Genomic DNA, 72,089 nt, shown 5'->3' with positions numbered 1-72,089 from the left:
CTCCGAAGACTGGATAGAACCCTATATCAAACCCTCAATGCCGGGCAGGGAGGGGAGGGGTGGAACTCTCACTCCCTCGCTCTCCCACCCTATGGGCGACTCGTTCACTGTTTGGAGACATCCAGCCAAGTGACATCCCGTAAAACATCCCCAGACCATTACGAAAAAGACAAACATTGAATACAGAACCCTGTCTGCATCTCACCCTAGGTATAGAACTCTTTTAAACTCTAATCTACAGCCTTACCCCTCCTCCGAAGACTGGATAGAACCCTATATCAAACCCTCAATGCCGGGCAGGGAGCGGAGGGGATATGCTCTCACTCCCTCGCTTGCCCGCCCTCAGCCGACTCGTTCTCTGTTTGGAGACATCCAGCCGAGGGACATCACGTAAATCATCCCCAGACCATTACGAAAAAGACAAACACTGAATACAGAACCCTGTCTGCATCTCACCCTTGGTATAGAACACTTCCAAACTCTAAACTCCAGCCACACCCCTCCTCCAAAGACTGGATAGAACCCTATATCAAACGCTCAATGCCAGGCAGGGAGGTAATGGGAGGAACTCTAACTCCCTCGCTCGCTTGCCCTCAGGGCGACTCGTTCTCTGTTTGGAGACATCCAGCAAAGGGACATCCCGTAAATCATCCCCAGACCATTACGAAAAAGACAAACACTGAATACGGAACCCTGTCTGCATCTCACACTAGGTATAGAACTCTTTTAAACTCCAAACTACAGCCTTACCCCTCCTCCGAAGACTGGATAGAACCCTATATCAAACCCTCAATGCTGGGCAGGGAGGTAATGGGAGGAACTCTAACTCCCTCGCTCACTCGCCCTAAGGGCGACTCGTTCGCTGTTTGGAGACATCCAGCCAAGGGACATCACGTAAATCAATCCCAGACCATTACGAAAAAGACAAAAACTGAATACGGAACCCTGTCTGCATCTCACCCTAGGTATAGAACTCTTTTAAACTCCAAACTACAGCCCCACGCCTCCTCCAAAGACTGGATAGAACCCTATATCAAACCCTCAATGCCGGGCAGGGAGGGGAGGGGAGGAACTCTCACTCCATCGCTCGCCCACCCTAAGGGTGACTCGTTCGCTGTTTGGAGACATCCAGCAAAGGGACATCCCGTAAATCATCCCCAGAACATTACGAAAAAGACAAACACTGAATACGGAACCCTGTCTGCATCTCACCTTAGGTATAGAACTCTTCCAAACTCGAAACTACAGCCCCACCACTTCTCCAAAGACAGGATAGAACCCTATATCAATCCCTCAATGCCGGGAAGGGAGGGGAGGGGAGGAACTCTCCCTCCCTTGCTCGCCCACCCTCAGGGCGACTCGTTCTCTGTTTGGAGACATCCAGCCGAGGGACATCACGTAAATCATCCCCAGACCGTTACGAAAAAGACAAAAACTGAATAGGGAACCCTGTCTGCATCTCACCCTAGGTATAGAACACTTCCAAACTCTAAACTCCAGCCACACCCCTCCTCCAAAGACTGGATAGAACCCTATATCAAACCCTCAATGCCGGGCAGGGAGGGGAGGGGATATGCTCTCACTCCCTCTCTTGCCCGCCCTCAGGCGTCTCGTTCTCTGTTTGGAGACATCCAGCCAAGTGACATCCCGTAAATCATCCCCAGACCATTACGAAAAAGACAAACACTGAATACAGAACCCTGTCTGCATCTCACCCTAGGTATAGAACTCTTTTAAACTCTAATCTACATCCTTACCCCTCCTCCGAAGACTGGATAGAACCCTATATCAAACCCTCAATGCTGGGCAGGGAGGGGAGGGGATATGCTCTCATTCTCTCGCTTGCCCGCCCTCAGGCGACTCGTTCTCTGTTTGGAGACATCCAGCCGAGGGACATCACGTAAATCATCCCCAGACCATTACGAAAAAGACAAACACTGAATACAGAACCCTGTTTGCATCTCACCCTAGGTATAGAACTCTTTAAAACTCTAAACTACAGCCTTACCCCTCCTCCGAAGACTGGATAGAACCCTATATCAATCCCTCAATGCCGGGCAGGGAGGTAATGGGAGAAACTCTAATTCCCTCGCTCGTTCGCCCTCTGGGTGATTCGTTCTCCATTTGGAGACATCCAGCAACGGGACATCCCGTAAATCATCCCCAGACCATTACGAAAAAGACAAACACTGAATACAGAACCCTGTCTGCATCTCACCCTAGGTATAGAACTCTTTTAAACTCTAATCTACATCCTTACCCCTCCTCCGAAGACTGGATAGAACCCTTTATCAAACCCTAAATGCTGGGCAGGGAGGTAATGGGAGGATCTCTAACTCCCTCGCTCGCCCACCCTAAGATCGGCTCATTTGCTGTTTGGAGACATCCAGCCAAGGGACATCACGTAAATCATCCCCAGACCATTACGAAAAAGACAAACACTGAATACGGAACACTGTCTGCATCTCACCCTAGGTATAGAACTCTTTTAAACTCTAAACCACAGCCCCACCCCTCCTCCAAAGACTGGATAGAACCCTATATCAAACCCTCAATGCCGGGCAGGGAGGGGAGGGGATATGCTCTCACTCCCTCGCTTGCCCGCCCTCAGTCGACTCGTTCTCTGTCTGGAGACATCCAGCCGAGGGACATCTCGTAAATCATCCCCAGACCATTACGAAAAAGACAAACACTGAATACAGAACCCTGTCTGCATCTCTCCCTAGGTATAGAACTCTTTAAAACTCTAAACTACAGCCTTACCGCTCCTCCGAAGACTGGATAGAACCCTATATCAAACCCTCAATGCCGGGCAGGGAGGTAATGGGAGAAACTCTAATTCCCTCGCTCGCTCGCCCTCTGGGTGATTCGTTCTCCATTTGGAGACATCCAGCAAAGGGACATCCCGTAAATCATCCCCAGACCATTACGAAAAAGACGAACACTGAATACAGAACCCTGTCTGCATCTCACCCTAGGTATAGAACTCTTTTAAACTCTAAACCACAGCCCCACCCCTCCTCCAAAGACTGGATAGAACCCTATATCAAACCCTCAATGCCGGGCAGGGAGGGGAGGGGATATGCTCTCACTCCTTCGCTTGCCCACCCTCAGTCGACTCGTTCTCTGTTTGGAGACATCCAGCCGAGGGACATCACGTAAATCATCCCCAGACCATTACGAAAAAGACAAACACTGAATACAGAACCCTGTCTGCATCTCACCCTTGGTATAGAACACTTCCAAACTCTAAACTCCAGCCACACCCCTCCTCCAAAGACTGGATAGAACCCTATATCAAACGCTCAATGCCGGGCAGGGAGGTAATGGGAGGAACTCTAACTTCCTCGCTCGCCCGCCCTCAGGGCGACTCGTTCTCTGTTTGGAGACATCCAGCAAAGGGACATCCCGTAAATCATCCCCAGACCATTACGAAAAAGACAAACACTGAATACCGAACCCTGTCTGCATCTCACCCTAGGTATAGAACTCTTTTAAACTCTAAACTACAGCCTTACCCCTCCTCCGAAGACTGGATAGAACCCTATATCAAACGCTCAATGCTGGGCAGGGAGGTAATGGGAGGAACTCTAACTCCCTCGCTCGCCCGCCCTCAGGGCGACTCGTTCTCTGTTTGGAGACATCCAGCAAAGGGACATCCCGTAAATCATCCCCAGACCATTACGAAAAAGACAAACACTGAATACGGAACCCTGTCTGCATCTCACGCGAGGTATAGAACTCTTTTAAACTCCAAACTACAGCCTTACCCCTCCTCCGAAGACTGGATAGAACACTATATCAAACGCTCAATGCTGGGCAGGGAGGTAATGGGAGGAACTCTAACTCCCTCGCTCACTCGCCCTAAGGGCGACTCGTTCGCTGTTTGGAGACATCCAGCCAAAGGACATCACGTAAATCAATCCCAGACCATTACGAAAAAGACAAAAACTGAATACGGAACCCTGTCTGCATCTCACCCTAGGTATAGAACTCTTTTAAACTCCAAACTACAGCCCCACGCCTCCTCCAAAGACTGGATAGAACCCTATATCAAACCCTCAATGCCGGGCAGGGAGGGGAGGGGAGGAACTCTCACTCCATCGCTCGCCCACCCTAAGGGCGACTCGTTCGCTGTTTGGAGACATCCAGCAAAGGGACATCCCGTAAATCATCCCCAGAACATTACGAAAAAGACAAACACTGAATACGGAACCCTGTTTGCATCTCACCCTAGGTATAGAACACTTTAAAACTCTAAACTACAGCCTTACCCCTCCTCCAAAGACTGGATAGAACCATATATCAAACCATCAATGCCGGGCAGGGAGGTAATGGGAGAAACTCTAATTCCCTCGCTTGCCCGCCCTCTTGGCGATTCGCTCTCCATTTGGAGACATCCAGCAAAGGGACATCCTGTAAATCATCCCCAAACGATTACGAAAAAGACAAACACTGAAAACGGAACCCTGTTTGCATCTCACCCTAGGTATAGAACTCTTTTAAACTCTAAACTACAGCCTTACCCCTCCTCCGAAGACTTGATAGAACATTATATCAAACCCTCAATGCCGGGCAGGGAGGTAATGGGAGGAACTCTAATTCCCTCGCTCGCCGGCCCTCTGGGCGACTCGTTATCTGTTTGGAGACATCCAGCCGAGTGATATCACGTAAATCATCCCCAGACCATTACGAAAAAGACAAAAACTGAATACAGAACCCTGTCTCCATCTCACCCTAGGTATAGAACACTTCCAAACTCTAAACTCCAGCCACACCCCTCCTCCAAAGACTGGATAGAACCCTATATCAAACTCTCAATGCCGGGCAGGGAGGGAAGGGGACGAGCTCTCACTCCCTCGCTTGCCCACCCTCAGGGTGATTCGTTCTCCGTTTGGAGACATCCAGCAAAGGGACATCCCGTAAATCATCCCCAGACCATTACGAAAAAGACAAAAACTGAATACGGAACCCTGTTTGCATCTCACCCTAGGTATAGAACTCTTTAAAACTCTAAACTACAGCCTTAACCCTCCTCCAAAGACTGGATAGAACCATATATCAAACCATCAATGCTGGGCAGGGAGGTAATGGGAGGAACTCTAACTCCCTCGCTTACCCGCCCTAAGGGCAACTCTTTCGCTGTTTGGAGACATCCAGCCAAGGGACATCACGTAAATCATCCCCAGACCATTACGAAAAAGACAAAAACTGAATACGGAACACTGTCTGCATCTCACCCTAGGTATAGAAGTCTTTTAAACTCTAAACTGCAGCTCCACCCCTCCTCCAAAGACTGGATAGAAACCTATATCAAATCCTGAATGCCGGGCAGGGAGGGGAAGGGAGGAACTCTCACTCTCTCGCTCGCCCACCCTAAGGGCTACTCGTTCGCTGTTTGGAGACATCCAGCCAAGGGACATCACGTAAATCATCCTCAGACCGTTACGAAAAAGACAAACACTGAATACAGAACCCTGTCTGCATCTCACCCTAGGTATAGAACACTTCCAAACTCTAAACTCCAGCCACACCCCACCTCCAAAGAATGGATAGAAACCTATATCAAACCCTCAATGCCGGGCAGGGAGGGGAGGGGACGACCTCTCACTCCCTCGCTCGCCCACTCTAAGGGCGACTTGTTGTCTGTTTGGAGACATCCAGCAAAGGGACATCCCGTAAATCATCCCCAGACCATTACGAAAAAGACAAAAACTGAATACGGAACCCTGTCTGCATCTCACCCTCGGTATAGAACTCTTTTAAACTCTAATCTACAGCCTTACCCCTCATCCGAAGACTGGATAGAACCCTATATCAAACCCTCAATGCCGGGCAGGGAGGTAATGGGAGGAACTCTAACTCCCTCGCTCGCCCGCCCTCAGGCGACTCCTTCTCCTTTTGGAGACATCCAGCAAAAGGACATCACGTAAATCATCCCCAGACCATTATGAAAAAGACAAACACGGAATACAGAACCCTGTCTGCATCTCACCCTAGGTATAGAACACTTCCAAACTCTAAACCCCAGCCACACCCCTCCTCCAAAGTCTGGATAGAAACCTATATCAAACCTTCAATGCCGGGCAGAGAGGGGAGGGGACGAGCTCTCACTCCCTCGCTCGCCCACTCTCATGGCGACTCGTTCTCCGTTTGGAGAATCCAACAAAGAGACATCCCGTAAATCATCCCCAGACCATTACAAAAAAGACAAACATTGAATACGGAACCCTGTCTGCATCTCACCTTAGGTATAGAACTCTTCCAAACTCTAAACCAAAGCCCCACCCCTTCTCCAAAGACTGGATAGAACCCTATATCAAACCCTCAATGCCGGGAAGGGAGGGGAGGGGAAGAACTCTCCCTCCCTTGCTCACCCACCCTCGGGGCAACTCATTCTCTATTTGGAGACATCCAGCAAAGGGACATACCGTAAATCATCCCCAGACCATTACGAAAAAGACAAACACTGAATACGGAACCCTGTCTGCATCTCACCTTAGGTAAAGAACTCTTCCAAACACTAAACTACAGCCCAACCCCTTCTCCAAAGACTGGATAGAACCCTATATCAAACCCTCAATGCCGGGAAGGGAGGGGAAGAACTCTCCCTCCCTTGCTCGCCCACCCTCAGGGCGACTCGTTCTCTGTTTGGAGACATCCAGCCGAGGGACATCACGTAAATCATCCCCAGACCATTACGAAAAAGACAAAAACTGAATACAGAACCCTGTCTGCATCTCACCCTAGGTATAGAACACTTCCAAACTCTAAACTCCAGCCACACCCCTCCTCCAAAGACTGGATAGAACCCTATATCAAACTCTCAATGCCGGGCAGGGAGGGGAGGGGACGAGCTCTCACTCCCTCACTCCCCCACCCTCAGGGCGATTCGTTCTCCATTTGGAGACATCCAGCAAAGGGACATCCCGTAAATCATCCCCAGACCATTACGAAAAAGAGAAAAACTGAATAGGGAAACCTGTTTGCATCTCATCATAGGTATAGAACTCCTTAAAACTCTAAACTACAGCCTTACCCCTCATCCGAAGACTGGATAGAACCCTATATCAAACCCCCAATGCCGGGAAGGGAGGTAATGGGAGGAACTCTAACTCCCTCGCTCGCCCGCCCTCAGGCGACTCCTTCTCCTTTTGGAGACATCCAGCAAAAGGACATCACGTAAATCATCCCCAGACCATTACGAAAAAGACAAACACGGAATACAGAACCCTGTCTAGTTTTCACCCTAGGTATAGAACACTTCCAAACTCTAAACTCCAGCCACACCCCTCCTCCAAAGACTGGATAGAAACCTATATCAAACCCTCAATGCCGAGCATGGAGGGGAGGGGACGAGCTCTCACTCCTTCGCTAACCCACTCTCAGGGCGACTCGGTCTCCGTTTGTAGACATCCAGCAAAGGGACATTCCGTAACTCATCCTCAGACCATTACGAAAAAGACAACCTCTGAATACGGAACCCTGTCTGCATCTCACCCTAGGTATAGAACACTTCCAAACTCTAAACTCCAGCCACACTCCTCCTCCAAAGACTGGATAGAACCCTATATTAAACTCTCAATGCCGGGCAGGGAGGGGAGGGGACGAGCTCTCACTCCCTCGCTCGCCCACCCTCAGGGCGATTTGTTCTCCGTTTGGAGACATCCAGCAAAGGGACATCCCGTAAATAATCCACAGACCATTACAAAAAAGAAAAACTGATTACGGAACCCTGTTTGCATCTCACCCTAGGTATAGAACTCTTTAAAACTCTAAACTACAGCCTTACCCCTCCTCCAAAGACTGGATAGAACCCTATATCAAACCCTCAATGCCGGGCAGGGAGGTAATGGGAGAAAGTCTAATTCCCTCACTCGCCCGCCCTCTGGGCGATTCTTTCTCCATTTGGAGAAATCCAGCAAAGGGACATCCCGTAAATCATCCCCAGACCATTACGAAAAAGACAAACACTGAACACAGAACCCTGTCTGCATCTCACCCTTGGTATAGAACACTTCCAAACTCTAAACTCCAGCCACACCCCTCCTCCAAAGACTGGATAGAACCCTATATCAAATGCTCAATGCCGGGCAGGGAGGTAATGAAAGGAACTCTAACTCCCACGCTCGGCCGCCCTCAGGGTGACTCGTTCTCTGTTTGGAGACATCCAGCAAAGGGACATCCCGTAAATCATCCCCAGACCATTACGAAAAAGACAAACACTGAATACGGAACCCTGTCTGCATCTCACCCTAGGTATAGAACACTTTTAAACTCTAAACTACAGCCTTATCCCTCCTCCGAAGACTGGATAGAACCCTTTATCAAACCCTCAATGCTGGGCAGGGAGGTAATGGAAGGATCTCTAACTCCCTCGCTTACCCGCCCTAAGGGCGACTCTTTCGCTGTTTGGAGACATCCAGCCAAGGGACATCACGTAAATCATCCCCAGACCATTACGAAAAAGACAAAAACTGAATACGGAACACTGTCTGCATCTCACCCTAGGTATAGAACTCTTTTAAACTCTAAACTGCAGCTCCACCCCTCCTCCAAAGACTGGATAGAAACCTATATCAAATCCTCAATGCCGGGCAGGGAGGGGAAGGGAGGAACTCTCACTCTCTCGCTCGCCCACCCTAAGGGCTACTCGTTCGCTCTTTGGAGACATCCAGCCAAGGGACATCCCGTAAATCATCCCCAGACCATTACGAAAAACTCAAACACTGAATACGGAACCCTGTCTGCATCTCACCTTAGGTATAGAACTCTTCCAAACTCGAAACTACAGGCCCACCCCTTCTCCAAAGACTGGATAGAACCCTATATCAAACCCTCAATGCCGGGAAGGGAGGGGAGGAACTCTCCCTCCCTTGCTCGCCCACCCTCAGGGCGACTCGTTCTCTGTTTGGAGACATCCAGCCGAGGGACATCACGTAAATCATCCCCAGACCATTACGAAAAATAAAAAAACTGAATACAGAACCCTGTCTCCATCTCACCCTAGGTATAGAACACTTCCAAACTCTAAACTCCAGCCACACCCCTCCTCCAAAGACTGGATAGAACCCTATATCAAACTCTCAATGCCGGGCAGGGAGGGGAGGGGACGAGCTCTCACTCCCTCACTTTTCCACCCTCAGGGTGATTCGTTCTCCGTTTGGAGACATCCAGCAAAGGGACATCCCGTAAATCATCCCCAGACCATTACGAAAAAGAAAAAAACTGAATACGGAACCCTGTTTGCATCTCACGCTAGGTATAGAACTCTTTAAAACTCTAAACTACAGCCTTACCCCACCTCCAAAGACTGGATAGAACCATATATCAAACTATCAATGCCAGGCAGGGAGGTAATGGGAGAAACTCTAATTCCCTCGCTCGCCCGCCCTCTGGGTGATTCGTTCTCCGTTTGGAGACATCCAGCAAAGGGACATCCTGTAAATCATCCCCAAACCATTACGAAAAAGACAAATACTGAAAACGGAACCCTGTTTGCATCTCACCCTAGGTATAGAACTCTTTTAAACTCTAAACTACAGCCTTAGCCCTCCTCCGAAGACTTGATAGAACCCTATATCAAACCCTCAATGCCGGGCAGGGAGGTAATGGGAGGAACTCTAATTCCCTCGCTCGCCGGCCCTCTGGGCGACTCGTTATCTGTTTGGAGACATCCAGCCGAGGGACATCACGTAAATCATCCCCAGACCATTACGAAAAAGACAAAAACTGAATACAGAACCCTATCTCCATCTCACCCTAGGTATAGAACACTTCCAAACTCTAAACTCCAGCCACACCCCTCCTCCAAAGACTGGATAGAACCCTATATCAAACTCTCAATGCTGGGCAGGGAGGGGAGGGGACGAGCTCTCACTCCCTCGCTTGCCCACCCTCAGGGTGATTCGTTCTCCGTTTGGAGAAATCCAGCAAAGGGACATCCCGTAAATCATCCCCAGACCATTACGAAAAAGACAGAAACTGAATACGGAACCCTGTTTGCATCTCACCCTAGGTATAGAACTCTTTAAAACTCTAAACTACAGCCTTACCCCTCCTCCAAAGACTGGATAGAACCATATATCAAACCATCAATGCCGGGCAGGGAGGTAATGGGAGAAACTCTAATTCCCTCGCTCGCCCGCCCTCTGGGCGGTTCGTTCTCCGTTTGGAGACATCCAGCAAAGGGACATCCTGTAAATCATCCCCAAACCATTACGAAAAAGACAAACACTGAAAACGGAACCCTGTTTGCATCTCACCCTAGGTATAGAACTCTTTTAAACTCTAAACTACAGCCTTACCCCTCCTCCGAAGACTGGATAGAACCCTATATCAAACCCTCAATGCCGGGCAGGGAGGTAATGGGAGCAACTCTAATTCCCTTGCTCGCCGGCCCTCTGGGCGACTCGTTATCTGTTTGGAGACATCCAGCCAAGGGACAACACGTAAATCATCCTCAGACCATTACGAAAAAGACAAACACTGAATACAGAACCCTGTTTGCATCTCACCCTAGGTATAGAACTCTTTTAAACTCTAAACTACAGCCTTACCCCTCCTCCGAAGACTGGATAGAAACCTATATCAAACCCTAAATGCCGGGCAGGGAGGGGAGGGGACGAGCTCTCACTCCCTCGCTCGCCCACTCTAAGGGCGACTCGTTATCTGTTTGGAGACATCCAGCCGAGGGACATCACGTAAATCATCCCCAGACCATTACGAAAAAGACAAAAACTGAATACAGAACCCTATCTCCATCTCACCCTAGGTATAGAACACTTCCAAACTCTAAACTCCAGCCACACCCCTCCTCCAAAGACTGGATAGAACCCTATATCAAACTCTCAATGCTGGGCAGGGAGGGGAGGGGACGAGCTCTCACTCCCTCGCTTGCCCACCCTCAGGGTGATTCGTTCTCCGTTTGGAGAAATCCAGCAAAGGGACATCCCGTAAATCATCCCCAGACCATTACGAAAAAGACAAAAACTGAATACGGAACCCTGTTTGCATCTCACCCTAGGTATAGAACTCTTTAAAACTCTAAACTACAGCCTTACCCCTCCTCCAAAGACTGGATAGAACCCTATATCAAACCCTCAATGCCGGGCAGGGAGGTAATGGGAGAAAGTCTAATTCCCTCACTCGCCCGCCCTCTGGGCGATTCTTTCTCCATTTGGAGAAATCCAGCAAAGGGACATCCCGTAAATCATCCCCAGACCATTACGAAAAAGACAAACACTGAACACAGAACCCTGTCTGCATCTCACCCTTGGTATAGAACACTTCCAAACTCTAAACTCCAGCCACACCCCTCCTCCAAAGACTGGATAGAACCCTATATCAAATGCTCAATGCCGGGCAGGGAGGTAATGAAAGGAACTCTAACTCCAACGCTCGGCCGCCCTCAGGGTGACTCGTTCTCTGTTTGGAGACATCCAGCAAAGGGACATCCCGTAAATCATCCCCAGACCATTACGAAAAAGACAAACACTGAATACGGAACCCTGTCTGCATCTCACCCTAGGTATAGAACACTTTTAAACTCTAAACTACAGCCTTATCCCTCCTCCGAAGACTGGATAGAACCCTTTATCAAACCCTCAATGCTGGGCAGGGAGGTAATGGAAGGATCTCTAACTCCCTCGCTTACCCGCCCTAAGGGCGACTCTTTCGCTGTTTGGAGACATCCAGCCAAGGGACATCACGTAAATCATCCCCAGACCATTACGAAAAAGACAAAAACTGAATACGGAACACTGTCTGCATCTCACCCTAGGTATAGAACTCTTTTAAACTCTAAACTGCAGCTCCACCCCTCCTCCAAAGACTGGATAGAAACCTATATCAAATCCTCAATGCCGGGCAGGGAGGGGAAGGGAGGAACTCTCACTCTCTCGCTCGCCCACCCTAAGGGCTACTCGTTCGCTCTTTGGAGACATCCAGCCAAGGGACATCCCGTAAATCATCCCCAGACCATTACGAAAAACTCAAACACTGAATACGGAACCCTGTCTGCATCTCACCTTAGGTATAGAACTCTTCCAAACTCGAAACTACAGGCCCACCCCTTCTCCAAAGACTGGATAGAACCCTATATCAAACCCTCAATGCCGGGAAGGGAGGGGAGGAACTCTCCCTCCCTTGCTCGCCCACCCTCAGGGCGACTCGTTCTCTGTTTGGAGACATCCAGCCGAGGGACATCACGTAAATCATCCCCAGACCATTACGAAAAATAAAAAAACTGAATACAGAACCCTGTCTCCATCTCACCCTAGGTATAGAACACTTCCAAACTCTAAACTCCAGCCACACCCCTCCTCCAAAGACTGGATAGAACCCTATATCAAACTCTCAATGCCGGGCAGGGAGGGGAGGGGACGAGCTCTCACTCCCTCACTTTTCCACCCTCAGGGTGATTCGTTCTCCGTTTGGAGACATCCAGCAAAGGGACATCCCGTAAATCATCCCCAGACCATTACGAAAAAGAAAAAAACTGAATACGGAACCCTGTTTGCATCTCACGCTAGGTATAGAACTCTTTAAAACTCTAAACTACAGCCTTACCCCACCTCCAAAGACTGGATAGAACCATATATCAAACTATCAATGCCAGGCAGGGAGGTAATGGGAGAAACTCTAATTCCCTCGCTCGCCCGCCCTCTGGGTGATTCGTTCTCCGTTTGGAGACATCCAGCAAAGGGACATCCTGTAAATCATCCCCAAACCATTACGAAAAAGACAAATACTGAAAACGGAACCCTGTTTGCATCTCACCCTAGGTATAGAACTCTTTTAAACTCTAAACTACAGCCTTAGCCCTCCTCCGAAGACTTGATAGAACCCTATATCAAACCCTCAATGCCGGGCAGGGAGGTAATGGGAGGAACTCTAATTCCCTCGCTCGCCGGCCCTCTGGGCGACTCGTTATCTGTTTGGAGACATCCAGCCGAGGGACATCACGTAAATCATCCCCAGACCATTACGAAAAAGACAAAAACTGAATACAGAACCCTATCTCCATCTCACCCTAGGTATAGAACACTTCCAAACTCTAAACTCCAGCCACACCCCTCCTCCAAAGACTGGATAGAACCCTATATCAAACTCTCAATGCTGGGCAGGGAGGGGAGGGGACGAGCTCTCACTCCCTCGCTTGCCCACCCTCAGGGTGATTCGTTCTCCGTTTGGAGAAATCCAGCAAAGGGACATCCCGTAAATCATCCCCAGACCATTACGAAAAAGACAGAAACTGAATACGGAACCCTGTTTGCATCTCACCCTAGGTATAGAACTCTTTAAAACTCTAAACTACAGCCTTACGCCTCCTCCAAAGACTGGATAGAACCATATATCAAACCATCAATGCCGGGCAGGGAGGTAATGGGAGAAACTCTAATTCCCTCGCTCGCCCGCCCTCTGGGCGGTTCGTTCTCCGTTTGGAGACATCCAGCAAAGGGACATCCTGTAAATCATCCCCAAACCATTACGAAAAAGACAAACACTGAAAACGGAACCCTGTTTGCATCTCACCCTAGGTATAGAACTCTTTTAAACTCTAAACTACAGCCTTACCCCTCCTCCGAAGACTGGATAGAACCCTATATCAAACCCTCAATGCCGGGCAGGGAGGTAATGGGAGCAACTCTAATTCCCTTGCTCGCCGGCCCTCTGGGCGACTCGTTATCTGTTTGGAGACATCCAGCCAAGGGACAACACGTAAATCATCCTCAGACCATTACGAAAAAGACAAACACTGAATACAGAACCCTGTTTGCATCTCACCCTAGGTATAGAACTCTTTTAAACTCTAAACTACAGCCTTACCCCTCCTCCGAAGACTGGATAGAAACCTATATCAAACCCTAAATGCCGGGCAGGGAGGGGAGGGGACGAGCTCTCACTCCCTCGCTCGCCCACTCTAAGGGCGACTCGTTGTCTGTTTGGAGACATCCAGCAAAGGGACATCCCATAAATCATCCCCAGACCATTACGAAAAAGAAAAAAACTCAATACGGAACCCTGTCTGCATCTCACCCTCGGTATGGAACTCTTTTAAACTCTAATCTACAGCCTTACCCCTCCTCCGAAGACCGTATAAAACCCTATATCAAACCCTCAATGCCGGGCAGGGAGGTAATGGGAGGAACTCTAACTCCCTCGCTCGCCCGCCCTCAGGTGACTCGTTCTCCGTTTGGACACATCTAGCCAAGGGACATCACGTAAATCATCCCCAGACCATTACGAAAAAGACAAACACTGAATACGGAACCCTGTCTGCATCTCACCTTAGGTATAGAACTCTTCCAAACTCTAAACCACAGCCCCACCCCTTCTCCAAAGACTGGATAGAACCCTATATCAAACCCTAAATGCCGGGCAGGGAGGGGAGGGGACGAGCTCTCACTCCCTTGCTCGCCCACCCTCAGGTCGACTCGTTCTCCGTTTGGAGACATCTACCAAAGGGACATCCCGTAAATCATCCCCAGACCATTACGAGAAAGACAAACACTGAATATGAAAACCTGTCTGCTTCTCACCCTAGTTATAGAAATCTACCAAACTCTAAACTACAGTCCCACCCCTACTCCAAAGACTGGATAGAACCCTATAATAAAACCCTCAATGCCGGGCAGAGCGGGGAGGGGAGGAACTCTCACTCCCTCGCTCACCCCCTCTCACGGCGACTCGTTCTCCGTTTGGAGACATCCAGCAAAGGGACATCCCGTAAATCATCCCCAGACCATTACGAAAAAGACAAACACTGAATAGAGAACCCTGTCTGCAACTCACCGTAGGTAAAGGATTCTTCCAAACTCTAAACTACAGCCCCACCCCTCCTGAAGGAACTGGATAGAACGCTATATCAAAACCTCAATACCGGGCAGTGAGAGGAGGGGAGGAACTCTCACTCCCTCGCTCTCACACCCTCAGGGCGACTCGTTCTCTGTTTGGAGACATCCAATCAAGGAACATCCCGTAAATCATCCCCAGACCATTACAAAAAAGACAAAAACTGAATACGGAACCCTGTCTGTATCTCACCCTAGGTATAGAACTCTTCCAAACTCTAAACGCCAGCCCCAACCCTCCTCCAAAGACTGGATAGAACCCTATATCAAACCCTCAATGCCGGGCAGGGATGGGAGGGGAAGAACTCTCAATCCCTCACTCGCCTGCTCTGAGGGTGACTCGTTCTCCGTTTGGAGACATCCAGCCAAGGGACATCCCGTAAATGATCCCCAGACCATTACGAAAAAGACAAACACTGAAAACGGAAGGCTGTCTGCATCTCACCCTAGGTATAGAACTCTTCCAAACTCTAAACTCCAGCCCCAACCCTCCTCCAATGCCGAAGAAGACAAACGAAGAAGACAAACACTGAATACGGAAGGCTGTCTGCATCTCTCCCTAGGCATAGAACTCTTCCAAGCTCAAATCCAGCCCCACCCCTCCTCCAAAGACTGGATAGAACCCTAATCAAACCCTCAATGCCGGGCAGGGCTGGGAGGGGAAGAACTCTCAATCCCTCACTCGCCTGCTCTGAGGGTGACTCGTTCTCCGTTTGGAGACATCCAGCCAAGGGACATCACGTAAACGATCCCCAGACCATTACGAAAAAGACAAACACTGAATACGGAAGGCTGTCTGCATCTCACCCTAGGTATAGAACTCTTCCAAACTCTAAACTCCAGCCCCAACCCTCCTCCAATGCAGGGCAGGGAGGGGAGTGAACCTTCTCGCACTCGCTCGCTCGCCCACCCTCAGGGCGACTCGGTCTCCATTTGGAGACATCCACCAAAAGGACATCCCATAAATCATCCCCAGACCATTACGAAAAAGACAAACACTGAATACCGAACCCTGTCTCTATCTCACCCTAGTTAAAGAACTCTTCCAAACTCGAAACTACAGCCGCACACCTCCTCTAAAGACTGGATAAAACGATATATCAAACCCTCAATGCCGATATTGGAGGGGGGAGGAGGAACTCTCACTCCCTCACTCTCCCGCTCTCAGGGTGACTCGTTCTCTGTTTCAAAACATGCAGCCAGGGGACATCACGTAAATCATCCCCAGATCATTACGAAAAAGACAAACACTGAATACGGAACCCTGTCTGCATCTCACCCTAGGCATACAACTCTTCGAAACTCTAAACTCCAGCCCCACCCCTCCTGAAGGGACTGGATAGAACGATATATCAAACCCTCAATGCCGGGCAGGGAGGGGAGGGGACGAGCTCTCACTCCGTCGCTCGCCCACCCTCAGGGCGACTTGTTCGCTGTTTGGAGACATCCAGCCACGGGACATCACATAAATCATCCCGAGAACATTACAAAAAAGACAAACACAGAATAGAGAACCCTGTCTGCATCTAACCCTAGGCCTACAACTTCCAAACTCTAAACTCCATCCCCACCCCTCCTGTAGGGACTGGATAGAACGCTATATCAAACCCTCAATGCCGGGCAGGGAGGGGCGGGGAGGAACCTTCACTCCCTCCCTCGCCTACCCTCAGGGCGACTCGTTCTCCGTTTGGAGAATTCCAGCAAACGGACATCCCGTAAATCATCCCCAGACCATTACGAAAAAGACAAACACTGAATAGAGAACCCTGTCTGCAACTCACCCTAGGTATAGAACTCTTCCAAACTCTAAACTCCAGCCCCACCCATCTTCCAAAGACTCGATAGAACCCTATATCAAACCCTCAATTCCGGGCAGGGAGAGGAGGGGACGAACTCTCACTCCCTCGCTCGCCCACCCTCAGGTCAACTCGTTCTCCGTTTGGAGACATCCAGCAAAGGGACATCCCATAAATAATCCCCAGACAATTACGAAAAAGACAAACACTGAATACGGAAACCTGTCTGCATCTCACCCTAGGTGTAGAAATCAACCAAAATCTAAATTCCAGTCCCACCCCTACTCCAAAGACTGGAAAGAACCCTATATCAAACCCTCAATGCCGGGCAGAGAGGGGAAGGGAAGAACTCTCACTCCCTCACTCGCCCGCTCTCCGGGCGACTCGTTCTCCGTTGGGAGACATCCAGCAAAGGGACATCCCGTAAATCATCCCCAGACCATTACGAAAAAGACAAACACTGAATAGAGAACCCTGTCTGCAACTCACCCTAGGTAAAGAACTCTTCCAAACTCTAAACTCCAGGCCCATCCCTCCTGAAGGAACTGGATAGAACGCTATATCAAACCCTCAATGCCGGGCAGGGAGAGGAGGGGAGGAACTCTCACTCCCTCGCTCGCTCACCCTCAGGGCGACTCGTTCTCCGTTTGGAGACATCCAGCAAAGGGACATCCCGTAAATCATCCCCAGACCATTACAAAAAAGACAAAAACTGAATACGGAACCCTGTCTGCATCTCACCCTAGGTATAGAAGTCTTCCAAACTCTAAACTCCAGCCCCAACCCTCCTCCAAAGACTGGCTAGAACCCTATATCAAACCCTCAATGCTCGGCAGGGAGGGGAGGGGACGAGCTCTCACTCCCTCGCTTGCCCACCCTCAGAGCGACTCGTTCTCTGTTTGGAGACATCCAGCAAAGGGACATCCCCTAAATCATCCCCAGACCATTACGAAAAAGACAAACACTGAATAGAGAACCCTGTCTGCATCTCATGTTAGGCATAGAACTCTTCCAAATTCTAAACTCCAGCCCCACCCTTCTTCCAGAGACTGGATAGAACCCTATATCAAACCCTAAATGCCGGGCAGGGAGGTAAGGGGACGAACTCTCACTCCCTCGTTCGCCCGCTTTCAGGGCGACTCGTTCTCCATTGGAGACTTTCAGCAAAGGGACATCCCGTAAATCAACCCCAGACCATTACGAAAAAGACAAGCTCTGAATACGGAAGCCTGTCTGTATCTTACCCGAGGCATAGAACTCTTCCAGACTCTAAACTCCAGCCCCACCCTTCCTCCAGAGACTGGATAGAACCCTATATCAAACCCTCAATGAAGGAAGGGAGGGGAGGGGACGAACGCTCACTCCCTTGCTCGCCCACTTTCAAGGCGACTCGTTCTCCGATTGAAGACTATCAGAAAAGGGACATCCCGTAAATCATCCCCAGACGATTACGAAAAAGACAAACACTGAATACGGACGTTTTTCTGTATCTCACGCTAGGCATAGAATACTTCCAAACTCTAAACTCCAGCCCCACCCCTCCTCCAAAGACTGGATAGAACCCTATATCAAACCCTCAATGCCGGGCAGGGAGGGGAGGGGACGAACTCTCACTCCCTCGCTTGCCCACCCTCAGGTCAACTCATTCTCCGTTTGGAGACATCCAGAAAAGGGACATCCCATAAATCATCCCCAGACCATTACGAAAAAGACAAACACTGAATACTGAAACCTGTCTGCATCTCACCCTAGGCATAGAACTCTTCCATACTCTAAACTCCAGCCCCACCCCTCCTCCAAAGACTGGATAGAACCCTATATCAAACCCTCAATGCTGGGCAGAGAGGGGAGGGGAGGAACTCTCACTCCATCACTTACCCGCTCTCCGCGCGACTCGTTCTCCGTTTGGAGACATCCAGCAAAGGGACATCCCATAAATAATCCCCAGACCATTACGAAAAAGACAAACACTGAATAGAGAACCCAGTCTGCAACTCATCCTATGTAAAGAACTCTTCGAAACTCTAAACTCCAGCCCCAACACTCCTCCAAAGACGGGATAGAACCCTAGATCAAACCCTCAATGCCGGGCAGGGAGGGGAGGTTACGAGCTCTCACTCCCTCGCTCAACCACCCTCAGAGCGACTCGTTCTCTGTTTGGAGACATCCAGCAAAGGGACATCCCATAAATCATCCCCAAACAATTACGAAAAAGACAAATTCTGAATACGGAACACTGTCTGCAACTCACCCTAGGTATAGAACTCTTCCAAACTCTGAACTCCAGCCCCACCCTTCCTCCAGAGACTGGATAGAACCCTATATCAAACCCTAAATGCCGGGCAGGGAGGGGAGGGGACGAACTCTCCCTCGCTCGCCCGCTTTCAGGGCGACTCGTTCTCCATTGGAGACTTTCAGCAAAGGGACATCCCGTAAATAATCCCCAGACCATTACGAAAAAGACAAGCTCTGAATACGGAACCCTGTCTGCATCTTACCCTAGGTATAGAATTCTTCCAAACTCTAAACTCCAGCCCCACCCCTCCTCCAAAAACTGGATCGAACCCTATATCAAACCCTCAATGGCGGGCAGGGATGGGAGGGTAAGAAATCTCAATCCCTCACTCGCCTGCTCTCAGGGTGACTCGTTCTCCGTTTGGAGACATCCAGCCAAGGGACATCCCGTAAATCATCCCCAGACCATTACGAAAAACACAAACACTGAATACGGAAGCCTGTCTGCATCTCACCCTAGGCATAGAACTCTTCCAAGCTCAACTCCAGCCCCACCCCTCCTCCAAAGACTGGATAGAACCCTATATCAAACCCTCAATGCCGGGCACGGAGGGGACGGGACGATCTCTCACTCCCTCGCTCACCAATCCTCAGGGTGACTTGTTCTCCGTTAGGAGACATCCAGTAAATGGACATCCCATAAATCATCCCCAGACCATTACGAAAAAGACAAACACTGAATACGGAACCCTGTCTGCATCTCACCCTAGGTATTGAACTCTTCCAAACTCTAAACTACAGCCCCACCCTTCCTCCAGAGACTGGATAGAACCCTATATCAAACCCTAAATGCCGGGCAGGGAGGGGAGGGGACGAACTCTCCCTCGCTCGCCCGCTTTCAGGGCGACTCGTTCTCCATTGGAGACTTTCAGCAAAGGGACATCCCGTAATTAATCCCCAGACCATTACGAAAAAGACAAGCTCTGAATACGGAACCCTGTCTGCATCTCACCCTAGGTATAGAATTCTTCCAAACTCTAAACTCCAGCCCCACCCCTCCTCCAAAAACTGGATCGAACCCTATATCAAACCCTCAATGGCGGGCAGGGATGGGAGGGTAAGAAATCTCAATCCCTCACTCGCCTGCTCTCAGGGTGACTCGTTCTCCGTTTGGAGACATCCAGCCAAGGGACATCCCGTAAATCATCCCCAGACCATTACGAAAAACACAAACACTGAATACGGAAGCCTGTCTGCATCTCACCCTAGGCATAGAACTCTTCCAAGCTCAACTCCAGCCCCACCCCTCCTCCAAAGACTGGATAGAACCCTATATCAAACCCTCAATGCCGGGCACGGAGGGGAGGGGACGATCTCTCACTCCCTCGCTCACCAATCCTCAGGGTGACTTGTTCTCCGTTTGGAGACATCCAGCAAATGGACATCCCGTAAATCATCCCCAGACCATTACGAAAAAGATAAACACTGAATACGGAACCCTGTCTGCATCTCACCCTAGGTATTGAACTCTTCCAAACTCTAAACTACAGCCCAACCCTCCTCCAAAGACTGGATAGAACCCTATATCAAACCCTCAATGCCGGGCAGGGAGTGGAGGGGAGGAACTCTCACTTCCTCGCTCGCCCGTCCGCCCTCAGGGCGACTCGTTCTCCATTTGGAGACATGCAGGAAACTGATATCCCGTAAATCATCCCTAGACCATTACGAAAAAGACAAACACTAAATACTGATCCCTGTTTGCATATCAGCCTAGGCAGAGAACACTTCCAAACTCTAAACTCCAGCCCCCTGACAACTCCAAAAACTTGATAGAAACCTCCGTCAAACCCTTAATGCCGGGCAGGGATGGGAGGGGAGCAACTCTCACTCAATCGCTCGCCCACCCTCAGGGCCACTCGTTCTCCATTTGGAGACATCCAGAAAGGGACATCCCGTAAATCATCCCTAGACCATTACGAAAAGGACAAACACTGAGCACTGAACCCTGTCTTCATCTCACCCTTGGCAGAGAACTGTTCCAAACTCTAAACTCCAGCCCCCTCCCTCCTCCAAAGACTAGACAGAACCCTCCATCAAACCCTCAATGCCGGGCAGGGAGGGGAGGGGAGGAACTCTCACTCCCTTGCTCGCCCACCCTCAGGGCGACTCGTTCTCCGTTTGGAGACATCCAGCAAAGGGACATCCTGTAAATCATCCCTAGACCATTACGAAAAAGACAAACACTGAACACTGAACCCTGTCTCCATCTCACCGTAGGCAGAGCTCTCTTCCAAATTCTCACTCCCTCGCTCGCCCACACTCAGGGCGACTCGTTCTTTGTTTGGTGACATCCACCAAAGGGACTTCCCATAAATCTTCCCTAGACCATTATGAAAAAGACAAACACTGAACACTGAACCCGGTCTGCATCTCACCCTAGGCAGAGAACACTTCCAAACTCTGAACTTCAGACCCCTCCCTCCTCCAAACACTAGATAGAATCCTCCATCAAACCCTCAATGCCGGGCAGGGAGGGGAGTGGAGGTAAAAGGAGGAACTCTCACTCCTTTGCTCGCTCGCTCGCCCACCCTCAGGGTGACTCGTTCTCTGTTTGGAGACATCCAGCAAAGGGACATCCTGTAAATAATCCCTAGACAATTACGAAATGGACAAACACTGAACACTAAACCCTGTCTACATCTCACCCTAGGCAGAGAACTCTTTCAAACTCTAAACTGCGGCCCCCTCCCTCCTCCAAAGATTAGATAGAACCCTCCATCAAACCCTCATTGCCGGGCATGGAGGCGAAGGGAGGGAAAGGGAGGATTTCTTCCTCCCTCGCTCGCCCGCCCTCAGGGCAACTTGTTCTCCATTGGGAGACATCCAGCAAAGGGACATCCCGTAAATCATCCCTAGACCATTACGAAAAAGACAAACACTGAAAACTGAACCCTGTCTGCATCTCACCCTAGGCAGAGAACTCTTCCAAACTCTCAAGTCCAGCCCTCTCCTCCAAAGAATATACAGAACCCTCTATCAAACCCTACATGCTTGGCAGGGCAGGGAGGTATGGAACTCTCACTCTCTCACTTGTCCACCTTCACTAAGGGTGACTCGTTCACCCGTTGGAGACATCCAGCAAAGGGTCATCCCGTAAATAATCCCTAGACCATTACAAAAAAGACAAACACTGAACACTGAACCCTTTCTGCATCTCACCCTAGGCAGAAAACTCTTGCAAACTCTCAACTCCAGCCCCCTTCTCCATAGACAAAACCCTCTATCATTCCCTACATGCCTGGCAGGGCAGCAGAGATAGGGTAGGAACTCTCACTCCCTCTCTTGCCCGCCCACACTCACGGTGACTCGTTCTCCCTTTGGAGACATCCAGCAAAGGGACATCCCGTAAATCATCCCCAGACCATTACGAGAAAGACAAACACTGAACCCTGTCTACATCTCACCCTAGGCAGAAAACTCTTGCAAACTCTCAGGTCCAGCCCCCTCCTCCACAGCATAGACAGAACCCTCTATCAAACCCTGCATGCCTGGCAGGGCAGGGGAGGGAGGGGACGAACTCTCACTCACTCACTCACCCGCCCACACTCAGGGTGACTCCTTCTCTCTTTGGAGACATCCAGCAAAGGGACATCAAGTAAATCTTCTCTAGACCATTACGAAAAAGACAAACACTGAACACTAAACCCTGTCTGCATCTCACCCTAGGCAGAAAACTCTTGCAAACTCTCAACTCTTACAAACTCTCAACCCCCTCCCTCCTGCAAAGACTATACAGAACCCTCTATCAAACCCTACAGGCCTGGCTGGGCAGGAGATGGAGGGGAGGAACTCTCATTCCCTCACTCACCCGCCCACACTCAGCGTGACTCGTTCTCCGTTTGGAGACATCCAGCAAAGGGACATCCCGTAAATCTTCCCTGGACCATTACGAAAAAGACAAACACTAAACACTGAACCCTGTCTGCATCTCACCCTAGGCAGAAAACTTTTCCAAACTCTAAACTCCAGCCCCCTTTTCCAAAGACTAGACAGAACCCTCTATCAAACCCTACATGCCTGGCAGGGGAGGGAGGGGAGGAACACTCCCTCAGTCGCCCACCCTCAGGGTGGCTTGTTCTCCATTTGGAGACATCCACCAAAGGGACATCCCGTAAATCATCTCTACACATTTAGGAAAAAGGCAAACCGTCAACACTGAACTCTGCTAGGAAGATCCTAGTACATGTCTGTTACCCCTCTACAAGCTCTTCCTGCTCCTCTAGGCCTATAAGAAAGAGTTTTCAGCTTATTCTGTACTAGGGTGGAAAATTGAGTGTCCTATTAGCTCCCCCTGCTCCCTAGAACATCCTAGGTGATTCATGTAACCCCTTATTTCACCCCCTGGACTAATAGAAATGTTTTCTGATTGTTTGTGTGCTAAGGATGGAAATTTGGTGACTGCTCTATCTGCTCTGCTCTCTATAGGTCCCCAGACGGACTCATGTGTTGCTGGTATGCACACATCATGACTGTCCCTACCTCCAGGATGTTGTTCAAATGTACCAGTGGGTATGCAGATGGCAGGGGAGCCTTATTTTAAATGAAGAAGCAGGACTACAATCTCACCTTTTCAGCGACTGTTCTTGCTGATGCAAGATGGAGAACACACCGATAAACTTGCTTTAAACAGCAGAACTGGTGGTGGTGGTAAAATGTGAAGCCCTAAAAGGATATATATTAAGATGTCCCACAAAGGAGATGGTGGCATGTCAGTTGTGAAACACCTGTTTGGTTCACCACCAAGGACTGTTGAAAATGACCAGGCAGAACCTAATTTCAACAAAAGATGTAGCCCTGAGGGAGGCCTTTCTACAACCTAGCAGGCCGCTACTATAATAGAGGTATGCATGGCTCATTTTGAGGAGGAATGCACAGGAACGCAGTTCAGGTAGTTCTCCAAAGAGGTCATATGTCAGGTGGCCCTGCCCATATGATTGTTGGCCATTTTGGGCTGGTTGCAGGTGCCAGGTGGGGGAACCCTCCCTTGCCTGGCACCAACCCAGTACTGGCCATTATGGTCAGGTTTTGGGCCAAAAATGGTTGCTTTCGGTCATTTTGGGCCCAAAACAGCCAGGATTGGTCCTGAAATGGGCCAGATTGGGCCTCTGATGGATGGTGGATCCTGACCCTTTTGGACCCATTTTTTGGCCATTTTCAGCCCCTTTTTGCCATTCTGGATTGTTTCTACCCTGAATGGCCACAATTGCATCCAAAACAGTCAGGATAGGTGAAGCCAGAGGGTGTGGCATGTGCAAATCAGTTATGCTAATGACACACTTTCTGTGATGTCAAGGGTATTGGCATATGCTAATGAGTTATGCTAATGAGTTTCAGCAGCTCTTTTTCTACAAAATGATCCCTGGAGGTATGCGTGCTCTAATTTTACAATGCTCATCCAAGTATATGTTTGCAGACTGTAAAAGCTTGGTCTAAACTCTTTGTTGTTGATTTCTCTAGGAATGCTGCCACTTAGATACTCCTGGTCTGATATGGCCCCAGAACTGGATATCCTTCAAGAGGATTACATGAACCCTAAAAATCGAAAATCTGCAATGAATGTAGTCAAAGCTGTTTCATATTCCATTTTGAACCATTGTTTCAGTGAGATGTTTTTTAAATGTACAAGGTGTATTGAAGATATTCCTGCCTGGGGGGCAGGGGCATGATTGCCTGACATGGGAAGAAGATTTCTATAACCAGAACTTGAAATATGTATCTACTAAACTCTCCATGGGGCCCATGCGCTATATTGTAACACTGTTAGCCACAAGTATCCACTGTTTTACAATGAATAAGCGGCATATTAGATGGCTAAGAAGGTATATAGAAGTAATTCAAAATGCTACAATTGCACAAGATGCTCTAAAAGGATTATTAAAGCAGTCCAGACGTTATATAGATCTCACTATGATGATTATTAGGGATAAATTCACACATCATAACTCCTTACTGAATTACTGTGGTATATGTGCTCCAGTATTAGAGAACAGGATGTAGCCCGAGTCTGATATATAACAGAGAGAGCAGTTTTCAATTTTTAAAAATGTGTTCATGCCATTTGTCTCACAGAGAACTGGCAGCCTTCAAAAAGGAGATTGTGCAGAATTTAGTCCATGTTTGTATAAATAAAGTTGCTTTTCAATCAGTTTAATTTGTTTATTCCCTTTGACTTACCACCAGAACAATGTCTGCCTACAGATGATAAAGAATGTGCCATTGTGACATTATCACGCAGGGTGGTCATGCTGCCAGTGGAGCGGCGGCAGCACTGGTGGCTGGGAGGCCACCCGCACCACTCACCTGCCCTGCTGAGGGGGCAGCCAGCTTGCTGAATGCTCCCTGTCCTGTGGGGCAGGCAAATGGCATGGGCAGCCTCCCAGCCCTCCATGCCACTCGCTTGCCCAGCAGGACAGGGAGTGCCCAGCAAGCTGGCTGCCCCCTCAGAAGGGCAGGCAAATGGCACAGAGGGCTGGGAGGCCATTAGACTACCCTGCAGGACAGGGAGTGCGTGGCAAGTCAGCAGCCCCATCAACGGGTAGGCGAGTGGCACAGGCATCCTCCCAGCTCTCTGTGCCATTCACCTGCCTGGCTGAGGGGATGGCCAGCTTGCCATGTGTTCCCTGTCCTGCTGGGCAGGTGCGGGCGACTGCTCAGCTGCCAACGCTGTCATCAGCATGCTCCCGGAAGCTGGCAGCTTTGCCTGGCACCCTCTCTTTGGTGGTGCTGGGGCAGACTACCCTCCCTGCCCCCCCAATCTGGCTCTGCTCCTTGTTGCCCTAGAGATCTGTATCTCAGTTTGTCATTGCCTATTTTTGTCATTGATGAGTCATATGTGCTTTGAATTCATGCTTTGTAAATTGTTTAAGACAGGTCTGTCATTATAGAAATTACTCAGTGCTAAATAAATGGATGAATGCTGAGATAGATTTCTCATGTGAATGGAAAATAAGCCTGGTATGTCATTGATGCATACCAATAAATAAAGTCCCATAAAATTTCATCATGTATTGTTTTGCACATCACGTAATGGCACATCACGTAACCCCACAGGACTTCTGAAGATGGCTAACATTCATATCCCAGTGAACGAAAATAGGTAAAGGTGGTCCCCTGTGCTACCACCATGTCATTACTGACATGGGGGATGTCACATCACAATGTTTTCTTCGTGACTTTTTACAGAGTGGTTTGCCATTGCCTTCTTCAGTCATCTACACTTTAACCTCAGGAAATTGGGAACTCATTTTACCATTTTTGCAATGATGGAAGGCTGAACGAACCTTGAGCTGGCTACATGAACTCGGCCTCTGCCAGGATCGAATTCAGGTCATGAGCTTGGATTGCAGTACTGCAACTTACCACTCTATGCCACAGAGCTCATATTCCAGGGAAGAAAGACACTAAATTGAGAAGTGATGTGGTGGTGGGAATGGGGCAGACATCAACAGATGGATAGCAACCATTTCACTTTGATGAAAGTCTCAATACATCTAAATAGGAAGGAAGGTATTACACAGGTTTTAAAACCTTCCTCTTAAGTTTGAAAATAAATTTATGAAACAGTTAAACATGCACAGTTATATCCCGGTGAACCCAAGGCCGAGCCTCATAGAATCTCATTTTAGAAGCTTTTTAAATTGTCCATTTAATGCAACTGGGAACTGCAACTCTACCTCTTTGAGTCAACATTTTAGAAAATTTTTCTCTTTTAAACTTTAAGAAATTCTGTGCTGAAAAGATGTATTGTTTCCCCCTTCATTTACTTCCACCAAGGTGCTACTATTCGTTAGGTTGCAGTTGCTTTATCCTCTTCAAGATTGTGGAGAATAATTTCCTATTTTTCTTCTCCAGTTCTGAGGACCATAGAAGGATTAGTATAGTTACTGTTTACATAAAATCATGAATGATCACTCAAACAAGTTCCTTAAATTGATGGCCAAATGTTAAAATGTTTTTGTCTCTCTTAAACTTGAGTCCATAGGGCAATGAAACTTCTATGTATCACTGAAAATATCTTCCAAATTAGATATAGTTTTTGGGTGATGCAATTAGTATGTGCAATGCACAAATTCAGTGCTGCTTAGAATACTGCAGCTTCTAACCCAGTTTATTTTTTTGGATTGAATGTGTTAAAAGGTTGTACCTGACATCACCCATTGTACTGTAAAAGAATACTTAGGCTGTATTGTCGAAGGCTTTCACGGCCGGAGAATGATGGTTGTTGTGGGTATGACACTGAGAGATCTCTGTCTTTTGGTGCTACACCTCTGAAGATGCCAAGACCCGGAAAACCCCGGAAAAACCACAACAATCATCAATACTTAGGCTTTCCATGGCTGTATTGAGAGAGGACACTGAGAGAGCTCTATCTTTTGGTGCTACACCTCTGAAGATGCCAGCCACAGCTGCTGGCGAAACGTCAGGAACTACAATGCCAAGACCACGGCAATACAGCCCGGAAAACCCACAACAACCATCGTTCTCCAGCCGTGAAAGCCTTCGACAATACATTAAGACATCTCTGTATGAAGACATCTGTTAGGGATATCCTGTCAATTACCATGAAACACTCAAAAATGAGCATGACCTGGAAAAGAGAGATCAAATATTGTCTCCTTGTTTTCTCAAAAGTGATATGAATACATTATGGATCCTCGAGAATGTTGTTTTGTGTTCTTAGAACCTAGTAACATCTGAGCCCCTACAATTTAAAGTCCAATATATTCGTGTTCACTCTTCAATTCAGTAATGGCATTCTACTACCTTCACCTTTGGATTTCTTAAATTTGGATGAACCCAAATGCTGGCCATTTCTATGTATAATGAACTAGCACCTTTTCAGAGCACAGAACCACTATTTCTAAAGGCTGCCCTATAGGAATGTCACATCTAAACATAATATTTAAATTACAAAGGTTTGGTACCACATAAGATTTTGTACAGCTCTTAAAAGTCCTGTGAGTCAAGACTGTCCTCATGCACAAGCATAGAAAAGTAGACATCTTTCAGGTTCTTTGAAGACCCAGTCTAATACACAGAACTGGCTCCAGTTCCTCCTCTCTTGAGAAACAACCAGAGCAGGCAGAATGCTGGGCCAATGACTGTTGCAGTCTGTTGCAGAGTGAGAAAGAGAGGCCTTTGACGTTCCTGTGAGAAAGCAGCAGAGAGATAGCTGGCAGTTAATATGTTCTGTTACATTGAAACAGTCCATGTCTAACCACCGTTTGTTAATGAATATAAGAACCATTCACTTTTATGTGTCATCTTGTAAATAAAGTTTATTTTGTTTTGTTTAACCCTGGCTGGCTTGTAGTTGTTGGCTGAGTTGAATTAAAGAGTGCACACAAACCTCAGACCCTTTAATCAAGACAAGGGTCATTAATCTAAATGGTGGCAGTGTATACAAGATCAAAAAGAGTCCAGTAGCACCTTTAAGACTAACCAATTTTATTGTAGCATAAGCTTTCGAGAATCAAGTTCTCTTCATCAGATGCCTGTACATTGGACAAACCAGCCAACCTCTACGCAAAAGAACAAATGGACACAAATCTGACATTAGAAATGGAAACGTCCAAAAACCAGTGGGAGAACACTTCAATCTACCAGGACATTCCACCAAAGACTTAAAGGTCGCTGTGGTTCAACAGAAACCTTTCAAAAACAAAATCCAATGGGAGGCTGCTGAATTGGAATTCATATGCAAATTTGACTCTGTCAAGCTGGGACTGAATAGAGACTATGAATGGTTATCACATTATCACAGGTAACTGATTTCCTTTACAGAGGCATGATCTGGGGGAGCCCAGTGACGCCTGGTGTGGGCTTTCGGGGACCACAGTTCTCTTTGTCAGATGCATCTGGCAGGGAGAGCTGTGGTTATCGAAGGCTTATACTACATAGGAATTGGATACTTTCACTGCTGAAAACTAACACGGCAAACTGACTCCACACCAAAAGGAGATGTTTACATTTACTAGCAAAGGAATGTTTGGGTTGCCTCCCCGCTAATTGCATCCTGTCCCCTTGTGATATATGTCCCCTTCTTTCCCCTCTCTCTCCTCCTCCTCTGTATTTGACCAGTTTGGATCAGGCATCTGACGAAGAGAACTTGATTCTCGAAAGCTTATGCTACAATAAAATTGGTTAGTCTTAAAGGTGCTACTGGACTCTTTTTGATTTTGCTACTACAGACTAACACGGCTAACTCCTCTGGATCTATGAGTGTATACAAGAGAAACTATTTTTCAGTTCCCTTTTCGAGAGCTCTGGACAGTACGTGAGTGAGAGGAAGTAAACACAGGGAGTGGAGTGCTTATCTGGTGGAGGCTCCAGGATAGGAGAGGGAACCCTGGGAAGTTTTGGGTCAGGGCTCTCTGACTTAAACTTAGAAGGTAGACAGCGTGTGGTAAATGTCTTTTTCTGCCAGGGAAGCCCCTGAACCAGTGAAAAAAGGTTTAGAGAGGATGGCAGGGTGTGGGAAGGCTGTTTCTTCCACTTTCTCTGAGTTGAAGAGGTTTTTCATTGCTTTTCATATTTCACTGCAGATGCTCATAAACATTTGTAAACTTCTTTGTGTGAGAAATGTCCCCCATTAACTAGCCTGGGAAAAATTGTCCATCTATCCAAATATTTCAGAGACAATGTGTGTTTACAATTTAAAAATGTTTTTGATTTATTTATTCTTTTATTTAATAATAACATCTTAATGCCTTTTCTACAGAGGATCCCTCCTGAGGCATCTCACAACACAAAATAGTAGTTTCGCAAAACTCAATAGAAAGAAAACTCCAGTCGTGGAATAAAAAACTTCAAATTATTTTGACACATTCAGGGTTGTAAACACAGTATAAAAAGGTGTTAAAACATCAACCATTTAATTAAAAGCCTGGGCAAACAGAAACATTTTGACTCTAGAAGAAAATTAATACAAATATTACTGAAAGTCGTTATTTTTTACTCAAAGTTTAAACTATTTTTATTGCTTACATCATTGGCCTCTGTCACTATGCATCATTGTGTGTTTTATCTTAAATTTTTGGCAGAGAAATTACCAAACACATTGTATCTAATTACAAAAAATTACATAACATTTCCCCTTTTATACATAATTCACATTTCAATGATTACAGAATTCAACATTTGTATACTTTACAGATAAAGTATTTGTATTTATCTTCTACTCCTCTGGTTCCACATAATCTCCGCTGAAAGAAAAATTTCTTTGCAACAGAGGATGTTCTGTAAATAAAAAATAAAAAATAAAATTTGTAGATTTTCAAAATGCTGGTAGAATTTTGGTTTACAATTCCCAATGGTGTGGGACTGCATAAACTGCTGTGCCCCCAAAATAATTTTGAGTGGCAGCTGCCCTCCCCATTGAAGGAAGGATTGGCATCGGTTCCCCTTTGGGAAGAGTCACAGGAGTTTGGGGATGCATAATTTGTGTTGCAGCTGCTCCGTTTGCTTACTTGGGGCTTATACAGAAATTGCTGGAGGTATCCACATATAAAACCTTTGTTTTCAAACCCGTTATTTTTTCATAACATATTTTGATAGTTTATTGTTTTTTCAGAGTACTAAATGTGCTTAAGTTTGTTTTCCTGCTTAATCGAAGTACACAGAAACCAGTGGCAATTAATATACAAAAACAAAGAGCAATTGTGGTAGTCAAGCATAATCTTCATTTATTTCTCACAACCTGCCTATTGACCCTATTGTCAAGATAATGCATCACACAAAACTTGCTCCCAGACCACATAAACCAAGAAAAGTAAGGGGCAACAGCTTTCCTCTTCCCCACAATGAATAAAACAATCTGGTAGTACAGTGCCATAGCAACAGCTCTACCATAGTATTTCTGCATTTCTTTTTTTCCATAACAGAAATACATGAGAAAAAATGCAAGGAGTGTTCTCTTTGAAATGTTAAAACTGACAGTAAGGTATGTTCCTTGTAGGATATTATTATGAAGGCTAGTCTGTATGTCTGCCAAAGGAGAACTGCCATTGACACTGTGTTCAGGGAGCATTTCTTTTTTTTTTTAAATAAACATAAATTACAAAGACAGTCTCTTCTTTTTCCTCTGGGGATGCATGAGTGGAAAGGAGGTTTATCCTTCCCTCCTTATTTACTACAACTCTAAGAAGCTACTGTTTCCCCCTTGGAGCAGATATACTAGTTTAGAAGTTGTTTACATAATTTATACTCAGCTTGTTCTCCCTGAGCAGATCAAAATGAGCTTACAACATTACTCTCCATTTCTGTATTTTATCCTCACAATAAAAAAATTAATACTTCCTCTAGAGCTCTCTTGCACAAGCAGAACCATGAGAAAAGATGGTGATCTCTCTCTCTCACACACACACACACACTCAGAAGTGCTGGATGAGTTAGCCTGGGTGGAGCGGCCTACCACCCTTGAGGCCTTGATTGCACTCAGCCTGCAAATAAATGGGTGCCTGGAGGACAGATGCCAGGCTAGGAGTAGCAGCCGGGGCCACATGACTACCAATTACCCTTCCCCCAGGGGGGCCTGCAACCTTTGACTCATTCCCCAGAAGACGTGGTGGAGCCTATGCAACTTGGGGCTGCAAGACCACGCCTTACCCCAGCGGAAAAAGGCCAGCGGCACCAAGCTAACCTGTGCCTCTATTGTGGGGCACCAGGACACTTTGCCACCACCTGCCCTGAGAAGCAGCAGACACCGGGAAATGCCAAGCCCCAGGGGCCTTGGGCCCTGGCTTCCTGGGGCAAGCAAAAGGGCTCGATGGACCTGGTGGCAGAGGACCACAGCACATCCTAGTCCCTGTCTGGCTACAAGCACCAAGGGGGGGCATGGATCCTGTCCCATGCCCTAGTGGATTCTGGGGCCTCATGCTTCTATATGGACCTCATCTTTGCCACCCAACACCAGGTGCCACTACAGGACAAGGCTACAGCAGTCCAGGTGGAAGCTATTGACAGCTGGCCCTTGCGCTCTGGACCAGTCATGAAAGAGACCCAACCCTTGACTTTGTGTATCCATCAGCATCAGGAGACTCTGAGGTTGGACATTGCCCATATGCCCCGTTTCCCGATTGTACTGGGAATGGACTGGCTGATGTTGCACAATCTGCTGATAGATTGGACAGCACAAGAGCTTAGTTTCTGGGATTCCTGCCCTCATCTAGACCACTGCACCCTGTTAGGAGTGACTGCGCCTACGGAGACCCAGTCTCCCTGCACCGTATGCAGATTTTCAAGATGTATTTGAAGAGAGGGGGGCAGACCAACTTCCCCCGCACTGTCCTTTTGATTGTGGGATTGACTTGCAACCAGGAGCACCCCTGCCTGTTGGTCAGTTGTACTTGCTTTCCAAGCCGGAGTGCCATGCCCTCCGGGATTTTCTGGACAAACGTGGGTTCATCCAACCCTCTACCTCACCCACCTCAGCACCTGTGTTGTTTGTGGTGAGCTTCGTCTCTGCAATGATTACCGTGCCCTCAATAAGACTATGGTGAAGAATCGGTACCCCCTGCCATTGATCCCGGAACTGTTGGAGTGAGTGAGCGGGGCACAGCAACCTCAAGTGGAAGCACCTTGGACTGGGATACAGGAAAGTGGGTTAAACGCCTTGGACAGATCCCAGTGATGTGGACTGAAGTGTAAAAGTGAAGAATTGGAGAATCAGAGAGGTAGAATGCAGATTGTTGATGAACTGCCTATATTGCCTGCAATGTTGCAAACAAACTTGGGGAACCCAGTGACAGTTGTGACAACTACTGCAACTTCAAAGCCAAATGGTGATGGTGATTATCAGTTAGTGCATCATGGGGTATGCTCTGTGACAAATACTTATGAAGTTGTTGATTTCCTTGGCTAAGGGACCTTTGGACAAGTTGCAAAGTTCTGGAAAAGAGGAACAAATGAGATAGTGGCAGTCAAAATTCTGAAGAACCATCTGTCTTATGCACGTCAAGGGCAAATTGAAGTGAGCATATTAGCAAGACTAAGTAATGAAAATGCTGATGAATTTAACTTTGTGAGAGCATATGAGTGCTTTCAGCATCACAACCTGCTTAGTTTTTGAAATGTTGGAACAGAATTTATATGATTTTCTGAAACAAAACAAGTTTAGCCCTCTTCAGTTGAAAGTTATATGGCCTATTCTGCAACAAGTGGACACTGCACTGAAAAAACTAAAAAGTCTTGGTTTAATACACGCTGACCTCAAGCCAGAAAACATGTTGGTGGATCCTGCCCTGCAGCCATACAGGGTTAAGGTAATTGACTTTGGGTCTGCTAGCCATGTATCAAAGACTGTTCAACATACTTGCAGTCTCGGTACTACAGGTATGACCTCACAAGTCTTGGTCTATCCACCATATGTTTATCAAACCCAGTCAAGTGCCTTTTGTAGTGTAAAGAAACTTAAAGTGAAGCCAAGTAGTTGTGTGTACCATGAAAGAACCTACCCACAGATCTGTGTGAATGGTAAAAATATTGGAATCATTCAGCATCCAAGCAGGGTTGGTACTTTTTTTCAGGCAACAAACCTATTGGACAGACCTCAAGGAGAGACTTGTAGGGATGTACAGATAAAGATTTTTTAACAAGATAATAGACTAAATTATTTACAAGTTTTCACTATATTGAAGTATGCCAATACATAAATATGATGTGAAGAAACCCATTATAAAGCTCTGCTCTTTGTAGCTTTCACCCTTTAATGCTAACTAATTGTTCTGTGCCACTGCTTTGAAGATTAGAAAAATAGTCTGATGTATCTGGGGTCTGAGGCACAGCCCTTGGACTTGCTGGGAGGAGGAGATGGGAGACAGCCAGGATACAGCTGCCCAGTTGCCCCAGCAGGCTACCAGGGCCAGAACCTACCAACACAGGAGGGAGGGAAAGAAGCATCCAAGCCTCAGAGGGTTAGAAGGGGCAGGTAGAGGCCAGCTAGTCTCACCCTCCAGTGGGAGTCTGTATCTCAGCCGATTATTTTGGATACACTGGAAAAATATCTTGCTGGACAACCAAAGGACATTATGCAGATTGATGAGATGATGCTGGTCAAAAAGTTGTTAATGGAGATCTGCCACTTTATCCACACCTACTGTTAAGGGAATCAACATGCAGTGGAACTTTGCAATTCTGCCTTGGGAGTTCTCTCTCAGCTGCAACAACTTCAATGCAATGTTCAGCCGCATTTCTACCCAATTACAGGAACTGACAGTGTGTTTTGAAGACAATGCCAATGTTCATGACATTGAACTTTTGCAATACATCAGGGTGGACTGTGCTAAACTGAAGCAGATCCTGCAAGAGACTGTTTAAATTCAAAGCCCTAAATCAAGTAACGCAACTGGCTGTCATTGACAGTCTTGAAAAGGCATTTTGGAACTGAGTAGAAAACTATACAGATGAGTTTATGAAACTGTACCAGACACCACAGATGGATCTTAAAGCCATATCTCAAGCTGCAAAAGAGTAGCCTCTTGAAATCAACCAGGATCCCCCACAAAGCCCACCCAAGAGCCAACAGAGACTGGGAAAAGAAGAAAACCGTAGCAGTCCCAAGGCCAATCTCTTAGCCAGCCCCTGTCTCCAGAAGCCACTGGGAAACCTCTCTGCCAACTTTCTCTGCTGCAGGAACGGCAGCCACACTTGTGTCAAAGGGCCAAACGTGAGGTAGAAAAAGAGCGCCTTGCCTGCCACCATCCACCAGGTGGAGGATGGAGGGGCTGTTGGACATCTGGGCAGTCATAAAACCAGGAAATACCAAGATCACCTTTTTGCAGCCCAGCAGTGTAGCAGCAACAGGATATCCTCCAAAAAGACATCACCTGGGACATCAATGGGAGGGTGACCAGGCGCAGGAAAAGTCACTGGACCTCAGGAAGGCAGATTCACCTGGAAAGGCCAAGAGAGGCCAGTGGGAGGTGCTACCAGTCTGAGCCATTTGCCTGAGGCATTGAACACTGCTCCATCCATAGTATGAGTGATGGCAGGGAGGGGGGGTTCCCAGGGAGGCCTCTGTCAATGATCAAGATTGTTGCTTTCTTGGAACAATGAGCAAGTGCGTTACTGGCTGACTGCACCAAAAACTGCCCCAGTGCCCCAGCTGTGACCAGGGTTCCAGAGCAGCCCAAAGTCACGCTTCCTGCACCTGCCCCATTTTCCACCTTAGGGGGCTGCAAGCCACAGTCTGAAAAGGCAATTGGGGGAGCAGTAGTGATGGAGAGCAGCAGGCTGATCCGGTGCATGTGTTGGACATGGTGACAAAGCTTGAATCAGAGTGCCTGAGATGGCAGAGCAAATGCAAGGCAGGAAGCCTCTCAAGGAACAACAGCTTCTGGCATAATGTCGGGCGAGTGCTACTGGCAAGCAGAACACCAGCTGCGAATGAAGCTGTCAAGGTGCCTTCTGGAGTTCTTAACCAGGAAGAACAGGGCAGAGGTGATGATGGGTAGAGCTCAAAGCATGGCTCTGCGGTAGCAGATGACTTATGGGAAGTTCCACCTGTTGGCCAGTCATCTTCATTTGTGACTGCTCTTTAGGAGAACTCCAATCCTAAACTCAATCTGGAGTCTTCAGAGCCATCTGGTAGTTGGTGTGAGACTAAAAAGATCCCAACAACACTTCCCTCTACATATCCAGAAACCGCTCAGGACACCCGTGTTCTTTACATGGGAAAAATGCAGCTGTTGGTTGTATGCCTAAAGAACCAAGAGCTGTTCCTCATCTGAATTCACATCTAAGGACAAAAGAGTCCTTAAGCATTAGCATCTCTGTCACAAAGACAGATAAAGCATGTAGAAAAGTGCACCCTTCCAACTCAAGCTTCGGGGAAGATTCTCTTCCAGGGAGGTTATTCCTACTGTTGTCTGAGCATGAAATTCACCACAAGCACCTCCGTACAGGAGATGTTACCACAGAAGAGCATCAAAAGGATGCTCATGGGAAGGAAGACCCAATGACACACCTTGTATGATAAACAGCATTTTGGGAGACCCTCCAGAATCTCCCATGGAAAGTGTTTTTCAGGCTCTTCACTCTTGCCATTTAAAGAGACAGAGCTCACATGACTTTCTGGAGACCAGGTTCAAGACCCAGCAGCTGCTGGAACCCCAGAAATATCTGGTCTTCCTGCCCCACCACAGCCTCATGAAGATCTTCGGTTTGCTGCCCACCCAGAGTCCACTGGCCTTCAAATGCACTTGTGGCTATTTCAAATTTATCATTACTACATCAGGCCGGCAGATTCCCGCTGGGTTCATGATCCTCGCTACCAGGAGGACCCTTGTAAGCAGTGCAAGAAAAAGTATGTCAAGGGAGATGTCTCTCTCTGTCAGTGGCACCCAAAGCCCTATTGCCAAGCTTTATCATACGGACCTGGCTATTGGATGTATTGCCACCACTCCCAGAAGAATGTCCCCAGGTACAAACTAGGCCTTCATGACCATCATTGGATCCCTGCCTGCCACAGCTTTAACTGCTATTCGCAAAAAACCCAGGGAAACAGAAGAGGACTGTTAGCCCATTCTGTGGCTTCTTTGGGAGCCTTGGTCGTGCGCGGGCGGAGGATATCACACCTTATGCTGTTTACACTGTACATAGTTTGTGGGTGTTTTTTTTCTTTTGTCCCCTTTCCACAGGGCTTTGAAACTGCACATACTTTAAATCACAAGAGCCTTTTAGAGGAAAGAGCTCTCGGCCCACCTGTGTAAATAACACTCCAGAATCTTCAGTCTTTGAATGTCTCAACAGCTGACTGACCAACACAAATTGCTACAACACAACGATGAGAGTGTTGCGGCTACAGTCCCATGTTTTAAAGTGTCTTGTTCTTGGAAATCTGTATACCCTGTATAATATATACATATTATATATATAAATATATATTAAAATGTTTCTGAAAAGAAACTCTAAATAGGTAAAGGTGAATCTTCAATGAGATGGTTTAACTGGTCCCACAATCCTTCTGGGGGCATGGGACCTCATTGGGGTCATCCCATGGGTGGTCCACCACAAGCATGGGGACATCCAATGCAAGGTGGTCCCTAGCCATGGGGTCACCCCTCAGGGCCCATGCAAGGGGTACCCTGAGGTAGTTCACTAGGGGTCCACAACAGCCCCCAGGCTCTGAGGTGGACAGCTTCTGGGGGACGGACAGAGCAGGGCATGAGCAGGAGCACAAGTGTCACCTTGCAGATATCCAATGGGTCACACGTCTTATACATAACTTCCAACATGTCTCTGAGGGTGGTGATTCCACTGGAGCTGCCTGCCAACTGAAACTGCCAACAGACACCCTCTCTGGGAGCCCAGCACAAGCAGTGCGGACTCTGGGTGCAGGCTGGTGAGCACATTCATTTGGGAAAGCATTGTTTTGGGTTTACTAGCAGGGATGTTATAGTATTTGGCTGCAGAGTTCTCTTACCTTTTTTGTTTTTTAAGGAAGCAGTACAAAGAGAGGGTGGCTTTTTCAGTGGTAGGGGTGGAATGGTCTTTCTTTTCTAGTGGATTTGGACAGCTCCCTGCCTCCTGTAGTTGAAAAGCTGCCTGGGCATTCTTGGTTTCCTCTCTGTGTTTACCTGTGCCCTTTACCCCTTGGTAGGGTTGACCTCTTGCTGAAAAGGGAAGTAGGCCAAGAGGACTTTGCCTGCTGAGAGAAGCTGGGGAAGAGAGGAAGTGCAGACTCTCCACCCCAGTGCATGTTCTCTCTCTTGCACTACCTGGTGAAGTTGCTTAGGCAGGCCTTAGAAAAAGCTGCACTAGTGAAATGCACCTGCCTGAAGTCTGTTTCTGGTTCAGCCCCACAGGCCTGGGTTGTGTCATGTGCAGATGCAGGAGGAAAGAGTTGGGTCAGGAAGGCGGTTCTCCTTTCTGACTTCTCATCTTAGTGAAGCATCAGAACAACTTGCAGGACACCCAGAATCCCCCTGGTCTGTCTTGTTTCTGATTTTGCAAAGATGCCTGTGTAATCTGTGAACTGGGGAAGAAGTCTTTTTCAGGTTCTTGGTACATTTGTTTTCTATCCCTTTGTTTCTTGGAATCAATAGCCCTGGGGGTGCTTCTGTGCCCTGACCCCAGCTTTGCCAACTGAACAATGAATACTGGTTTGGTAGAGATCCAAACTGTGATTATAATTTTCTGAGGTGGAATTTGCCGCATTCTGAACTATACAAACAGTACAGGAAGAACCACTTGTGCATCTTCAGAGATGTTTACTTGTTCTTTCTCCAAGAAATATGGACCAAAAACTTCCATGTGACTTATATTGAAGACCACAGTGCAAACGGGACCTACATCAACTTAAAATTTTCAGTTGAACAACTGCTCCATCAGCAGCCCTTGAATTGCCACACTGGCAATGGGGAGGAGGCTCAGCTTCCTTTTTCCTTTATTTGTCTTTCTCTGGACTTTTAAAAAGCGAACACCCCCCAAGCCAAGTCCTTGCAGCCCACAAGAACAGCACATTGACATTAGCTTAGGGGTTACTGGAGTGCTGCTCACCAAGGAAGGCTTAGCTCAGACACAGAAAGTGTGGAAATTTTTGTAATAAGACTATACTGATCACCAAACCTGAACGCATAGGAAATGGCAAGTGTCCATAAGCAAAGGTATTTTTGAACTTTAATTGCCTACCAAAGAATATGTCTAAAAAAACATAAAGGCAGAGGTGATTCATACTCAAACTTACAAAGAAGTGTAAAAAAACTTTTCAACCAAGGTATTGGGCTGTCAATCTTTTGAAGTTTTTATATGAAAGCTGGGAGTAGGGAGAGAAGAGATATAAAGGAACAGGTTACTACTCTCTTTACACACAATAACTCTGAAAAGGCTGCAGTAGCAAAGTCTGATTGACCCCTGCATGACTGGTTGCGCCGGGATTTACTAATGCAAGTTCCTACAAAACAGAAGTGAAATGCACTTCCTACTCTGTGCTAAGAGATCACTGGAAAGGGAAATGCTTAAACAAAGTATTCAAACTTGGCAGAACGGAAGTCAACTTTGGTAGCGTGGCTAGATCAATTTTTTTGTGTATCCTAAAATATTAAAAACAGAAGATGGAATCCATTTTCAAAGATAAGACAGAATGACTGGAATTAAAGGGGGAGGGGAGCAAATACCTCTTTATCCCCAGAAAAGATTATTAAACCATCTAATTCTAGAATAGAATATTACATATGAGTTCTTCTAAGAATGAAAGTAGCTTATGTCTCCAATTACTGGCCATTTACTTCTTGTAAATTTTGCAATGCAGGCAGCGACAGAATCAGACTAGCCAATAATTGGGGATTCCTTTAGCCAACCATAGAAAGTGCAGAGACAGCTGTTAGTTCTTCTAAGCTACTGGAATGGCTGATACAAGTAATTCACTTTTGAGTAAGTCTTTATAGGAGATATTTTAGTGTTTTTTAATTTGAGCAGGCTTCACATTTAGTAAAAATCTGTTTTCCAAAAGATTTAATAACAGTTCCAGTTCTGAGGAGATTGTTCCATTAAGCAATACTGATGGGTGAGAGTCTCTGGGGAAGACTGATGGAAATTGGAACAGACCTAGGTATCTCATCAGCTGCCCACATTGTCACCTAGCTTATCAGATTTCAAAGCAAATGGAATAAAATGGGCTGTGTCCTCTACAGTCTTTCAGAGTCCCCCCATTCCTATTTTCTAGCTTGAGAGAAAGGTTTGTTTATGAGAGGTGTCTGCATCCCAGTGCCGGTGCATAAAGGGTCAGGGAATGTGTCTTGTACTGTGAATGCAAATTGGATGTCAGTATGCCGAGCAGCATCTCTGGGATGAGTGTGGCGTTGCCCCATTGTGGTTCCTGGGACTGGATTTGGGCCCTGTCACTATTGTGTGTTTTGACTCAGGCTTTGGAGAGCACCTGATACCAGATACAGATTTTTGACTGAGGAGGAGGTTACAGTAGATTCCTTCTGATCTGATCTCTCTTCCCTGTCTGTCTGCTTTCAATTATTACCCACCACCTTCTTGTTCTGAGTCAGGCTTCTGCTCTAGATCCTGTAGTCAGCTTTGCCTTCCACCCCTGGGAAGAAGGCTGAACCTTTTCACCTGTGTCGGGGTTCTTCTTCTTTGAGAATTGGGTGCTGCTGAGCTTCTGAGCCTGAGCCTGCTTTAGTGCAGACTGTGGTGGATTTCAGCAGCTGCTCTGAAGCAGCCCCAGTGCTGTAGCTGTTCAACACAGTGAATCATCTTGGCTGAATTGAGAAGTCTTGTGGCCTTTTAACCTGTTCCACCAACATTTTTGAAAGTGTTCTGAGGAAGAAAGTTAGCCAAGTAGCTTTTATGAAGCCGATAAGTGTATTTTTTGTTCACAGAAGTCACTGACTGGCTTTTCAGTTACCATGCAATGTTCTGAGGCTTTTGTGTTACAATAAAAGACAAAACACCCTTCCCTCCTTGTAGCATCCCAAAAACGTTCAGCTCCTTTATTAAGACAACAGGTCAAAAGAAACTGTGTGAAATTATCACAAAAATTGCTTTTAGAAAGCTCTGGCTAAACTTTGCCCTTGCTTACATATAAAATGTACTAGGGTTGCAGCAGGTGTGATGGAGTCTGAGGCGGCAATACATCTGGGAGTCTGCAGCACCCGAGGGAGGATCCATGGCACTCAAGCCCTAGGATGACTTCCGGGTGCATAAACATGTGCAGCACTTCAGTGCTTTGAAAAAGGGCCATTTGGGAGATGCTGTCAATTCCTACACTGGCCAGGAGGTTTTTTTACCCATAGGTACCATTCCATATATTATGTTTGTGGACCTAGCACTGCAGCATGTATTTCTGATGGAACTTTTCTACATGTGTCCTTTTTGTCCATTTCTAGTGTCTTGAGATTTAAAGTGGCATTGTCTTTGAACCAAGGATAAGCAGGTGTATCCCACAAGTTGCCCTTCTGTGTCCAAAATGAGCTGAGAGGGATTGCAATTGTACAGGAGAGTGCATCAGGAGAGAAATCTTACTCCAGCATGTGATTTTCTAATTGCTTTCTTGGTCTGTCTGCTTTCTCCTTAATAAGGATTTGAATGGTATTTTTAGTGGTAGAATTAGCTCTTACATCCAAAACAATGTAAGAATTCATGGTATTAAAGCTGTAATGATATAAAGGAGAAGGAGTGTTTGGGGAGATGTTTCTATATTTATGAGGAAGCTGAGATTGTCAATGGGTACTCTGATAATCCAAAAGTATGTACATTACACGTTGTTGGAGGAAAATGAGCAGGAGTAATAGGAGGAAATGTGTGGAAGACTCCAGCACTAAAAATCAGACCAACATGAACCAGGCCCGGTTCTCTATAGAAGATTGCACACATGTCTGCAGTTGACTTCCCCATGTCATCTGGAAAATTCACCCAACATTCCAGCTGCAACAGCCCCTGAAGGACTCACTAACCAGGAGAGAAATGTGAGAGGTGGAAGAAGGCAACACAGTGACAGATACTGTGGCCACAATTCTGACAATACCACCAAGCCTGCAGACAGGATTTTCTCATAAAGGTCTGGAAAAAATGGAAACATCAATAAAGGCCTTTGACCTTATACAGGAATTTCTGATGGTGGAGTGGGGGCCAGCGGGGGGTGGGGGTAGAGCCCGAGAGCGACCTGGCGGCTGGAGGCTGCACACACCAGGAGCGAAGAAGACCCTGGCGGACGCAGGTTTCGCCTTACCAGACTGGGCCTACAAGCCCGAGTTGAGTCCTGGCTCATGGCAAATCCAGCTGTGGCATTTTATTCTGGAGCTGTTGCATAAAGAGGAGTGCCATGATGCCATCACCTGGCAGGGGGACTATGGGGAATTTGTCATCAAATCTCCAGACGAGTGGGGTCGCGAGCAACATGAGTGAGCCCAACCACTGGACCTTCCCCCTACTGTCGTTTTTCTTCTTGCCTCCCTCATCCTTTCCTTTTGCAGGTTTTCTCCCTTCCCCCCATGACCGGTCGAGTTTCTTCCTCACCTGCAACCCGTGCCTTTTCATTTATTCCTCCGTCACCTCAGCCGCGCATCGCCTTTTTCCTCCCCCTTTTTTTAAATCACACGTTGCAGACAAGCCAAAGAGAAAGGCTGAAGGAGATACCAAGGGTGATAAGGCCAAAGTAAAGGATGAGCCACAGCGGAGATCAGCAAGGTTATCTGCTAAACCTGCTCCTCCAAAGACAGAAACTAAATCTAAAAAGGCAGCTCCAAAGAAGAGTGAGAAGGTACCTAAGGGAAAGGGGAAAGCTGATGCAGGCAAGGATGGGAATAACCCTGCAGAAAATGGAGATGCCAAAACAGATCAGGCACAGAAAACTGAAGGTGCTGGAGATGCCAAGTGAATTGTGTGAATTTTTGATAACTACTTCTGGTGACTGTACAGTTTGAAATACTATTTTTTATCTAGTTTTAGAACAATGCAGAATTTTTGTTTTCCTTTTTTAAAAAAGCTGTGTTGTTAGCACACAGAGCGCTTCGTTGTTGTGTTTTGGGGGAGGAGAGGGGACAAATGTAATTGACTCTGTTACTTAGAACTTGAACTTTTAAAGGTCCTTCATCTTTGCAAGAGGGATTCTTGGGCTCCAGAAAGGGGGGTTTGCTAATACTGTAAATCTGTCATGTTCTCTGAAATGCCTTTGAGTAAATACTGAAATTCCCTAAAAAAAAAAGTCTCCAGACAAAGTGGCCTGGCTCTGGGTAGAAATGTAAGCCCCAAATGAACAATGACAAGCTCAGCCAGGCACTCAGGTACTACTAGAACAAGCAGATCTGGCACAAGACCAAGGGCAAGCATTTCACCTACAAGTTCAACTTCAACAAGTTGGTGCTGGTCAGCTATCCCTTCATTAACATGGGCATGGGAGGTGGAGCAGTGCCCCAGAATGCCCCGCCGGTGCCCTTAGGTGGCTCCCACTTCCAGTTCCCACCCTCCACGCCATCTGACATGCTGTCCTCTGCTGATCAGCTGCACTCACCTGGCATATTCTCAGCAGTGGCTCACCACTTGGCCCGTGGCTCAGTCAGCGACTAGTGATGGGACGTCAGCTAACGCCAAAGTGGAGGAGTCCTTGGATGAGGAGCAGAGGCATGGTGGAGAGGGATGTTGTTTCCGTGGGGGCCCCGTGCCTAGCCACCCCTGCTTGACCCATGACAGCCTCTTCAGGTTTTATCCTCACCTTCAGGTTCCTGAGCCCCTCAGTACATTTCCAGTGTCCCCCATGGCTGGACCCGCTGCCCTTCTACCTCCTCAGTTGTCCCCAGCACTCCCTCTCACTCAAACACACATGAACTACACTCCTTCACCCACCCTCAGCCCCATGTATCTAGGTGGCAGCCACTTCTCCTTCAATCCTGACGACATGAAGCGCTATCTTCAGGCCCATACCCAGAGTACATGTAACTACCACCTTAGTCCCAGAGCTTTCCTACACAACCCCAACATTGTTATCCCCCAGCCCCAGCACCTTGACAAGGCCCCTCTTCCACCACTGCCACCACAGGCTGAGGATCCATCAAGCTCTTTCAAGTTTAAGCTGCAGCTGCCACTGCTGGAGTGCCACAACCGCGAGAAGCAGCAGCTCCCAACAGTGGCCCCTGGAGAATCCAGCAGCGGCCTCCCCTCTTCTTTCTCTGCATCGGTGGCCGATCTGCCTCCATTCCCTCAAATCAAAGTGGAACCCATCTCAGAGGGGGAGTCGGAAGAGGATCTCACAGTGGAAATCACAGATATCAGCAAGGAAGAAGACAACAATGAGGATGTCTTCAAGGCCCCTCCTACACCCCCAGAAAAGGTTGGGGGAGAAGAGGAGATGCAGCCAGCAGCTCCCCCTATTGCCCGGGCTGGGGAAAGTGGGAAGTGTATCCCACTCAAGCTATGACTCAAGCGTCGTTGGAGTGAGGATCAGTGGCTGGAAGCTGGTGCAGGGGGCAAGGAGACAGACAACAAGGTGAAGGGGGAAGGTGACACCAGCAGTCACGGAGATGGAGTAAGCGGGTGGCGGATCAGCACGGAGCTGCAGCAGGCCACTGCTGAACTTACCCTTGAGAACTGGGACTCCTAGAGCTGTGATGCTGGCCCCCTCTCTTCCCAGGACAGACAGACTTTCGGGTGGGGGACTGGTTTTGCTGCCTTAACTCAGAGATTATCTTGCTACTGTTGTCGATTCCCTTTTCTTCCTTGAAACTCTGTAAATTTTATTTTATTTTGCCTCCCTCGAAAGCCTGACAAATTTGGGGGTAGTGGTAATGTTGAAGAGTTTTTACTTGTCTATACACATACAAAGTTATATATATAAAAAACATTAAAAAACCTCTTTGTGGGGATGGGGGGATTTCTAAAATATTAATACACTGGGGCAACTTTACTTTTAGTGGTTATCTTTCCTGTTGAGCCCCCCCCTAAAATTCTTTAAGGTATAGAGCCACCAGGGCATTTTTTTAAAGGAAAAAAATGAGTATTTTAAATTGACCAAGATCTTGTCTTTTCCGCTGCATTATGAGGAAAGTTTCCATTCACTTCAGTGTCGGATTGAGTCTGAGACTGGCATAAGCACAGTCAACCAGGAACTTCTCAAAATGCGGATATGCCTGGACCCCCAGGAGCCAGCCTCTGAGTGTATTATTGATGGCATAAGAGACTGGGATAGCTACATGGTTTATTTGTTCATTAAAAGCAAAACTATATATGATGGTCCCTTTTCTTCTAGGAACCTGCATTGTACAGGACAGCAAAATTCAGTTGCCTATTTTGCAACTTTGTAAGATATGGGCTGAAGCTGTGTACTACGTGATGGGACTGAAAGAAGATTATAGCTGAATGTTCCGAGGGCAGAGAGCTGCCATGCTGAGTCTTCTTAGATACAATGCCAATTTAACCAAAATGAAAAACAACATGGTGTCAGCATCACAGCAGTTCTTCCAGCAGAGCATCCACCTTGACTTGGAAAGATACAGTGATCAAATAACCTACGGGATTATCCTCAGAAAAAATGCTGAAAGCCTGGAAAGAAATGGAAGAGAAAGCCTTGCAGTGTGAACAGGCTGGAGATATTGGCTACCTCGATGACCAGATCGTGTCTTTGCATACAGAGATTGCAGAATTGCCAAGGAACCCCCATGCACGGCGTCAAGGCGATATACAAAGACCGATAGAACTCTACAAGCAGTTAAAGCCCTGGGCCCCAGATCATTCCTACAGCGACAGCACAGAGATGGTGAAGATCATCACTCAGATGGCTCAGAGTCAGGACTGGGTGTTCAAGGAACTCTACAGACATCTTAGCAAGCTGTTAGGCTGCAAGCAGAAGATAACTGATTTGCTGCCCAAGATTGAAGTGGCTCTGAATAATATCAAGGAAGCCAACATTTCTGTGATGCAGATGCAGAGAGAAATCTGGCATTTGCTCAAAATAGCTTGCACTCAGAGTTCTGCTAAATCTCCTAGTTCCAGTGTAGATGCTTCCCCGGTGTCTACGTGGCTCTCACAAATGTCTCCAGGAAATGGCTGCCATATCTCAGCCAGAAAGCAGAGGGAGCCCTCATTCTCACAGGTTGTGAACCATTTTTGCTTTTTAGAAGGCATGCTGGTTGACTGATCTGAGCCCCAAACAGAACTCTTTTCTGGCATCACTCACAGATGCCATGTTCTTTTTCCACAGCCCAAGCCACTGCAGCCTTCCAGGCCCAGTACTCCCGACATATTCAACACCAAGGTTTGCCTGCAGCTCAAGATCCAAGAGGTGTGGCAGAAGATTATGGAGGCAGCCACTCCCACAGAGCAGGCACCCAGCACACCAGAGCCTGGAAGCTCCACCGGCCAAGGTGGCTCTGCCGAAGGACAGCCTTTGGAACTGGTTCTTGCACAGGACTCGTCACCAGAAATGGAGGCGACAGCTGCAGCTGCTCCCACCCCAGCCCCTCCTTCCAACACAGCTGCTGGCTGGGACTGTAACCAGCAGTCTCTCCCCCCCCCTGGGGGGGGTGGCAACAGCAGCAGCACCAGCAGCAGAGATGAACAGCCTGCAAGTAGCTGAGCAAGATAAAAAACAGTCTTGTGGGAGGAGGGCGGGATCCTGGAGCTTCCCCTCATCTATCCTCCCCGCACATCCTCTTCCCCGCTAACTTTGCCTTCCCCAAAAGAGACTGAAATGGGAAATTGGTTACCCTTGCCCTGAGCACTTTCTGGCCTCCCTTTTCTTGCTCCTGCCCAGCTGGTTTGCTCTGCAGGGGGGCGGGTTGTGGACTCCTGCAGCTCCCTTCCACAGATGGCAGCAGTGGTGCTGAAATTGCAGCCATTCCAGGATGTAGGTGGAGATGCCGGGAAACTTCCAGGGGCAGGGTGGGACTGGGGGCGCCGTGGGCAGGACACACCTGTAAAGCGGCATTCTAGTCCTCACACCTCCTTTTAATGTTAAATATTTTCAGACCACCCAGCCTCCATGCATACTCATTGCTTCTGTCTCAGTAACTGGGGAGGGGGAGGGAAGTGTCTCCCCCCCCCCATGCTGCAGAGGGGGTGCATTTATGGCCATGCCTCCTGAACAGGCAACTTGCTTTGGCTATTCTAAAGGCCAGGTTAGGAGAGGAAGAAGAAAGCGAACTAGGAGACTTTCCCCAGGTGTTCAAAATGGGGAGTGGAGTGGGACTGGGGGGGGAGAGGTTGATTGGGTTGCAGCACAGCCTGGATCCAACCGGGCGCAGAGACGATCTTTGGGTGCAGGAGACGACCCAGCTAGAGGGCTGTGCTGGCAGGTGGGGGCTCCCCCCCCCCCAAAGCGTGAGCATGCTGGTGGCCAAAGCCACATGTTGACCATGTGTAACCCCTTCTGTATCGGCGTGGTCCCACCTCACATGCTATTAAAGCTCCTGAACAATCAAAAATCTAGAGTTGGGCAGTGTGTCAGCATTGGATAGTGTGACAGACTGATTTACCTCAGTCCAGTCATTACAGGGGGATTCCCAGTATTTACCAAGTAAGAATAGAAAGTTTCTCTATGAATAATGCTGCACTGATAGCATGCCACCCCACCTGCGTTTTAACGGTTTCTGCTGACATGTCCTTTTTAACAGGTATTGGCACATTGTAGTATAGCCTGCCAACTGTCTCTGCAGGCCTTGCCCTTACGGTGGTGTCATTGTCCTAGCAGGGCTTGAAGTCACAGGTGGGTTTTAAAAAGTAATACTATTACAGAATGTTTTGTGCAAGACAAGAGATGCCAGCATAGCAGTGTATTTTACTGCAATGTCTTTTGCTGTTTAGATAACTGTTCTCGAGATTTTTTTCCATGATGTTCCTGGATGTTTATAAAACCAAACCTTACCCTATTTGTAAACATTTAATGAAATTTGATACTAAGTTGTATAAGATCCTTGAAAAAGAAATGGGGAAAAGGTCTGTCATTGTATGTAACATAATACCTCATTCTGTCTGTCAGATTATGTATTTTATGTTTGGGGAGATAACATGAATCTTCAGAATATATTAATGTATTCAGTCCAGCAGTTGGAACACTGCATTAGTATAGATATTGAAATGAATCCAAGAAAGCACTAGCATTGGTCAGCTTTAAAAAAAAAAAAAAACTTTGCCATCTCCTATTGATAACCCATGACGTACATCCACCAATGGTTCTCAGTCATATTCACTTCATGTCAACCAGTTTCTCTCCAAGGGACAATGCTAGTTATCATTGTGTAAATGAATGTAAGCACTCTCGCTTCTCCTTGCTCTTGTCCAGGAAATTACAAATATTGCTATGCTCAGCATATCATTTCATGCAAATCACAGCTATGGTTGGTTCTGTCTTAAAAGCAACTTAAATCTTGATTTAGAGGATAGAGACTAAATCTTAGCTTGTCATTTTGGCTGAATCATAAACTATGATAGATACAAAACCACTCTATTTATTAGCCTCATACTGAGAGAGTAGAGCACATGAACACAACAATGTCCCATAGATATATTTCTGTAGTGAAAAACCATGGTTTGCTATTTTGTGAATCATGGTGGGGCATCTCCCTTTTCCTACTGTGTGTTTTAGAATGCAGTGGAAACACCTTGTTGAGGGAGACTATCTATTCTACTATAAACATAGGAGCATGTAACATCTTAAGTATACTTTTTCCAGTAATAAAAAGTTCAATGTGTGTGAAACATAATGGTGTAATACTACAACTGTGGTAGAGGTTTCTCATTTAGCTAGTCTGACTAGCAAAAGAGAAGTATTGAATTCCCTATCTTTCATGGAAGTACTATTAGACATACTATGAATTACAATAGCTACAGCTACAAATGTTTTTGGATTCACCCATTAGAGTGTTTTTGCAACCATTTTGAATGTTTTTTTTATTTTTCAGAGTTGTAGTTCTCTCTCTGTCCTTAAGACAAGTAGCTAGTCCTCTTGACCACAGAACTATTCTATTTCCTGCCTTTCCCTTACAAGGGACTACAGGCTAGTACAAGAAATAGATTTTAACCACAAGAACAGAAAATGTTGTCGGTGGCAGAAGCTAGAACTGTAAGGGGAGGGGCCCTAGGCAGGATTTTCAGTTATTGTGGGTCTGGGTAGGCATGCTGACCTTTAGCAGAATACATTTGGATAGGAATGTACATTTAGGAACTTGGGGAAGAACTCCAGATCACTGCATCAGAACAAAATCCACTTAAAACTGATTACAGTCTCATTCTTGTCAAAAGGAAAAGAATTTCTGTGCCAGCCTTTAAGAAGCTCCTTTCCAACCTGGCAAGCCCTGGGCACCAGCCAGAGCCAGCTGGCGCCCATGGATGGCTCCCATGCTTTCCCCAGCCGCAGCGACCTGTGCAATCACTGGAATGGTGCAGGGCAGTCAGGAGCCAGTAGTGGGGAGCTCCCTGCCACATCCCTCTGGGGGAGCACTAACTATTCCGCCAGCCTCTGGGGGGGCTCCCTGGGCAGCAGCGACAGCCAGGGCATGGGCAGCCCCTCTCCACTCAATGCATTCCTCTCTGTGGACCACCTGGGGGCAGGGGGGATTCCGTGTAACCCTCTTTCCTCCTTCAGCGAATGAAATTGTGACCTCAGAAGCTGCAAGGACACAGCACTGAATTTGGACTCACCCCCCCCCCCAATCCCAGACCACCTGTATCTTCCAGGGGTCACCTGCGGAAACACTTACTTTTGTGTACATTTTCCCAATTTTGTGTTACCTTCAAACATGCCAGTTGGAATACTTGAATCATACAGACCAATTCTATAATGTGAAAAAAGTTATGTATGGAAACTCCCAGCTAGTGCTTTGGGCAGTTTCAAAAGCCTCTCCAGAGTCAGCTTGCTTTAAGTGTGCATGTGTCTGTCATGTGGTTTTCCTTTGAATTGGTTCCATTTGTGCTTTTTGCTGATCATACGTGCGTTTGAGCCTTTCTCGCTCTGCACAGACTCGGTCTGCTTCCTGCCTGGCAATACTGTGATGAGGAAGCAGCTGTTTGCATGCAGCATTTCCTAGTGGCTGATGTCAGGGCCAGGGGATTGCTCCACAGTGCCTGGAAGACCACCCAGCCACAATCAAGCACCTGACCAAGGACGAGGAGGATGGGCAAAGCCAGGATGCAGCCAAGATTTTGAACCCAGCCTGGTGCCCCTGGCAGGTTCTGCACTTTCAATAGGCTTCTGGGTTTTTTTAAATTTTTGTGCGGGGAGGGAAGGGGCTCCTGTGTTGGGGGCACTGCCTTGTTTACAGAAATTTTGGTGGGTTTTTTTGAAAAACAATGTTTACTCTTCCTTCCCTTTAAAAAATATTTTTTTAAAATGACACGAACAGAAGCAGGGCTGATTAAGATGCTTCTTTTTCTGGGAATCCCGATTAGTTCGTGGCCATGTTGTGTGCATGTGTGCATAGCCTCTCCTTGCTTCCTGATTCACAGAGCATGGCTCTCAGGAAAACCAAGGTCCCAGTCTAACTCCTATAGTTCCTTATAGGAAAAGAACATTTAGCACTGATCTTACGATTTGCTCAGTAAAACTTTCTTCTGCCAAAAATTGCTTCAAATCAATCGACCAGTCCTACTTTCCAAAGCTGGTGGGGTGGGCTTGGCCTCTGACATTCTTGATTCCTTCCCCACCTTTGTGAGTTTGTTCAGTGTTTAACCTTAAAGCTGAATTGAGTAACTATGCAGAAGTTCCTTTAAGACCAATATTAAACCAGTATGAATCCAACGGTACATTTCTCTTTTACATCTCAACAAGAGATGCAGCAATACTTTTGAATACATATCAGTTATACAAACATTTGAGTAAACCCTGTTTATGCTATTAGACAAGCCATTCTACATAACACACGCACTTCCAATTCTCAATACAATAAATTTTAAAATTTCTTAGAAGAAAAAAAAAGTGAGTTCACAGAACCTTTTGTATTTCCTTTTTTGTACAGGAACAGATGTCATTATGGCAGATTTAGTTTCATGGTAACGAGATTCTGAACCAGATTTTTAATTGTTACATTAACTTAGAAGTAAAATAGGATCTTCTGGCTCACAGAAAGGGATTGAGCTGGCCTGGCTCTCCCCAGAATCTGAATCATGAGGAGCATCTGGGAGTTCCATGAAGCTGTATGCTAGTGGTTCATCTGCAACATCTGACCAGATATAGCAAGCAGAGTTCAAAAACTCCTCTTCATCTACACTGTTGAAATGCTGGGGGATATATAACACCGCAGGAACACCGAGTTCCTGCTCACAAAGTAACTAGTACTTTTAAGTGAGATCTTTCTAAATGCAATGAGATGCATGTGAGAAAACTTGGAATATTTGAAACATTTAAAGCCCAGGGATTCTACTGCAATTTTCCAGCTTTTCAGCATCATAGCATGGCGATTTTGATGGGAAGAGTCAGGAGTAATAATAAGCACCGGCACCTGCACAAGAAATACTGTGAAGTGGGAGACTTTGACAAAATCTGGCGTGAACATTGTGAGGATGAGGAAACTGTGAATATGCTGAGGCAATGAAAACCCTGGCAGACAATCACTGGACTAAAACCTGTGAAGGAGGGCCGTATTGAATGGTGTTGCAGTGTGTGTCAGGAGTATTTTCAAATTGGTGGGAAAAGGAAGGCACTCGAAAAAGATGAGAAACGAGCAGTTCTTGCTACACAAAGTACTCAAACTATGAGTGTTCACCTGACTCCAAAAATAGAGAATTCTTCTGAAAACTTCATCAACCCCACTTCTTTAATGGATGAATTGCTGCATCCTTCAGAGAAGGTCAGATTACTTGATGTTGTCAGCTGTTTTAATCCCTTTCTGAAGTTTGAAGAATTTTTGACTGTAGGTATTGACATTGTGCCAGCAGTTGAGAGCATCTACAAATGTGATTTCTTAAACCTCCAGATTCAGCAGCATCTTTAGCTGGCACAAGATGCCATAGATGCTTTTCTGAAGCAAATGAAAAATCTTATTGACTCTCTGCCTGGAGAATTATTCCATGTTATTGTCTTCTCCCTTCTTCCTTTCACCCTCCCCCTTTGGAACAGGATAGTCACGGGGGAATTGGCAGCTGCCTCTCCAACAAATTCTCTCCACTTTTTTTTAAAAACTTTAAGATGGTAGACTTTTTTGCTCCCGCAGTCAAGTTATGAAGCGTCCACCTCTAAATTGGGCAGGGGATCCACGGGTGCTGCTCGCTGTGCTTCATCTCAGCATGGCTGCCTGCAGCATTGGCAGAGGTGGCTGCCAGATCTCCCATCTCTTCAATCTCTGGCTCTTTGCCTGGGCCTCTCTTGCACCCAATTAAAATCCCTGGCACTCAGTGCCTTGAAATAATTCTCCTGTATTCTGAATATTCAGAATAGTGAGATAGAAATGCAAAAGATGGCCTCACGTTTATCCTGCTTCCCAGACTGCTCTTCTGTGACTTTTGAAATGGATTGTGTACCTACACTTTACATTCAAAAAGGGCTGTTTTGGACTAATACAGGAGAACTGCAGATAACTGCATAAACACATGACAAAGCTCTACACTGCTGGCAAGGAAGGACTGACCCATCATATGGGTAGAGAATACAGCAGCTTGTGCCTGCATTTCTTAGGGATGTAAAGAAAATTGTTTTCTTGAACCAAGAGAGTAGAATCAAATAGTATTTACAAGGTTTCTTGACATTGCTATATGCAAGGCTATACAAATAAGAAGTGAAGAGACCCACTGTAAAGCTCTCCTCTTGGTAGCTTTCCCTCATTTAATGCTAACTGATTGGCCTATGCCACTACTTTGAAGATTAGGAAAATGGATGGGGCAGGAATGTAAACCTCTGGGCCCTCATTAGGTACTCAGCAAGAACCACAAGCCTGCAGGAACATGCATTACACAGAGCTAGCATCTAACTCCTCTGCCATGTTGGCATCACCCATGGCAGACTGTTGCCTCTAGGGACCTGCTCCTACACATCTTCCTGGGCCATTTATGTCACCTGCATTGCTGGCCTTCTGTGTGCTCGGGCACAAAGGCCCTTGAACCATGTGTAAACTGCCACCTCCAGATCATGCTTGTCCAGTGCCAGAGATGGCATCACTACATCCTGACCTCCCCATTCTTGTCCAGTGCTGTGCAGCAATGGCTCTGTGTGTAATCCTGTGCACAGAGGATACACAAAGCAAGAAAATGACATGTACAGGGCAACGTTTCATACAAATTGAATGTGCACTGGTCATTGTGTTAACAGCCCTTAATCTGAGTTTTAAAAATTCCTTGTCAAAAGGAATTCCTGTGCCAGCCTTTAAGAAGTTCCATTAAGACCAATATGAAATCAGTATGAATCCAATGGTACATTTCTCTTTTACATCTCAACAAGAGACGCAGCCATCCTTTCGATTATGGGATGCTAAAAAAATTCTCAATTGAATGACAAAACGGATTTTTGCTGAGCAGAATAAGAGTTGACAGTAGCATATTCAGATATATGATTGATAAGCAACAAGAAATGAAGAACTCAATGCAGCCAAGTTAAGCACTTTACGTTTCCCTGGGAGAAATATTAAGAGAGAAATATTAAATATGAAGTACCTATAACATTGGCATCGCTGGGACTTTGCATTCATTGCAGCCAAACTTAGCACATGGTTCCCCTCCCCCACAAACTAGTATTTTTTAAGCCATAAAGATAATCTGACCTATACAGCTAAACATTATCACCGTTTTGCTGGTATACCATACCAAGCAGAGTGAAAGCTGACTTTTTAAATGGATTGTGTTCTTAACTCTTTACATTCTAAAAGGGCTATGTTTTGGACTAATACAGGAAAACTATAGATAATGGCATAAAGAGATGACAAAGCTCTTCACTTTTGGCTGGGGAAAACTCCCCATTCATATGGGAAGAGAATACAGCAGTTTCTGCCTGCATTTGTTAGGGATGTTAAGAGAATGGTTTGTTTACCATGTTTGTTTACATTCAATTAGTATTTACAAGTTTTCTTGACATTGCTATATGCCAGACTATACAAATATGAAGTTGAGACCCATTGTAAAGCTCTCCTTTTTGTAGCTTCCCCCCTTTAAGGCTAACTAATTGGTCTATGCCACTGCTTTGCAGATTAGGAAAATGGATGGGGCAGGAATGTAAACCTCTGGGCCCTCATCAGGTGCCATCAGCAGGAACCACAAGCCTGCAGGAACATGCATTTCACTGAGCAACTAGTCTACAAGTGATGTGATGTGTGAAACAATGGGGGGCAGAAAGCGAGGGTTTTTTTAAGTTTAAATGGGGCCAAGAGTGACTTCACAGGAAGGGACAGTTTTGTGGAAGGGAGGTAACTGAAGTGATATCACAAAATGGGCGTGTTCAGCCAGCAAGCAGGGGATGACATGGGCAAAATGTTACAGTTCCTGGCTGCCTGTGGCCACTCAGATCCAGCAGGATGTGATCAAAGCTTACGGCTTCAGTAACAATGGGGAAGGAGTCCTTGAGTTTGCCTGCTTGATAAAATCTTGTGAATCTCAGGACCTGGAGATTGCCAGCATGCCCGGGAGGCTGAAATCCATGTTACTCCCTCCAATGACGCTGCCCCCACATGGAGCTGGAAATGGGGGCCTGGCAGCATCCTGAAGCCCTCAGCCATCTCTCTGGCCCCTGTCAGTGTCCTGGCAAGCACGTTAGTTGCCTGGATTCTGGGACATTTGATTTTTTTGATTTCCGTATACTCTCTTGGACTTTGCCCTTTCTGTGACTTCCTTTTGTGCAGGACAAAGTTTCGGTGTAAATATTTTTTTTTGTCATTTTTTCTGAATGAGTCTGTGTCAAAGTTCACCGCAGTGGGGACCCATTTTAGGGGCAAATAAGATGGAAGTGTTGCTTCATTCTATGTAAACTCATCCTGGAACCCTAATAAGTGCTGAGACTTTATATACATGCACATGGATGGATATATATATATATAAAAATGTAATGTATATATATAAAAAATACTGGGCAGTTGGGCAAAGAGCAGAGAGAGGACCACAGAGTTCTCTGGGCTGGGAATGGTGTCTTACAATTAGGTCAGAGGGTTCAGGACTGGATAGAGGGGATGAGGGATAGTGGGGGAAGAAGCCGGAGCTGGGGTATCTGGAGGGGGGAGTGTACTGGAATGGAAAGGAAGTGGAAGCAGCAGGGAGCAGGAGAGGGAGAACTCCCAGCTTTGTGGGGAAAGGAGGATATAGCCCCAAATGCATTAACACAAGTGAAGCAAGAACAAGGACTTTTCCATTGTTGAGGAGGGTGGGAACAGGGTCCGGTGTCGTGGTTGTACTGGCTGCTCAACAGATTCCCTGAATCTCTTCCTTGGGGTGGGAATATCTCAATCCGATGGACAGCTCCCAAAGTCATCACCTTCCACAAATTCACTTCAGCAAGCGATGTCTGGAGTTATGGCATTGTGATGTGGGAAGTGACGTCCTTTTGAGAGAGGCCATACTGGGACATGACCAATCAGGATGTGAGTGACACTTTCAGGTCCTTGAAGGGGGTCCTCAACCTGAGGCCACCCACCAGATCTCTTGGATGGGGTCTCTGTCTGTTTTCCACCCACCCTCATGATGGCCTGTGTTGCTCTGAGGCTGCAAGTTCTTCTTTTCTTTGCTGCTACACTGATGTAGCAGAAAGGGTTATCAAATATTACAGTTCTTTAAAATTAAGCTTTTGCAATTTTGCAATAAACAGGGAAACTGTCTGCCTAATCAAGCTTGCTAGGCCTAAAAGTGGTCGGGCCAGAGTTTGAGTCTGCCTCAGTGGCTTTCAGTCAGCAAATTTTGGACCAGGAGTCCATCCACCCAGTTGAATGTTTGTTTCAGGCACAGCTGGAGTGAACGGAATAGAGAAAAGAATTTGGCAGCCAAAGCATCTGTCCTTAAGACAAGTCTCTAGTCCTCCTGACCACAAAACTATTCTACTTCTGGGCCTGGGACAATAAACCTGGGAAACCTGAGCATGGAGAAGGAGCCAGCTTGCTGCCAAAGGAGGCAGCCAGAGAGCCTTTGAAACTGGATCAAGGAAGCATGTCAGTCCCACAGATGCCTCGCGCTAAGCTGGAAGAGAGTGACAACTTGACAGAAGACTCGCTGGAGAGTCATCTGAATCCTGGGCCCAACTGGTGCCCAGGCTCTGTGCAGCGTGCCACCCTGGAGTTTGAGGAGTGCCTCTGGCAGGAACAGGAACTCCAACACGCCTCCCCTGTTGCGCCATTACCCATCCACAAGAACTCCAAGAACGAATCAGCAGCGGCTGATGCATCCTTGAAGGGCAAGGATGAAGAACCATCTCCTGAGCTGGCCCAGACCTCCAGGGATAAGGAGGCTGCAAGAGTTGGGTACACCAAGAATGAGACGGGTTCCGAACAGCCCACTGCGCTGTCTGTCTCTCCCCCTCAGGATGACCTGTTGGAGAGCTCTCATGCAGAGGTCTCAGGGTTGGCCAAAGAGCAAAGAACAGTGATTTCAATGGAAGGCCACAAAAAGATCCCTGCTCCTTGCCTTCACCCAAAGAGAATTGAGATTATCGAGTACACCCATGTGGCCAGGTTGCCCAGTCTCTCTGGAGCAGATTTCCCAGCAACAGAGCAGAACCATGAATCTGAGGTGCCAGAGAAAGCCCAGGTGATAGTTGCAGCATCCATGGTTGATGAGAACTGCAATGCACCATTATGCTCTGAAAATCCTCTTGACTGTTATTGAGGCCTTCAAGACTGGAGCATGGGGACTTCAAGAAAGCTGTCTTCTCCTTGGGGAGTCTTGAGGAGGAGGACTTTGGGGCATTGACAGACCCGGAAGCTTCACTGTTAGTGAGCCAGGTAAGCTGTCCGCCCCCACTGCACTCAGATTGCCTTGCTCCCAAGCACTTTGTTTGCTTAAAGGGGGTCACGCAGGACAGCACAAGCTCAGACCCAGAGCCTGCCCCTTTGCAGGGCTATGCTGGAAACGGACAGTTTGCATTTGAGGAGTGAGGGGACACCTTTCGCTGAAGGAGCAAGGGGGCCCTAGCACAGTGAAGCCTGGGGGACTTAAACATGCCCTGTCAGCTAGACCCATCTGCTGGGGCAGCTCCAGAAACCATGGCTGCCTCCTCTCTTTGCTGCAGCCTCCCCCACAGCGCCAGCAGTGACAGCATGCAAGACATGAGTGGCAGCCCTTGCTCAGTGAAACAATGCGCAAAGGAAATGGAGGCCCAGATCCAGCAAGCAGGCCTCACCACGCCTTCCCACATGAAACGATCAGCGTCCTTAACCACGCTCGGTTGCCTGGATATGTTAAAGGACACTCTCTCTTCCTGCGCCAGCCCAGCCTCCGTTGACCCGCTTCCTGCCATCTGTGGCCAGAGAGAGCATGCAAATGCTTTGGAGCACAGTGCACAAGGCCTGGATGTGACACTTTTGCCCCCTGTCCTCCAGGCACACCAGCTAACAGTGCATTTTGTGGAGCTGCTCGAGATGACAGAATGCATCGCCCTCAGCAAACCATTGGAGAGGCCGCCAGCACAGTATGCCAAAGAGTTCAGTCTGACTCCACCGCTCTCAGAAGTGAAATTGACTAACCCCCAAACGGCTGGGTTGCCGGGTTTGCCGATGCCCCTAAGGCTGGCTGTGGTGCCCAGGTATCAACACGGTAGAACTCGACTGCCAAGGAGACTGAAAAAAGCAAATGACAGGAAACGTGCAACCAATCCCCTGTATAATACCACGTGATCTTTGGTCACCCCCCTTGCCCCCTCCATTAAAAAAAAAAAAAGAAATCCTTGACATTTTTTGCAAAACCATTATTGTGTTCTTCAGATGGGGCAGATGTGATATATATTGAAACATGCACATTATTGGTTAATTTTATATACGTTTGTCATTTTTACTGTTCCTGTTGCATGTAGGTTTCAAGGTGGCTGGTTCCTTGGTTCTCCCCCACATGAGTGACTGCAAAGTTGCAGTTTTATTATTTTCATATTCTACTTCCTGCCTTTCCCTTCCAAGGGACCACAGGCCAGTACAAGAAATACATTTTAACCACAAGAACAGAAAATGTTGTCAGTGGCAGAAGCTCAAACTGTAAGGGGCGGGGGCCCTAGGCAGGATTTTCAGTCATTGTGAGTCTGGGTGGGCATGCTGGCCTTGAGCAGAATGTACACTTCGATGGGAACGTACATTTAGGACCTTGGGGTAGAATTCCAGAACACTGCATCAGAACAGTGCATTCACAGGGAGAAGGCACAGCCAGCCAGTTGCAACAAAGATCTACTCGCGTTTATACAATTTTGCACTGACTTTCATTGATGATATACCCACATTCACCAAAAACTTCCCAGGGCACCTCATACACTTAGAAAAACATCTCTGTTTTGAAAAAGGCAGTCTTGACAGTAAATGCTAACAAATGCCACTTGGGGTTACCAGAAATCATATATCTGAGACACAGAATAGGAAGTGGGAACATACCACTGTTATAGGACACAGAGGAAGCAATTAAGAAACTAGCCATATCACAGACCAAAAAACAAGTGAGTGTACTCCACAGAACGGAAGGTATCTATAGATGATTCATCCCAAATTTTGGGGAGATTGCAGTTCCCCTACATAACCTCATGAGGAAGGGCAACCCACCCCACAGTAAAGTAGGCAGAGAAGTGTCAAGAGGCTTTTCAGTCTTTAAAAGAGGCCTTCATATCGAAGCCTGTGCTGTGAGCCCCAGAGTATTTTATGCAATTCATCATAGCAACTGATGCCAGTCAGGGAGCAGTTCTGAAGCAAAACCAACATTGTCTAAGACATCATGTGTCTTATCTGAGCCGTAAGCTAAATGACAGATTGCAAAACTATTCACCTGTTCAGAAAATGTGCCTAGCCATCATATGGGCTCCCTCCAAGCATTATATTTGGCACTAAACACACATTATTAGGAGACCACCATTCTTTGAAATGGCTGCAAACAATTAGAAAAAACAACGCATTATTACAGAGAATGTCCTGGTGTATCCATGAATGCAATTTTAGTAGCCACTCATAAAAAACAAAGAGAACACTGTTGCAGATTTCTCAGTGTGAGGTGTAGGTCAGTGACCAGAGGAAAGTTCCCAGACCAGAGCAACCCATGCTGACTAATGGCCAGTGACAAATAACCGGACTAGAGTAACAGGTGATAAAAGTGAACCGATTCAAGTACACAGACCCGAGAAAACAGATGACCGGCACCCAGAAACAAGTACCAAGACGAGATCAGCCAGTGATGGAGAGTGATCTGAGGTGGATGTCCAGCCAAGACTGAGTAGGGGTGATCAGAGACCAGGAAGTCAAGACCAAGTCCGTGAGAGTTGACATCAGACCGGAGAACAATTGTGTGCCTGACAAAAGGGAAGAAGAGGATCCGACTTTAGCAGAGGCAATGGCAGAGACTCCCAAGGGGTACTGCATTGCGAAAGGGATGCTACATGCTGCCCTTCTGGGAGAGACAGTGTTCTGCTACGAAAAAGTGGGGGATCTGTAATGTTTTGTATTTAAATACTTTAGGCTTCTTTTCTGCTTGCTAATGTGGGTTAATTTATTAATGTTAGTTTAAATGGAGGCCTCTGAGGACAGAAGGAGGGGGCAGGATGGATGAGTGGAGTATAATCAGATTGGACAGTAGCTGCACCACAGAGGGTGGAGTGAACTGCAGTACTGAGTGCTGTGAGAGAGCCCAGCACAGGCTCATCCCTTCATGCCCTCCCTCTGCCAATCTGCATATATTCACATTGGTGGCAGGTGACTATCTAGCCTCTTCTTAAATGCTTCCAAGGAAGGAGAGCTCGGCACCTTCTGAGGAAGCCTGTTCCCCCAAGAAACCACTCTGTCAGGGAGTCCTTCCTAGTGTTTGGCCAAAAAATCTTTTGCTTTAATTTTGTCCCAGTGTTTCTGGTCCAACCCTCTAGACACTCTCCATCTTTGAATTGCTCCTTTGAGCATGTTACAGCTTGTCAACATCCTTCTTAAACTGTCATGCCAAAAACTGAGCACAGTACTCAGAGTGAGGTCTAACCAGAGCAAAGCGATACCATCACTTTGTTAGATCCGGATACCATATTTCTGTGGATACAGCCTAGAATCGCATTTGCCTTTTTATCTACTGCATCACACTGCTGACTTATGTCCAGTGTGTGATCTATTAAGCCCCCTAGATGCTCTTCATATGCACTACTGACAAGACAAGTCCCCCTCATCCTATAATTATGTCTTTGGTTTTTCCTACCCAATACAGAAGTTTACGTGTATCTCTGTTGAAATGTATTTTCTTAGTTTTAGCCCAGTTTTCCAGCCTGTCAAGATCATCCTGAATCTTGGGTACCAGATTGCATACAAGTAAGTTGTGTTAGGCCCAGATTTTAAGCTAGAGTCTCACCTGAGCTGTCTCTGATTCAGTGGTCATTCTGACAGCCTCAGCGTTTGTGGGATCAGGCACAGCTTAATACAAACACTTTCTTGCCCTAGAAAAGAACAAGGGAGGTTAGTGAGAGGGGCTGCTTGAGGGGACAGGCTTTGGCTTTGTGATAGTGCCCCCCTACTCAAAGTACACAGGAAAACCCTTTCATATAACCCTGTAAGGAGGGCAATACAATCAGCCCCACATTACAGATCGAGGACATTGATTGGGTGGATTATCTCAGGCCCCCTTGTGAGTTTGTGGCTGAGCTGAGAACTAGCCTTCTCCAGCTCCTACAGTCAGCCTTTCTGTCACACCACCTGCTGATAAGAGCATCCCAACTCCCACTATTTCGCTCATTTAATGATCTGACTATTTTGAAAAACGCAATCGTGGGGGTTGTGATATACAAATAAAGTGGCTCAAGAGTTCACTTGGTTTCATGATGGCAGTTTGTTCTAGATTATTGCCAGGTTGCAGTGAATCAGACTGCTGTTCCATTTGGCCTGCTACCACCTGCTCTGATTAGATTTCCTAGCCTGTCTTGGATCAGTGTTCTCTCTGTCTCTTTCTGGATTCTCTTTTCTACGCTACAGGACTGAAGTGGATGGAATTTGTTTTTATTTTACATATTTAATTTTATTAATATATCAGTAAGTAAAGCCCTGCAAACTCAGCTGCATACTCAGTTTTTCTAGATAAAAGGTGTGGGACTGCAGAAGTCAACCAGACTTCAGCGTTCAGAGACAGAAAGGTGGGATGTGTTTGATCCCGTCGTCACAGTCTCTGCCCCCCCAGCCAAAGCTCAGCCAGCAACAACAAAGGAACCCCCCTAAAAGACATATACTTTGCAAAAAGTGAAAAGAGTCCAGTAGCACCTTTAAGACTAACCAACTTTACTGTAGCATAGGCTTTCGAGAACCACAGTTCTCTTCGTCAGATGCATGGAGGGTATGAATCTGACTGTGGTTCTCTGTAGGCCGGAGTAGGCATGCCACACAGCCTCCATTAACTGCTCTTTACATTTCTACATTCCTGATCTCCTGGTCAGTTGGCACACAACAGGAATCAGGAAGTAGTTGTAACATGTTTCATCTTGTTCTCTCATCATTCACAGAGCACAACATTCCCATACACTCTAAGTAACATTCTCCTATGCTCAGAAGCTCATGATGTACCTTTCTTTCCGTCATGCTTCCTAGATAAGGCAAAAGTCTGATCACAGCATATTTTGCTTAGTTGGCTGAGAATGGAATGTGTAACTTGTAACTGTTGCTATAGCCATATTTGGGCATCCGGGACTTCCTGAATACAAGCTAATAAAACTCTCACCTCCATCTTTGGAGGGACAGACTTTGCATCCAGATCCTGCCTCGTGTCGTTCTCGAGAGCCTATGCTACAGTAAAGTTGGTTAGTATTAAAGGTGCTACTGGACTCTTTTCTATTTTGCTACTGCAGACTAACATGGCTAACTCCTCTGGATCTATTGCAAAAAGTGGAAACCCACAATTCAAGAGAAATCTCTGTATAAGACCACATACAAAAAAGAGATCTTAATAAATATTTATAAATAGATTATAAAGTCCAAAGTGACTAGGTGCTACAATACATTATAAAGACATTAAAGACAGTCTCTTCTCAATAAATATGAACTATTTACTTCAGAGAATATCCATATCTCACAATAAATATTCTGGCACAGAAATAGGTGTGTTTTTACAAAATTGGATGAATGGCCAAATTGGGAAAATGCACTAACTTCAGAAAGTAGGAAGTTCTTTCTCTTCTTTACTAGGTGAGATGAGAAAAAGCATTCCTGAAAGAGAATTCAACAGGTAAGTTCAACAGGTAAATATCAAAGATGAACCTACATGGACCCAACAAGTGGCCAGCGGCTTTATTTTGTTTCATTAAGTAATCGAGCCCAGACATGCGCAGAGCGTGAAGAGGCTAGCTCTGCATTCTGGCTGGCTGCATGACTGGCCCACAGCAGCTCTTCCCTGGACTGAGCTTCAGCTGCTGATCCTCAGCCCATCATGGTTCAGAGCGCCCACTGCACAAGCAGGCTCCAGTCTCAAAAGCCAAAGAGAGCCGAGAAAAATGGGCCACACTTTCCTGTCTCATTCCCAGCTAAGGCTGCCTATTACGCAAACTGGAGAAAGCCAGACTGAGACGGTTTAGAAGATCGTTAGCCTTATCCAAGATTTGGGTGTGATCTCAGTTGCACTGAAGCTGAACAGGCTACTTTCCTGGCAGAAGAGCCTTTTAGCAAGTTATAAAACTAAGGACTAGGAACAGAGGGGCACCTGCAAGTTTGTTTTCTGTTTCCCCTTCTGTGTGATTCTCTGTCTGTGCAGGCACGCAACCATTACGCATATGCAACACAGCCGCTCAATATATTTGATGCTGTCCCTGGTGCTGAACTGACTGTTCTCTCAACTATTTGTCTTCGGACAAAAACCAAAGATGAACAACTGTCTCTTAGGCAGGGAATCTGTGCCAGAAAGAGTGCAACAAGAAGCCAGAATTTGGTACCAAGGCAAACAGCAATCGCTCTCCTTCACTAAGGCGCAGCCACATCGGCAGAACTCTGCCCATTTCTGAACAGAAACAAAAGCAGGCAGAAGAGAGTGCAAGTTACACCAGATGTGTATAAAGCATAGCAGCTTACTATCTAAAGGACCCCCATGGGTGACCACACTAGGCGACACCAGTTGCTAAGGCACTGTGTTAAAGGCGCACTTATCAAATGCTTCAATATCTTGCAGGCACGGACACACAAGTTTTCAAACTCTGCATCTCACCCCTCTGAACTTCAAACAAGCCACGTATCAGTTCCTTCTGAGTTCTACCAGAGCAGACATTTCCCTACTTCTCCTCCTTTGGAAAGGCAGGTCTGTACTCCCCAAGAGCCACCACCACGCATGCTGACAGAGAAGAGCCAGCAGCCAGCACTCCAGTTTGTGCCTGCAGAGCACAAAATCATGCTCCCTTGGAACAATGAGGCTATGACCTAAAGGCTTCTGCAGATTATTACAGAAACATCTGATCTAAGACCTTGACGGAAACACAGGGACAAAGAGTTATAAATAAATAAGGTGGCATAAGGTCCTGCATTTCTTTCAAAACCAAACTCTCCGATTCTTTAGCTCAAACATCCGCCCAGCAGTATTCACACAGAAGGGGAAAAGGATATCAGAGAAGGGCTTCGATGGTTCACACCTGACCTGCCGCAGGGCACAGTTCTAAAGCAAAGAGAGGGCATTTCTGAACCAGCCCACGGCCGCAGGCACTTGAACCAGCCATTCCCACCACCCACACAAACCACCCACTGCAGCGGGTGCCTCACCGGAGAGCCTTCGCCTTCTCGTCTAGGTGGACGGATGCAGGAGAGGTGAACAGTTTTCTAGTCACCAGAGTTAAGCTTCACCACAACGGCATCTGCATTCAGCACCTGCATCACCTGAGCAGACAGAGGAACAGGAATCGATGGGGAATCCCAATGCCATCCTGAGCTCTGTGGGCAGGAATGTTCTCTCATCTACAGGAAATCAACTACAGGGCCAAAAGGCTCCCGAGAACCCCTTTTTTATCAGCAAGTTTTAGGAGGAGGTCAGGATTTCTCCTACACAGCCCCACAGTCTCCCCACCCCACCCCAGGCTCAGAGCAGCACCAGAGGCAAAACAGGCTCAGCTGCCCACCCACCCCCCCGGGCCCAGAGATGCTGGCGGTGCCTGCTGCAGAAGGCAAGCCCGTGAGCCACACCAAAGCACTCCCAGAAGAGCAGACAGGCGTCTGTCCCAACCCCTCAGCCAGCCCTCAAGTGCAAGAGGGAGCATGAGGCTGGGCAGACCATGGTCAGCCCAGCAGAGCTTTGCTTGGCCTCCTATTCGGCCAGTCTCACCTTTCCCCAGATACACCATTCCATACTCCTTTCTGGCCTTGGCGAGTCTTGTGCTCCACTCTGAAGCAAGCCTCCTTTCCTTTCCGAAGGGATTCACGGGCTGGAAATCCCCACGGCTGGGAGGAGAAAGCAAGGCACAAGTCACTTGTGGATGAAGTCACTGCCATGCAATTCTAGCCCTACCCCTTCTTTTTGGACAAAACCGTACTTTGCTGTAGGAAAGCCACCAACCTTCCTGCTGACAAGAGGACACTGTTACCTTCACCTCACCTGCTTGACAGGCTATCCTGAAACATCACTGAAATCCACCCACTACCAGTCTTGCAATAAAAACATATCCCTCTGCCACAGATTAACAGGGCCCCACAGCAATCTCAGGGATGACCAAACCCACTAGGTATCAATCGCTCATTTCTATAAACCATGTCTGAGCAGATAAGAGTATACCCGTAGGGCTGGCATTTCAAACATACGTACGTACATACATACTGCTTTTTCAAGCTTTTAAAAATCAATTAACGTTTTGCTGCAGCACAATACTGTTACAGCAACAAAGTGTTAATTTCAAGCTACCATTTTTTAAGTCTCTAACGCTCTTGATTGCAAAGTTGTAAGGGGAAGTGTGCAGCGTGCACATTTCACCTTATCAATCTGGAAGGAAAACGACTAGAGAGTGACCATTAGTTCTGGGGGGGCCAAGTGGGGTACTCTCCAGGAAGATCCGTACTTCAGTCAAAGGGCAAGGGGCAGAAGCACCAAACACACAACTGTTGCTTGCCTTTTGAATAGCGCAAGACCCCCTGGTGCTTTACGCACAGGTTCTATTAAAGGCTGAACAGAAGCATGAAGAAATTATCCTACTTGTTAATGATACAAACTGGCAGCAGCTACAACGACTGTAGAGGAACAGATACACATTCCCAGCAGTCTCGATACCAACCATGGCGAGGACCAGCTCTGCGCCTCCTTTTGTGTCACCAACAGCTAGGAGTCAGTGTGAACAGGCCTCTTGGCAATGCAAAGGGGTTCACCTTGGGAAATAAACATTATGGGGACAGAACTACAATTACCTTCATGAAGAAAAACGGGATGCCAGGGAGCAAGTCTGCTAGATTTCAAGTCTTGAAGTCTCTCTCGACTGCTGGCAGGAAAGTTCCCCTCAAGCATGAACAAACTTATAATCCTACAAAATTTGTTTCCATCCGTTACCTCCAGTGGGAGAAATGTTTTTGTGTCAAAGATACACAGGTTATACCCATCTTCTAGAAGATCAAGGACATACTTCACAGAGGGATATCTTCCCTTCAACACCCTTGACACCCAAAACCTTGAAAACGCAGCTTGTTTGACAGTGAGGTGTTTTATGGGATGTTCCTTTGGCTCAGATAGCTTATAATTTTTTTCATAGTATTTGACTCCTGAGATGATTCTCAAAGATTGGGGACCTTTATTTTATACTCTTGCCTCACCCTCCTCTTCCGCTCGGAGAGTATGCTGGGAGATGGTTCAGTGCCTTCCCTGCTGGTGCTGGGCTCAGACTGGGAACTGGGCTCTTCCATTGTCATGAGGGGGGTGGATCTCAACTTTGTCCTGAAGGCTTCTGAGAAGGGCCCCTCTTCAGTGGCAGAATCCGGCACAAACACACTCTCTTCCAGAAAAGGCTTTTCGACTGGTGGAGCTCCAGGTGAAGCTGTTTCTGAGGGAGGGCATACCAGGCTTGGCCTCTGGAGGAGGTCTTCTTTGCCATCTGCAGCCTCCGTTGCTGATGGTATTGCCTCTCCCTCACCTTTTTCACCTTTGTGTGGGTGGCCTTTTTCTGAACTGACAAATGTTCGCTGTTCAGAACATTTCCTTTTCCAAAATTCTGTGGATCCTTTTGCCTCCTCGATTGTTTTTTGCGGGAGCTCAATTGTTTCGTTAGCCTCCTTTTTTCAGTTTTTATTGAAACTGCATAAAATACAAAAATGCAAAAAACATTAGAAGTCGTAAAATGATAATTACAAATGACAATGAAGCAATACATAGTGCATTGAATTACAACAGATTGTAGCTGGTTAATTACAGATTACAGAGAGAATGTGCTTAACAATACCCAACATGGATAGCCTTAATGTAGTAAAACAATATTTAATAAGAGCGTAAAGATAACTTACACATTGGCACACACGCTTGACAGCTTGCTGTTGATTCTGTATTTTGTCCTTTACCCTTCTCTGAATTTCATCTAGCCTGGATTTTATGACATGGACCTGCTCGCTGAATGCCTTTATTTCACTCCTCCTCTCCTCAGCTTCCTTTTCATAATTTCCCAGTGATTCTTTGTGCCTCAAAAGCCTTTCTTCCTTTTCTTTGGCTCTGTGCAATATCCGCTTGGCTGGCGCTGAACACTTCTGAGAAGAACTCCTCTCCAACAGCAGAATCTTGCACAAACATGCTCTCTTCCAGAAAAAGCTTTTGTCATTCTGAGGAAGGGCATATTGGATTGGCCTGCTTTCTGTCAGTACGAGTGCTTTTTCATAATGTATCCTGAGAAGGTCTTCTTTGAGATTTGCAACATCAGTGGCTGATGGCACCACCTCTTCCTCGGTGTCTTCACCTTCTTTTTCCGGGCCTTTTAAAAAACTGACAGCTTGTTACTGTGGCTTAAACCAGCAGGTTAAAAATAATTTTCTCTGGGTGCTCCAGCCCAAGTATTTCTGAAAGAATGGTGCATGTTAACTAGTCAATCAATTGCCAAAGCATGTTTATATTACAACTAAACAGAGTATCTAAATTTTCCAGGATGGCATACTTTGATAGATCTAAAAACAGAAGCTTAATTTTCCCACAAAATGTTCACATAGACAACCATTCCGCATCCCCTAAGCTGTCCTTAAAATGTCTGAATCTATATTCATTGTAGGCCTGGAGTTGGCACGCCACGCAGTCTACATGACGACTTCCTGCATTCCTGATTCCTGGTCGATCGGCACACCACCCAGGAACCGGGAAAGTAGCGTCAATATGTTTCATCTGAGTGTAATAAAAGTCACTCATCCTTCTCAGAGCACAATACTCCCATACACTCCAAGTAATACTCTTACATGTCTTAAGGTCCACTGTGTTCCTTTCGCTATGCCTGATAGATAAGACAGAAGCCTGATCACAGCATATCTGCTTAGCTAGCCATGACTGGTTTAGAATGTGTAGCTGTTGCTATAGACATATATGGGCATTGCTCTTATCCGGGTTCCTGAAAGCTTTCTCAATAAAACAGTCGCCTCCATGTTGGAGGGACAGACTTTGCATCCAGATCTTGTCTCGTGTCGTTACTACAATTCATAATACGAGAGGCAAGCAAACCAAAGGGCTCAGATATTTAAGAGCAGGAAATTACACAAGTTCACAAGGTGGGCCCAGTGCACAATCCTCTAAATGTTACAGAAGATGACATCTCCAGGAGTCAGGGCTAGACCAGCCAGACCCTGGCTCCCACTATCAACAATAATAATAATGACATTCGATTTATATACCGCCCTTCAGGACAACTTAATGCCCACTCAGAGTGGTTTACAAAGTGTTATTATTACCCCACAACAATCACCCTGTGAGGTAGGTGGGGCCGAGAGAGCTCCAGAGAACTGTGACTCGCCCAAGGTCACCCAGCTGGTTTCATGGAGGAGTGGGGAATCAAACCCGGCTCTCCAGATTACAGTCCCATGCTCTTAACCACTACACCAAACTGGCTCTCAAGCCAATCACCATTCCTAAGAGTAACCAGTGTGGCTCATATGCCAATCAGGAAAGGAGCAAACCGAATCCACTCACAGGAAAGGGCTTCCAGATAACTGGGGGAAGGCTCAGGCATGCAGAAAAACAGGACTGTAAAGTTAACTATAAAAAACCAAAAAAAGGTCTAAGGAGGACTGAGTTTGCTCAAAGAAAAAAAATAAGGCATCATGAATAAAGCCACGAGTCTGCAGAATCCCAGAAGTGGGAAGGGGGGGGGGGGTCCCCACTCCTGCAATCCCTCACGGATTTCTACTTTGTCACCCATAATGCAGGACACTCTGCTCATCATGATGTTTGAACAAGGTTGTTTACTCATGTTTGTTAGCTTATTAAGAAGAGCACTCTTTGATTGATACAAAACCATGATTCTGTTATAAACAGGCTACTTTGAAAGAGAACCTGAAGTATTTTTTTTAAATCACCCACTTTTATTCACCCCGTAAGCCACCCAGTCATCATTCAAAACAATTTAGGTCTCAAAATATTCTTAACCGGAGCATGACTGGGCTCGCTTTTTCCCCCGTTGAAACCTTCCCCAAAGACTGGCAACTCTGCTTACTTGTACTGTGGCAGCCAAGAAGCATCTTCAACTCACCAGGATTCCTCCTCCAGACTAAGCTTAGGAAAAAGAGGGCAACCCCATCCATTTTGCCAATTAAAGGAGACAGGGAGAAAAAGAATTGCTGTGGAAACAGAAGAGCAATACTAAGAACATAAGAGAAGTCGTGTTGGATCAGGCCAATGGCCCGTCCAGTCCAACACTCTGTATCACACAGTGGCCAAAAACCAGGTGTCATCAGGAGGTCTGGCAGTGGGGAAGGGACACTAGAAGCCCTCCCACTGATTGCCCCCCCCCCAAACACCAAACATACAGAGCATCACTGCCCTAGACAGAGAGTTCTATCTATACCTTGGGGCTAATAGCCTCTGATGGACCTCTGCTCCCTATGTTTATCCAATCCCCTCCTGAAGCTGTCTGTGCTTGAAGCTGCCACCACCTCCTGAGGCAGTGAATTCCACGTGTTAATCACCCTTTGGATAAAGAAGTACTTCCTTTTATCCATTCTAACCTGACTGCTCAGCAATTTCATTGAGTGCCCTCGAGTTCTTGTATTGTGAGTAAGGGAGAAAAATACTTGTTTCTCTACCTTCTGTATCCCATGCATAATCTTGTAAACCTCTATCATGTCACCCCTCAGTCTTTGTTTCTCCAAGCTAAAGAGCCCCAAGGCAGCCTCTGACTAATTTGATTCCTTGCCACAGACAAGCGTGCTGTCCTCACATGAAGTGCAATGGGACTATGTAGTTCTACATACGCACCCCTCTGTCACTAAACACAAGTACTGTTCATTTTTGAAGTGACTAGACCAAGTGTGGACCCTTCTCTTTTTTTAAACAATCCCTTTTACCTGGGTGGAGGAGACTCCACCCAGGGAAAGGGTTTCATAACAACAGCTACCAACGTTTACTCGTGCAAATTAGCCAATACACTCTATTTGAAGCAAGAAATCTTCTGAGAAGGACGTAAAGAGACTGTTCAATGTCACCTCTTTACTGTTCATTGCTGAATGCAAATATTTCCCCCCATGGCTCCCAGATCCACAGACAGACTACTGGAGAATGTAAAAGGGTTTCAGAAAATTCTAGCAGCAATCTTTAGCACAAAGCCCAAAAGACTGCATTGGCACCACTGGGCAAGCTATTCATATATACCCCCTGGAAGGTGCAGAGTCATTAAAAATAACTGTCAGAAAGTTTCAAAGATACTTTTGGTTTGGGGTAAGCAAATTCCACTTTCCAGACTCCTACCTGTGTGGAAGCTAAATTAAAAGGAGTGAAATTTATTAAGTATAGTCCCGTGACACTTTCAAAACTGACAGATTTATTTTTGCACAAGCTTTTGGGGAGCAGAACCAACTTCATCAGGTGCATGGTTAGGTGTATGTTAGACAGAGAGAAAACATTTTCTTCATATCCATGTCAAATGTTAGAAGACTCCTCTTTCTAAGTTCCATTCTCCAGTGGGAAGCAGGCCTAGACTCTGAGGAATTAAAGCAAGAGGGCTCCATGTTGCTGACCAGCTTCCAAAAAACAGTGGGATGAGCAGGGGCCCAGTTTGGTGTGGTGGTTAAGAGCACGGGACTCTAATCTGGAGAACTGAGTTTGATTCTTCACTCCCCCGCTTGAAGCCAGCTGGATGACCTTGGGTCGGTCACAGCTTCTAGGAGCTCTCTCAGGCCCACCCACCTCATAGGAAATTGTGGGGATAACAACATACTTTGCAAACCGCTCTGAGTGGGTGATAATTGATCCTGAAGGGCGGTATGTAAATCAATTGTTGTTGTTATTCAGTTACCCAGTTCTCAGGATCCACGAGAGGCATTCAAGGGACATTTCACGGTGGCTTTTTTCTTCTAAGCAACATACCTCCAGTCCCAACGCAAACCTTTCCTCCCTATGTCTTCCAATTTCTCACACAGAGCAGAAAGCCAGCACTAGGAGTGATACAGCCTGCCACTAGAGAAGCTGAATACAAGGAAGCCTCACCTATATCCTATGCTTTCTCAGCTGATACTGATAATGCAGTTAGATGTTTCTTCTCGAAGGGAAAAAACCCTTATTCATGGGGTAAAAAAAACACATGTGAACGTATGGCAAGCTGGGATTGCAGCAGGTTGGCTGTATAAGCAAAACCACTTTGGCTGCAGATATTCACTGGCCCAGACTGTAGGAACTTGGGTTTTAGTCTTTTGGAAACCATACACCAGGCACCACTGGAGCTTAATGTGATCAAATGCTCTGTGGGGTTTCAAACTGCCCCCCCTCCAAGTAATTTATTGTAAATCACTGACTGTAGCCTGGGGGTATTTGGGACATTTTATCCCTATTGCGCTGAGAAACTTAAAGGAGTATACAAGGTGAATCTGACGGTACACCATATTTTCTCCATTTATTTATATAACCTTAGTCCCTGATCTCTTTGCTACTGTGCTGTGCCAGCATTGTCAAAGGGAAATACTTAATACTTTACACAAAGGGTAAGAGGTTTTTTTTCTTTGTGTTTGGTATGCTGAATGCATCATCCAAGGTTTTTTTAATTATTGTTTTTATGGCTTTGGAAGATATTAGTAAAACACACTCTTAATCTGATTGCAAATTTAACATTAACAACCGGAATTAACTTTGGTACATCGTGCTACGTCTGAAACTGTAAACTGGAAAGTTAGATGAAATAAAGAAATTCAAAGTTGCAACGGAATTGTGATTCTATAAATTCTTTGCCTTCTGAATTAACACTTGCAACTCCCTATTCGTTCAAGAATCAGTTACTATTAAAATGCCAGGGTACCCAAGTCAAAGTGCTTCTTGCTGTTGGGAAAGGCTTGTGTTACCCAAACATCAAGATCTGGCCCCATTTGGTCAAAACAGTCTTTTCTGCACTGGAATAGGTCTGTTTTCAGAACACAAATTGATGCTGGAAGCAGGAATGGAAATTGCCTCTTCAGGCCTCAGATTTACATTTGCATTCTTTCTGGGAGGTCAGAAGGAAGACAGACTCAAACTTGGAAAAACAATTCTGCTTAGCAGCACTAGGATCTTACACCTACATGTTCGTTATCAGCTCTGTGAAATACAGCTGAAAAAACCACTATCAAAAGCCACTTCAGCCTCACTCCTGCACAGAGGAGCAATGACCCTTCAAGCTTCTCTAATGAAAAGTGTATGAAATGAGAATTACACTCAGGTTTAACGTTACAGAAAGATTCCAGCCACGAGTCCATAAAATGTCAGCTCTGAGTGATGGTGAGAAAGAGCAGAAAAACAAGAGTGTGCTGCTTTGGTGAGACCAAGATCAACCAGAAACAATATCAACCTAAAGCATGTGCCTTAGTGACAATAAGTGCCCAATGCCATTCAACAGTTCGGTCATGTTGTATTTTTAATGCATTTTGCATTACATTAGGCAAGATCCTAGTTTTAGCAGAGTGCTACAGAGATGCTTGCACGCAGTTCAGGAACTAACATGGCACAACAGGAGCTACACAGCTGCCACTAAAGCTTAGATAAAATCCAAACTGAAACACAGCAACAATCTCATTAAAAAGAAACAGCTGCAGGTAATCAATCAAAACACCCCAAAAGCTGGAGACACAAAAAAAATCCTACAGGCTATCCATCACTATACAGGACACGGCCTAATACCACTGGGAATGTTGTTTGGACCAACTTCCACCTCTATTTTTTCTTTTGACAGACTCACATCAGCAGATGAAATCACAATGTCTCTGCTTAAGACTGTTGTCCAAGCAGAGGGTCTTTTGGACACTCTCAGCAACAGACAAAACCCCTCAGCACACATTGCTTAGAATAGAAGTGATACAGGGTGCTCTGAAAAGTGGCACTTACTGAAGTGTTCTATCAGCATTCTGCTTGAAAAAGTACATTGCAAAAAGGCTTCTCCCACTCATGGCATAAGACAGAGGCAGTGTGGTACAGTGGTTAGTGTCCTTCCCTCACTGTCCCTCCTACAAGCCTGCCTGCAGTAAGTTTTCAGTATGTCCAAAGCCCCTGTGTGGGCGGGAGGAGATTCACACCCTTGCAG

At 46.6% G+C, this 72,089-nt stretch overlaps 5 pseudogenes; all 5 read left to right on the top strand.

The window, feature by feature from the left end:
- Nucleotides 1–31,829: 31,829 nt before the first annotated feature.
- On the top strand, nt 31,830–36,463 carry LOC129343030 (F-box only protein 34-like; annotated as a pseudogene).
- Nucleotides 36,464–41,599: 5,136 nt separating this feature from the next.
- LOC129343083 (ETS domain-containing transcription factor ERF-like) lies at nt 41,600–43,991 on the top strand (annotated as a pseudogene).
- Nucleotides 43,992–43,998: 7 nt separating this feature from the next.
- LOC129343029 (inhibitor of nuclear factor kappa-B kinase subunit alpha-like) lies at nt 43,999–47,015 on the top strand (annotated as a pseudogene).
- A 3,765-nt stretch (nt 47,016–50,780) lies between these two features.
- On the top strand, nt 50,781–54,005 carry LOC129343028 (S-adenosylmethionine sensor upstream of mTORC1-like; annotated as a pseudogene).
- Nucleotides 54,006–54,858: 853 nt separating this feature from the next.
- Nucleotides 54,859–57,129, top strand: LOC129343027 (protein phosphatase Slingshot homolog 2-like; annotated as a pseudogene).
- Nucleotides 57,130–72,089: the final 14,960 nt, after the last annotated feature.

This window comes from Eublepharis macularius, chromosome 15, assembly GCF_028583425.1.
Source record: "Eublepharis macularius isolate TG4126 chromosome 15, MPM_Emac_v1.0, whole genome shotgun sequence".
Taxonomy (NCBI): Eukaryota; Metazoa; Chordata; class Lepidosauria; order Squamata; family Eublepharidae; genus Eublepharis; species Eublepharis macularius.
The sequence above is the reverse complement of the archived record's forward strand: the minus strand, read 5'-3'. Positions and strand labels throughout refer to the sequence as shown.